The 67,527-nt window shown below is 46.2% G+C and overlaps 1 protein-coding gene and 2 long non-coding RNA genes across 3 annotated transcripts in view; 2 read left to right on the top strand and 1 right to left on the bottom strand.

The window, feature by feature from the left end:
• Positions 1–1,430: 1,430 nt before the first annotated feature.
• On the bottom strand, positions 1,431–21,165 carry LOC119856286. Its single transcript, XM_043515219.1, is given in 6 exon segments — positions 1,431–3,631; positions 6,654–6,800; positions 8,026–8,084; positions 13,957–14,043; positions 20,227–20,311; positions 21,007–21,165. Coding segments are annotated over 5 exon segments (489 nt in total). The 5' UTR covers positions 21,154–21,165; the 3' UTR covers positions 1,431–3,631; positions 6,654–6,689.
• On the top strand, positions 20,256–36,858 carry LOC122460415. Its single transcript, XR_006281701.1, has 3 exons — positions 20,256–20,429; positions 35,385–35,392; positions 36,838–36,858. It is a non-coding gene; the product is annotated as an uncharacterized LOC122460415 (long non-coding RNA).
• A 25,732-nt stretch (positions 36,859–62,590) lies between these two features.
• Positions 62,591–67,527, top strand: part of LOC122460416 — a 16,730-nt gene continuing 11,793 nt past the window's right edge. Inside the window, exon 1 of the long non-coding RNA XR_006281702.1 lies at positions 62,591–62,931. This is a non-coding gene — a long non-coding RNA (uncharacterized LOC122460416). The remainder of the gene's footprint in view (positions 62,932–67,527) is intronic.

Consider the following 67,527-nt stretch of genomic DNA (forward strand, 5'->3'; position numbering starts at 1 on the left):
AGTTTCAAACTAAGCAGGGCTGAGATGGGACAATATTTGCATCAGAGACTTCCAGGAAGACCTCTTCGTCAAGTGGGATTAATCAGTTAATGTCACTTGACGCAGTTAAGTGGCACATTGGTTAATCAAAAAGAAAAGGAGGACTTGTGGCACCTTAGGGACTAACAAATTTATTTGAGCATAAGCTTTTGTGAGCTACACCTGAATGCATCCGATGAAGTGAGCTGTAGCTCACGAAAGCTCATGCTCAAATAAATGTGTTAGTCTCTAAGGTGCCACAAGTCCTCCTTTTCTTTTTTGCGAATACAGACTAACATGGCTGCTACTCTGAAACCTACCATCAGTAAGGGTACATCTACACTGCAAAACACAAACCAAATGCCACCACCCAAAACCCACAGCAGCAAGACTCCGAGCCCAGGTCAACTGACTGGTCTCTTGCTACTAGGCTAAAAATAGTAGCATAGACATTATGGCTCAGGCATTGAAACCCAGCTGGAAGGGTGGCTCAGAGCCTGCGATCCAGCCCCAGAGGGAATGGCTACACTGCTGGTTTTAGCCTTGTAGCATGAGCTAAGTCAGCTGACCCAGTGTGACCCCGTACCCCACAGAAACACCCTGGCACTCCCATATTTACCTTGGTGATATGCTTATGAGATGTTTTGTACAAAGCAGGCCTTGTGGGGTATCATTCTAAAAGTCTGCATCTGTTGAACATGAATATCCTATTAGAGCGTAGGTGCTGTCACTGTATGTGTGTGTCACCAAACTATGTTGTGAAGTTAGAAACACCCATAACCAATCTTTCAGGTACAATAATGGAGAAACTAGACACTGCTAATGACCCCACTAAAGGGAACCCAGATGCCCAGGGACTATGGAGGCTTCTCAGAGGGAGTACGTAGGCAATGGAGGATGCTGGATTGGGGGGCAGCTCAGTGTGAAAGGAAGTCCAGATTGATGGGACAGAGGGCTCAGTGGTACTTCAGTTCTAGGTTGTATCTCGGGGAACTCGTCACACCCAGGCTCTGAGATTCACTGTAGTTTTTGTTTTGTTTTGTACGGGACGAGCAATTCCACTCTAATATCAGAGAGGGAGAGTGGATTGGTGCTGAATCATACTGCTGGGAGGTGCTGTTTTTTGGACAAGACGTTAAACCATTTGTGGTCTCTGATGATCCTAAAGTATTTCTTGTGTGTGTACTTATCCATCCTCCAGTGTCCTAGTGAAATTTCAGTACAGGTAATTATATCCTTCCTCCTCCATTTCTGCTGCAGTTTCAACTGAGCTACCCAAAACCTACTGGACAGTGTTGTTTTGTGATGATGCAAAACAGCTGCTGCTTCCACTTAAGAGGTGGCTTATGTTATCTTCTAAAAAGGAAGTTGGGGCTTAATTAGCTTAAAACAACACAGAGTCCGATGGCACCTTAAAGACTAAATAGATTTATTTAGGCATAAGCTTTCGGGGGTAAAAAACCCAGTTCTTCTGCTGCATGGGGTGAAAATTAGAGATACAGGCACTATTATACTGACACATGAAGAGAAGGGAGTTACCTAATTAGCTGTTATTTGTAAAGAACTTTGAGGTATTCAGACACAAAGTACTATAGAAACGAATAGTGTTAGTAGTGATAAAATTACCACCTCAGCTGAAAAGACTTCCTTAAGCTGGTGCAGAGTTGTTAAGAGAAGAGGCCTGATAGCTTGTAAACAGAACATACAAAGCAAGTCTCTCTTCTTGACTTTTCCCACTGTACAATTCCAGTTGAAAAAGTTAAAAAGGCGGATACTCAGATAAAGGCTCTGGCTACACGGGCACTTTACAGCGCTGCAACATTCTTGCCCAGGGGTGTGAAAAAAACACTCCCCCCCCCCCGAGCATAGCAAGTTATAGCGCTGTAACGTGCCAGTGTAAACAGTGCCCCTCGTGGAGGTGGAGTACCAGGAGCACTCTCTCCCAGCACTGGCGCGTGACCACACTCACACTTCAAAGCACTGCCGCAGGAGCGCTCCCACGGTAGCGCTTTGAAGTTTTGAGTGTAGCCATGCCCATAGCAAAATCCTCTGGGGCACTAGTTACATTGCCCAGAGGGAGAGAGTGGCTTGGAGATGTGCTGAATTGTAAACTGAGAATGAGTCTGTAGTCTAATGGTTAGGGAGTCTACCTGGGAGGCGAGAGACCTGGGTGTGACGCTGTGTAATAAGATGACCATTTATAACATTTATATTGCCTCAAATCTTCTACAAAGTAGGTCACATAAGGTGTCAGTGGAAAAATTCTGATTTGCTAAGTCTGATGATCCTGTTTATACGCATCTATCATTTTTGTATCAGAAGTTATGAATATTGGCTATGTACTAGCATCATACATACGCATTGTATTCCTAGGGAACAGCCACCAGGTAAAATAGACATTAAGACCAGACAGCTATCTATTGATGGCACATCAAGGACACTTAGCTCTCACAATGGGACATAGAAGAAACTCACTCCACCCAGATAGTTCTTCCTGTGGACACCTCAGCAAGAATATGGGCAATGGCTACCCCGAGAGTCATCAAGCTACGTAAGGACATGTGATTTGCTCATTTGACCCTGGACTCCATCTTAGGCCAGTACCTTTCCCCAAGTAGAGACAGTGCATTTCCAGGCATGTGGCAAAGGCTATAAAAGACCCCGGAGCTATCACCATTTTGCCTCTTTCCTGCCCTGATCCTCTGGACTGGATTTACAACTAAAAAGAGCATTTTGAACTATGGCCTGAAGACCTTCCAATCTTTTGGAAGTTACCAGAGAGAGACTTTCCAAGCCAGCAGTCTATTCCATCACTGCTGCAAACCTGATATAAGGACTTGTTAATAGTTAATAAATCATACACATACAAATAATTGCCAACTTTCTTCTTCTTCTTTTATGATTAAACTTTAGTTTTTAGTTACTCAAGGATTGGAATCAGCGTGATTATTGGGTAAGATCTGAGGTATATATTGACCAGGCTAAGTGGCTGATCTCTTGAGATTAGAAGGACCCTATATTTGATTAAATTGGTCTTCGGTAATCACTCATCATAGAATCCAGTATCTGGATGGTGAGACAAGGGCTGGAGTGTCTGAGGACACTGCATTTTTGACTTCTTGTTGACCAGCGTGGCGAGACAGAAGAAGTTTACTTTTGTTACTAGTTTGGTATGCTCCAGTAAGAGAGCCACCACCAGTTTGCGGTGAGTCTGCCCTATTTCACAGGGGTTTGTCCGGAATTTGGCACAGTCAGCTGTGACCCACTGAGCCATAGGGACACTGGGTCCAGTCCCCCACTCCAATGACTCATCAGAGCAGAACAGCTTGTCAAAATGCATATTCTCCATACCTGGCTGCCCCTCAACCGACCTTTAATTCGTGGGCTAATGCTGTAGGTCCATCACTGAAGAACTGGTTCTTGAGAAGGTTTTTGAATAAGGGCATTTGAAAGCAGTGCAAGAGAATCCACAGAGTGGACAGATGTGCTCTACTTGTGAAATAGTAGCTGGAAGGTTTGCAAAAGAAAAGAACAATGGTCTCCGGTGATGGTCTCCCCTCTGTTCTGCCAAGTTCATATGTCTGTGACATTTCAATGGAATCACTGGTGGCACCTGCAATTAAAATATGAGCAGATTAACAAAGGCCAGACCCGATAACAAACAGTGGATTACAAGGCATTTCTAATGTTACAGATAGACCATCAGTCTATCCATTCTATGTTCCTCATGGTGGTATGAGTGCCTAGGTGTCAGAGAAAAACAGTGGATTAAAATATCTTATGGCTGAATTCATCTCACAATATGATGTAGAGAACATCCCATGAAGAGCTCATGCGGAGAGTAGCGTGGTATAAATGATGGATAAAAATACAGAATGGGTTCATATCACACTCTTGTAAGGAAAAATCAAGATCTCATCATTCACCTTTGGTCAAGGGTATCAATCAGCGCAGAGGAAAAGATACTTCTCTGATACTTCTTAAAAAGTTCATAACATTACCAAAGACATCATGGTGTAGCAGTCGGGTAGAGGACAGGGATTCTGCTGACTCAGGTTATATCCCTGACTCTGCCACTGACATCCTGTTTGAACATAGTCAGTAAGGAGAAGTAACTATACTGATATTTGTAGAGGTACTAAGTAAGAGCAGAATGCTATCAGTATCCTTACCAATGTGCCCTCTAATGTTTTACATCCATGTGCTAAATGGATTTTGTTATGTGCACCAATATGGAGGGGATGTGGGGCGGGACTGCGGCCGAGGGGTTCAGAATCCAGGAGAGGGCTCGGGGCTGGGGCAGAGGGTTGGGGTGCAGGGCTCCAGCTGGGAGTGTGGACTCTGGGGTGAAGCCAGAGATGAGGGGTTGGGGTGCAGGCTGCCCCAGGGCTGTGGTGGGGAGAGAGGCGCTTGTCCCTGCCGCAGCCCCAACTTGCTCCCCGCCCACCCCCTACCTGTGTCCTCTCCAGGCCCCTATGGCTGTGCCCCTGTGCAGCCTTTGATAGCCTGCTGCACGGCAACGCAGTTTAGGGGAAGTTTAGCTTGTAGCCTATTTTCAAAGCTGCAAAAGACATGTACATAGCAAGGTTTATAGGGTTTTGTACCTGTAGCTGCAGTTTAATTGTAACTACTATTCCCCTTTTTTACCAGCACAAAGAGTATGTGTCATTTAAATGACTGCATCTGATACAAAGTTTTCAACTATAAGAAACAATAGCGTGAGCACAAAAATGTGTGCTACCTTAAATTTGGTTGGGAATGCACTCTGTCTTAAAGATTTCTATCAAATAATCAAGCAAAATTCCGTATACCATCACAGACCAAATGCATGCAAGCCAGTAAAAAACATTGGGGGTGGGGTGGGAGGAGAAAGAAAGAAACAAACAAAGAAACAGAGACTTTCTCTACAATTTTATTCCTATTTGTCAACATTTCAAGGAAAAAAGGCTTTCCAAATTTCGAAGTATGAAAATTGACCATATATAGTAAAAACCTATTGCCGGTAATTTAGCTCCCTCTGCTGGTTTTCCACCAGCAATGCTCTGTCCCTGAGCACATCCTGACATCGAAAGTATGAATGCCCAATCAAGCAAGCTGTTAACAGAGCAACTTTGACAAAACGAAGCTCCATTAGGAAGAGCAGGTGATAGTACACAGCTGAGTTTTCAAAAAGAAAGAAAGATTTGGTAGGATAAGCTAGTTTAAACTGGTTTCAGAGTAGCAGCCGTGTTAGTCTGTATCCGCAAAAAGAAAAGGAGTATTTGTGACCTCAGAGACTAATAAATTTATGCTCAAATAAATTTGTTAGTCTCTAAAGGTGCCACAAGTACTCCTTTTCTAGTTTAAAACTAACAGCAAATATTATAAACTTCTATACAGATATCGTTAAAGACTTAAAAAGCAACCACCAGTGTTGTTGTGTGGGTTATTTATTTATTTTAAATAATCAGGTTCAGTGTTGGAGGTGTGAAAAGAACTTTGTCATTACAATTGATTCCATTACTCCCATTTATGTTAGTAAACCTGCATTTGAGGAAGAATTAAAAGTTTCTGGGTGAGATTTCCAGAAGCACTTGGTGTTTGCTTATCTCCCCTTCACTGAAGTCAATGGGAGAACTTCAGCAGGAGCAGAATTAAGCCAATGCTGACTGCTTTTGAAAAATATCCCACTCTACATAACCAAGGTGTGCAACTCAGCACTTCACATGCAAATCACTTGAATTCAAGTGGTAGGGCCCGCAACCAACAACCAACTGAGCCTCCTCCCACAATCTGAACCCCTCAGCCCCACCCCCACCACACATCACCTCCATACTGGTTCACAACAAAATTCATTGTGCACATGGATGGAAAAAATTAGAGGGAACATTGGTCTTTCAAGGCTAAGGAAAGCAAATGATCAAGTTTCCATGACGGGAAGAGAAGGTTAAATTTAAAAACAAAAACCCACTAACTTGTAGTATTTTAAGATGTACTTATACAGTGTTTCCATCCAAGGATTTCCAAGCACTTCATAAAGAAAACGAAGTATTGTCATCTCAGTTGTACAAATGGAACAATAAATGCATAAAGAGGTTAAGTGACATACCCACGGTCACAAAGCAAGTCAGTGGCAGAGTCAGGGATATAACCCAGCTTTCTTGACTCTCAATCCAATGCCTTATTCACTACACCACACTGCCTCCGTAATTATGTTTGCTATCCTGTAAGGGACATCTCAGGTCTCTAGATGCCATTTGGAACCAACTGTTGCAGGACTTTGGAACTCCAGATTATACATTTCCAGGAACAAGTAAAAACCTAAACAATTTCCTTGGTATAGTGCCCTCCACCTGGTAATGTTAAGAGTGTTCAGATACTGTCAGGGCACAGCAGTGAGCAAGCTCCTAGGGTGAGATTTTCAGAAGTGCTCCACACTGGCATAACTCTGCTCCCAGTGAAGTCTGTGGTCAGTCTCCCACTGACTTCAACGGCAGCAGTGTCAGGCCAGCGCTGACAGCTTTTGAAAATCCCATCCCTAAAGACCCTAGCAAGCACGAACAGGATCTCATTGGCTCACAAGGGTATGGCAGGAAGCAGCGTGAGGGAATGGGGAGAGCTACAGAAAGGACTAATACACAAATCCAGCCTCTTACATCTCTCCTGGGGTGTAGCTCTTCTCCATGATTTCTTTAACTGTGTGCAGCATGCCGCCAAACATGGTCCCGATGTCTGCGTGCAGATGTTGATACATCCGGTGTTTCATTATCTTGGACTTGTTGCTTGTAATGAACTCCGACTGCCTTGAAAACGTAGAAAAAACCTAGATATTAGACACCATTCAGCATCCAAAGAGAACAGGAGACTGTAAATGCACCTGTGCCTCTCTTTTCTCTGTTGGATAGACAATCTTGCCCCATCATCCCCGTTTGAGTTTTCCTTGGTACCAGTGGTCAGGCTGCCTCTGGTGTGTCTGGAACCTCTGGTTGCAATAATGCACTGGGAGTGCTGTGGTTAACCTGAGGCTGTATTTGTGTGGACACCACCGTCATCACTAGGGATAGAACCCAGGACCTTCAGCTGCAAGAGCCCCTGTACTGCTTCAGTAAAAGGAGTTACTCTATTAGCTGAGTAAGCCAGCTCTAATCCTCCAAGTGGACCAGCTACTAGAAGGAGACAGGTTTCAGAGTAGCAGCCGTGTTAGTCTGTATTCGCAAAAAGAAAAGGAGGACTTGTGGCACCTTAGAGACTAACAAATTTATTAGAGCATAAGCTTTCGTGAGCTACAGCTCACTTCATCGGATGCAATCATGCACATTTAGCCAGAGAATTGCAGTGACAACTCCACTGAAGTAGGGAATCAATTCATCATCAAGAAATCCTTCTTACCTCAGTGACTTCAGTTCTGTTTGGAACAGCTCTATCAGTTCCTATGAGAGAAAAGCAACCAAATCTACTAACCACTAACACAGCCTCAGTGAAGGCTTCAAGGCAGGGCAAACGCTCCTCTCTCTCCTTGGAATCAGATACAATATGCTCAGTGGATTAGGCCTTGAGGCAGACTCTTTACCCGGTGCCATAAAACGAGCTGCTTATTTTATTTTAACTGATGTTCAGATTCCCATCCACCTGAACTGGGAAGGGGACTGTAGTCGGGTGGTGGTCGTCTCTCCCCCTCTGCGTCAGAAGGAGGCCACACTGCCTCACTATGCCATCGGGATCTCAGCCTAGAATTGGGGGAATTAGAAGTTAGACATTAGTATCCCCACTGTGGTTTTTAAAAAGCCACCCAAAGCTATTTGTACACTGAGATGTTCCTGAGCAGAGATCTCTTGACTCCTGGCAAATTCCATGATTTGGACAAAACTGAAAACAATGTAATGGAAAGAAGAAATATTGATAATCTTAACTAGAGTGGCTCTAGTCTGTGGTATTAATTACCCCATCCTTGCCCATAAATTACCTATGATTAACAAAAGGCCCCATCCCTGCCCATTGAGGATTAACCATGATAAGTATTCACTCTACCTGCTGCTGTATGTGGATTTGAGCAAGTCGCTGCAGCTTGGCAGCACGGTCAGGAGCAGCTGCAAAGCACACAGAACAAATGTCAGTCACTGCTTAGTTTTTACATCTAGGAAACTGCAGTTACCAAAGTAGAGACTGTGTAAGAGCATATTTAAAATGTTTCTATTGGGATTAATTTAATACACTTCTTTATCAGAGGAAGCACATTACAGCTCAGAATGCCCTGAAGATAAATACTGCTGGCCACCATACCACCACTGGTTACTGCCAAGTGAGTGAAATGCCAACATTTTAGTTGTTTGTGTATACACTGATCCAAACCAACTGAAAACAACTTTCCAAAGTCACCCCTCTACTGCTTCTGGGGCCATGAGATATGGGTCCCAAGCTGAGGATTAGATGCCCAAGAGACTTGTATGAAGCATGCAACTGGATTACTATATGTGGATATTACTGATAAGCAACTGCATGGAGACTACAGAGACCTCACCATGCACGGGGAAGGGATACTCAGTGAACAGAAAGCTACACCATAGAATGGAGACTTTCTACTAAGTTTTTCCCTACAAGATTCTAAGGATTCTATAAATGGACACAAATAAGAATATAACATTCAAAAACCAGTCGGAGAACACTTCAATCTCTCCGGTTCGATTACAGACCTGAGGGTGGCTATCCTTCAACAAAAAAAATTTCAAAAACAGACTCCAACAAGAGACTGGTGAATTGGAATTAATTTGCAAACTGGATACAATTAACTTAGGCTTGAATAGAGCCTGGGAGTGGATGAGTCATTACACAAAGTAAAACTATTTCCCCATGGTATTTCTCCCCCACCCCTTGTTCCTCAGATGTTCTTGTTAACTGCTGGAAATAGCCTACCTTGCTTGTCACCATGAAAGGTTTTCCTCCTCTCCCCCCCGCTGCTGGTGATGGCTCATCTTAAGTGATCACTCTCCTTACAGTGTGTATGATAAAACCCATTGTTTCATGGTGTGTGTGTGTGTGTGTAAAAATCTCCCCTCTGTATTTTCCACCAAATGCATCCAATGAAGTGAGCTGTAGCTCACGAAAGCTTATGCTCAAATAAATTTGTTAGTCTCTAAGGTGCCACAAGTCCTCCTTTTCTTTTTGTGAATACAGACTAACACGGCTGCTACTCTGAAATCTATAAAGTGTGCATCTGTTGGCCTCCATTTTCCCTCATAATTACACTGGCTCACTGAACCAGCATCTCAGGAATACTTAACAGTCCAGCAAGCATAGCATGGCCTTGGTGTCACTTAAATTCAGCCTTCCTGTACAGTGGCAGTATCATAGCCAGGAGAATACATTCAAGCCCATGTTGCTGAAGAGGACAGCCATGCCACATTCTGCATTTGTTCTGCATGCTGCTGCACTGCTTTAGCCTTCTTCGACCGCAAACTCTTCAGAGCTGGAAACTCTTACAATGGTTTCTGGTTATTTGAGGCAGACAGCTAGAGAACTTTTAAAAACAGCATTTCCACACTCTTCTCAGTGCTAAGGATAACGAAAGAGAGGCCACTGGTCTTCGCTAACAGCAAGACAGCAGCTATGAAAAGGTAGCTTGCAGATGAACACGTGTTACCTTTGATGTGGCAGGCGACCAGCTTGGCTTAACAGTGCAATCCTTGCCGATCTTAAACACAAAAAAGAAGCTCACAAGAAGTGGAAGCTTGGACAAATGACCAGGGAAGAGTATAAAAATATTGCTCGGACATGCAGGAGTGAAATCAGGAAGGCCAAATCACACCTGGAGTTGCAGCTAGGAAGAGATGTTAAGAGTAACAAGAAGGGTTTCTTCAGGTATGTTAGCAACAAGAAGAAAGTCAAGGAAAGCGTGGGCCCCTTATTGAATGAGGGAGGCAACCTAGTGACAGAGGATGTGGAAAAACCTAATGTACTCAATGCTTTTCTTGCCTCTGTCTTCGCGAATAAGGTCAGCTCCCAGACTGCTGCACTGGGCAACACAGCATGGGGAGGAGACAACCAGCCCTCTGTGGGGAAATAAGTGGTTCGGGACTATTTAGAAAAGCTGGATGAGCACAAGTCCATGGGGCCGGATGCGCTGCATCCAAGAGTGCTAAAGGAGTTGGAAGTGATTGCAGAGTCATTGGCCATTATCTTTGAAAACTCATGGCGATCGGGGGAGGTCCCGGATGACTGGAAAAAGGCTAATGCAATGCCCATCTTTAAAAAAGGGAAGAAGGAGGATCCTGGGAACTACAGGCCAGTCAGCCGCACCTCAGTCCCTGGAAAAATCATGGAGCAGGTCCTCAAGGAATCAATTCTGAAGCACTTAGAGGAGAGGAAAGTGATCAGGAATAGTCAGCATGGATTCACCAAGGGCAAGTCATGCCTGACTAATCTAATTGCCTTCTATGATGAGATAACTGGCTCTGTGGATGAGGGGAAAGCAGTGGACGTGTTGTTCCTTGACTTTAGCAAAGCTTTTGTCACAGTCTCCCACAGTATTCTTGCCAGCAAATTAAAGAAGTATGGGCTGGATGAATGCACTATAAGGTGGATAGAAAGCTGGCTAGATTGTCGGGCTCAACGAGTAGTGATCAATGGCTCCATGTCTAGCTGGCAGACGGTATCAAGTGGAGTGCCCCAAGGGTCGGCCCTCAGGCCGGTTTTGTTCAATATCTTCATTAATGATCTGGAGGATGGTGTGGATTGCACCCTCAGCAAGTTTGCAGATGACACTAAACTGGGAGGAGAGGTAGATATGCTGGAGGGTAGGGATAGGATACAGAGGGCCCTAGACAGATTAGAGGATTGGGCCAAAAGAAATCTGATGAGGTTCAACAAGGACAAGTGCAGAGTCCTGCACTTAGGACGGAAGAATCCCATGCACCGCTACAGACTAGGGACCGAATGGTTAGGCAGCAGTTCTGCAGAAAAGGACCTAGGCGTTACAGTGGACGAGAAGCTGGATAAGAGTCAACAGTGTGCCCTTGTTGCAAAGAAGGCCAATGGCATTTTGGGATGTATAAGTAGGGGCATTGCCAGCAGATCGAAGGATGTGATCATTCCCCTCTATTCGACATTGGGGAGGCCTCATCTGGGAGTGCTGTGTCCAGTTTTGGTCCCCACAAGAAGGATGTGGAAAAATTGGAAAGAGTCCAGCGGAGGGCAACAAAAATGATTAGGGGACTTGAACACATGACTTATGAGGAGAGGCTGAGGGAACTGGGATTGTTTAGTCTGCGGAAGAGAAGAATGAGGGGGGATTTGATAGCTGCTTTCAACTACCTGAAAGGGGGTCCCAAAGAGGATGGATCTAGATTGTTCTCAGTGGTGGCAGATGACAGAACTAGGAGTAATGGTCTCAAGTTGCAGTGGGGGAGGTTTAGATTTGATATTAGGAAAAAGTTTTTCACTCAGAGGGTGGTGAAACACTGAAATGGGTTCCCTAGGGAGGTGGTGGAATCTCCTTCCTTAGAGGTTTTTAAGGTCAGGCTTGACAAAGCCCTGGCTGGGATGATTTAGTTGGGGATTGGTCCTGCTTTGAGCAAGGGGTTGGACTAGAGACCTCCTGAGGTCCCTTCCAACCCTAATATTCTATGATTGTGTGTGTGTACTGTCCAAGAATGGCTGGAGGTTGTTCACCTGTTCCAGAAGGGCGACTTGGGAAAGAATAAAACTGCTCCTCTGGTTTGAAAGACAGAAGGAGAAGTTTAAGTCAAACACTATTTCAGCTTTCCACAGATGAGAAAAAATAAGTTGATTAATTGGCCTGGTTCAGCTTCCCCTTCTCAGAAGGCAATCAAACCTACATGCAGCAGAAAGATTTCACCACAATGACACTTTGGGTTACTATCGCACCTTTCAACCTAGGATCTCCATGCCTTTTGCAAACATCCCCCACCCTTTTCTGGGGTAGGTGTTATCAGAGGGGGAAACAGAAGCTTAAAGAAGGGACAGTACATAAAGGGAAGAACCAGGAGCAGAAGCCAGGATGTTCCTCACTGAGCTAGCAATGAAAAAAGCACATGCTTTTTGCTCTTTCATTGGCTCAGTTGTTGAGCCCCATTAAAAGTCAACCTCATGGCTCCGACTCTCCCTCACTTACACCAGTATGAATCGGGGAAAACGCCACTGGAGACCATGAAGTTGCACATGCCTACCACAGGAGAGGGGTGACTCAGGTCCCCTGTGAGAGAGCTGGGCAGGGTTAGAAGTTCAATACAGTATATATACTTTAGTGTTCATAAGATCAGTTTTGTTACCAGTTTCAGAGTAGCAGCCGTGGTAGTCTGTATTCGCAAAAAGAAAAGGAGTACCCGTGGCACCTTAGAGACTAACAAATTTATTAGAGCATAAGCTTTCGTGAGCTACAGCTCACTTCATCGGATGCATTTGGTGGAAAAAGCAGAGGAGAGATTTATATACACACACACAGAGAACATGAAACAATGGGTTTATCATACACACTGTAAGGAGAGTGATCACTTAAGATAAGCCATCACCAGCAGCAGGGGGGGGAAAGGAGGAAAACCTTTCATGGTGACAAGCAAGGTAGGCTAATTCCAGCAGTTAACAAGAATATCAGAGGAACAGTGGGGGGTGGGGTGGGAGGGAGAAATACCATGGGGAAATAGTTTTACTTTGTGTAATGACTCATCCATTCCCAGTCTCTATTCAAGCCTAAGTTAATTGTATCCAGTTTGCAAATTAATTCCAATTCAGCAGTCTCTCGTTGGAGTCTGTTTTTGAAGTTTTTTTGTTGAAGGATAGCCACTCTTAGGTCTGTGATCGAGTGACCAGAGAGATTGAAGTGTTCTCCAACTGGTTTTTGAATGTTATAATTCTTGACGTCTGATTTGTGTCCATTCATTCTTTTACGTAGAGACTGTCCAGTTTGGCCAATGTACATGGCAGAGGGGCATTGCTGGCACATGATGGCATATATCACATTGGTAGATGCGCAGGTGAACGAGCCTCTGATAGTGTGGCTGATGTGATTAGGCCCTATGATGGTATCCCCTGAATAGATGTGTGGACACAGTTGGCAACGGGCTTTGTTGCAAGGATAGGTTCCTGGGTTAGTGGTTCTGTTGTGTGGTTGCTGGTGAGTATTTGCTTCAGATTGGGGGGCTGTCTGTAAGCAAGGACTGGTCTGTCTCCCAAGATCTGGGAGAGTGATGGGTCGTCCTTCAGGATAGGTTGTAGATCCTTGATGATGCGTTGGAGAGGTTTTAGTTGGGGGCTGAAGGTGATGGCTAGTGGCGTTCTGTTTTCTTTGTTGGGCCTGTCCTGTAGTAGGTGACTTCTGGGTACTCTTCTGGCTCTGTCAATCTGTTTCTTCACTTCAGCAGGTGGGTATTGTAGTTGTAGGAATGCATGATAGAGATCTTGTAGGTGTTTGTCTCTGTCTGAGGGGTTGGAGCAAATGCGGTTATATCGTAGCGCTTGGCTGTAGACAATGGATCGAGTGGTATGATCTGTTACCGTAACAGTTGCTAGACATAGGGCAATAATTCCACACACCCCTCCCCTCCCAGGCCCCCCCCCCCACAAGCTTCTGATCAAAGGCTAGACAGACTCTGAGGGAGTCAAGGTCACCCATTACTCATTCAGGGAAGGCCTTCAGGAGTGCTTTTCTCGCTACTATCTCCACAGTGCCAGTTGCATTCCAAGTGCTTGCCAGGGAGCCAGAGACCGGGGACTGAACCAGGCTTGTTTTTCCCTGTACAATTCATACTGTAGTTTCTCCATTTCTGATCTTTTACTGAAGCATTGGCTAGTTTACAGGGGAAGATGAGAAGCCAAATGAGGCATTTCTGTCCTAAGCCCATGATTAAGAGAGAGATGGAGAGGTGCATTCAGTTAAGATCTCCCTCATCCTGCTTGTCTTGAGAGCTTTTGGGGAATGAGCACACTCCTTTCATTTCATGACGGTGCCTGCTAAGATGAACTGCAGTTTCATGGCATTGGGAACAGCCATTCAATCAATGTACTGAGGATCCAGGTATTTTATTAAATCTTCAACTAAGATCAGAAGTAGCTTACAGGGAGGGAGAGAGAAGTGATTAGTTCTGGAAGTACTGCTTGTCGCAATTTCCTACTTACTACAAGATTTTGTTAAGAAGAATCAGCAGCGACACTATTTCTACAATACCATGAACTTTCACAGCATTTTATAGATCACCTGAATGACACACTCTGCCTCAAAGACTTGCCTTACAAATCTGAGCTGACTAACTAGTTTAGACAACAATCCAGATGTACGAAGATGCAGAGGCATCCTCAGTGGGCGATCGAAGAGGAATGGCTTTTGACTCAACAGTACAAAGTCGCTGCTGCACCAAGCCTGTAAGTTTCCTTGTTTGATTTTATTTTAAAGTAGTGTGTACACACATGGCCCAATGCAAATAGGCACCCATTATTTACACAAGGTCCCACTAACCTGCTAAGTATCACATTAGCCAATATTAAATTCAACTGCAGAAGTCACAGTTCATTCTTTAAAGGGAGGGCACAGAGTGCTCCCTTTCCATCATGTGGCCTGCTACTTCCCCTGCCCTCTGAAATGTCTTTCCTTTACACACGCAAGTCTTGCTTTCTGAACCTGGCTGAGGGCGTGCTGAAGTGGCACCACTGTGTCCTCTCCAGGCACAGCAAGTCGTTTCTGTAACATCTCTCTGCTAATACAAAAATCCCAAAGTTCCTTGCGATCTGAGTTGTCCTTGATAGACGCAATGGCGAGTAATAAGCTCCAATACCAGTGAGAAGTCAAAGCCCATGATTTTCTGCAGGTGGACATACACTGAACATATAAAAAGAAAAGGAGGACTTGTGGCACCTTAGAGACTAAAATTTATTTGAGCATAAGCTTTCGTGAGCTACAGCTCACTTCATCGGATGCATTCAGTGGAGAAGACAGTGGGGAGATTTATATACATAGAAAACATGAAACAATGGGTGTTACCATTCACACTGTAACCAGAGTGATCACTTAAGGTGAGCTATTACCAGCGGAGGGGTGGGGTGGGGAGGGGAGAACCTTTTGTAGTGATGATCAAGGTGGGTCATTTCTAGCAGTTGACAAGAAAGTCTGAGGAACGGGGGGGGGGGGGGAATAAACATGGGGAAATAGTTTTATTTTGTGTAATGACCCATCCACTCCCAGTCATTGCTGGCACGATGGCATATATCATATTGGTAGATGTGCAGGTGAATGAGCCTCTGATAACGTGGCTGATGTGATTAGGCCCTATGATGGCGTCCCCTGAATAGATATGTGGGCAGAGTTGGCAACAGGCTTTGTTGCAAGGATAGGTTCCCGGGTTAGTGGTTCTGTTGTGTGGCGTGTGGTAAATTAAATAATAAATTTGTTAGTCTCCAGGGTGCCACAAGTACTCCTTTTCTTTTTGCGAATACAGACTAACACGGCTGCTACTCTGAACTCTGAAAACTGAACATGTACTGCCCCTTGCTGATGACACCAGAACCAGCTGAGCAGCGGGGACAGCAGAGCAGCTCACAGCAGGAGTTTGCCTGGGACTGGTAAGTATCCGAGTGTGTGTGTTTGCTTGCTGAGGAAGTATCCGAGCGTGTGTTTGCTGGGAGGGCAGGGAGAGAGCCTGAGTGAGTGTCTGATTGGCTGCTAGCCTGCAGGGGGCGGGCATTAGGGTGTCTGTGTGTTTGCGTCAGGGAAGCCTGGCTGTTTAAAAATAGCCAGAGCCTCGCGAACCAGCTGAGCAGCGGGGACAGCAGAGCAGCTCACAGCAGGAGTTTGCCTGGGAGTTCGCCTGGAGTGAGCCCATTGAGGCTTACATCTTGCCAACGTCTCTGAGGAAGCTCATAGTAGGTAGGTGATATGGAAGGGGGGGGTTCAGCTGTTGTGACCTGCACTGGATGTGCCATGTTTGTCTTTCTTCCACAGGACAGAAGCGACTTTGTCTGTACAAAGTGCAAGCTGGTCTCCATATTGGAAGAGAAGATTGAAGGTCTGGAGCAACAGGTATCGACCCTGCGTTGTATACGAGAGACTGAGGATTTTCTGGACCAAACTCAGGATAGGCTTCTAGGGGCACAAAGCTCTAAAGATATAGAGCAGGTTGCACAGAGGAGCCAAGAGGCCAGTGAAGAAGCTTGGCAACATGTGACCTCCAGAAGAGGTAAGCGGAATGTCCGGGTTCCAGTAACACAGACACAGGTAACTAACCGCTTTCATGTTCTCTCCACAGGTACCATTGCGGAGAGTGGACCAGATGATATGTCTGGGGGGAGAAAGCAGAAGGAGACTCCGCTGGTTGGGAGGCATGAGATGCGATGTCCTGAGGTTGGGGGTTCCACGACCACCACTCCCAAGAGGAGAAGGCGGGTGGTGGTGGTCGGGGACTCTCTCCTCCGGGGGACTGAGTCATCTATCTGCCGCCCTGACCGGGAAAACCGAGAAGTCTGCTGCTTGCCAGGGGCTAAGATTCGTGATGTGACGGAGAGACTGCCGAGACTCATCAAGCCCTCGGATCGCTACCCCTTCCTGCTTCTCCACGTGGGCACCAATGATACTGCCAAGAATGACCTTGAGCGGATCACTGCGGACTACGTGGCTCTGGGAAGAAGGATAAAGGAGTTGGAGGCGCAAGTGGTGTTCTCGTCCATCCTCCCCGTGGAAGGAAAAGGCCTGGGTAGGGACCGTCGAATCGTGGAGGTCAACGAATGGCTACGCAGGTGGTGTCGGAGTGAAGGCTTTGGATTCTTTGACCATGGGATGGTGTTCCATGAAGGAGGAGTGCTGGGCAGAGACGGGCTCCATCTTACGAAGAGAGGGAAGAACATCTTTGCCAGCAGGCTGGCTAACCTAGTGAGGAGGGCTTTAAACTAGGTTCACCGGGGGAAGGAGACCAAAGCCCTGAGGTAAGTGGGAAAGCGGGATACCGGGAGGAAGCACAGGCAGGAAGGTCTGTGAGGGGAGGGCTCCTGCCTCATACTGGGAATGAGGGGCGATCATCAGGTTATCTCAAGTGCTTATATACAAATGCACAAAGCCTTGGAAACAAGCAGGGAGAACTGGAGGTCCTGGTGATGTCAAGGAATTATGACGTGATTGGAATAACAGAGACTTGGTGGGATAACTCACATGACTGGAGTACAGTCATGGATGGTTATAAACTGTTCAGGAAGGACAGGCAGGGCAGAAAAGGTGGGGGAGTAGCACTGTATGTAAGGGAGCAGTATGACTGCTCAGAGCTCGGTACGAAACTGTGGAAAAACCTGAGTGTCTCTGGATTAAGTTTAGAAGTGTGTGCAACAAGAGTGATGTCATGGTGGGAGTCTGCTATAGACCACCGGACCAGGGGGATGAGGTGGATGAGGCTTTCTTCCGGCAACTCACGGAAGCTACTAGATCGCATGCCCTGATTCTCATGGGTGACTTTAATTTTCCTGATATCTGCTGGGAGAGCAATACAGCGGTGCATAGACAATCCAGGAAGTTTTTGGAAAGCGTAGGGGACAATTTCCTGGTGCAAGTGCTAGGGGAGCCAACTAGGGGGAGCGCTTTTCTTGACCTGCTGCTCACAAACCGGGTAGAATTAGTGGGGGAAGCAAAAGTGGATGGGAATCTGGGAGGCAGTGACCATGAGTTGGTTGAGTTCAGGATCCTGACGCAGGGAAGAAAGGTAAGCAGCAGGATACGGACCCTGGACTTCAGGAAAGCAGACTTTGACTCCCTCAGGGAACAGATGGCCAGGATCCCCTGGGGGACTAACATGAAAGGGAAGGGAGTCCAGGAGAGCTGGCTGTATTTCAAGGAATCCCTGTTGAGGTTACAGGGACAAACCATCCCGATGAGTCGAAAGAATAGTAAATATGGCAGGCGACCAGCTTGGCTTAATGGTGAAATCCTAGCGGATCTTAAACATAAAAAAGAAGCTTACAAGAAGTGGAAGGTTGGACATATGACCAGGGAAGAGTATAAAAATATTGCTCGGGCATGTAGGAAAGATATCAGGAGGGCCAAATCGCACCTGGAGCTGCAGCTAGCAAGAGATGTCAAGAGTAACAAGAAGGGTTTCTTCAGGTATGTTGGCAACAAGAAGAAAGCCAAGGAAAGTGTGGGCCCCTTACTGAATGAGGGAGGCAAGCTAGTGACAGAGGATGTGGAAAAAGCTAATGTACTCAATGCTTTTTTTGCCTCTGTTTTCACTAACAAGGTCAGCTCCCAGACTGCTGTGCTGGGCATCACAAAATGGGGAAGAGATGGCCAGCCCTCTGTAGAGATAGAGGTGGTTAGGGACTATTTAGAAAAGCTGGACGTGCACAAGTCCATGGGGCCGGACGAATTGCATCCGAGAGTGCTGAAGGAATTGGCGGCTGTGATTGCAGAGCCCTTGGCCATTATCTTTGAAAACTCGTGGCGAACGGGGGAAGTCCCGGATGACTGGAAAAAGGCTAATGTAGTGCCCATCTTTAAAAAAGGGAAGAAGGAGGATCCTGGGAACTACAGGCCAGTCAGCCTCACCTCAGTCCCTGGAAAAATCATGGAGCAGGTCCTCAAAGAATCAATCCTGAAGCACTTAGAGGAGAGGAAAGTGATCAGGAACAGTCAGCATGGATTCACCAAGGGAAGGTCATGCCTGACTAATCTAATCGCCTTTTATGATGAGATTACTGGTTCTGTGGATGAAGGGAAAGCAGTGGATGTATTGTTTCTTGACTTTAGCAAAGCTTTTGACACGGTCTCCCACAGCATTCTTGTCAGCAAGTTAAGGAAGTATGGGCCGGATGAATGCACTATAAGGTGGGTAGAAAGCTGGCTAGATTGTCGGGCTCAACGGGTAGTGATCAATGGCTCCATGTCTAGTTGGCAGCCGGTGTCAAGTGGAGTGCCCCAGGGGTCGGTCCTGGGGCCCGTTTTGTTCAATATCTTCATAAATGATCTGGAGGATGGTGTGGATTGCACTCTCAGCAAATTTGCGGATGATACTAAACTGGGAGGAGTGGTAGATACGCTGGAGGGGAGGGATAGGATACAGAAGGACCTAGACAAATTGGAGGATTGGGCCAAAGAAATCTAATGAGGTTCAATAAGGATAAGTGCAGGGTCCTGCACTTAGGATGGAAGAATCCAATGCACCGCTACAGACTAGGGACCGAATGGCTCGGCAGCAGTTCTGCGGAAAAGGACCTAGGGGTGACAGTGGACGAGAAGCTGGATATGAGTCAGCAGTGTGCCCTTGTTGCCAAGAAGGCCAATGGCATTTTGGGATGTATAAGTAGGGGCATAGCGAGCAGATCGAGGGACGTGATCGTTCCCCTCTATTCGACACTGGTGAGGCCTCATCTGGAGTACTGTGTCCAGTTTTGGGCCCCACACTACAAGAAGGATGTGGATAAATTGGAAAGAGTACAGCGAAGGGCAACAAAAATGATTAGGGGTCTAGAGCACATGACTTATGAGGAGAGGCTGAGGGAGCTGGGATTGTTTAGTCTGCAGAAGAGAAGAATGAGGGGGGATTTGATAGCTGCTTTCAACTACCTGAAAGGGGGTTTCAAAGAGGATGGCTCTAGACTGTTCTCAATGGTAGCAGATGACAGAACGAGGAGTAATGGTCTCAAGTTGCAATGGGGGAGGTTTAGATTGGATATTAGGAAAAACTTTTTTCACTAAGAGGGTGGTGAAACACTGGAATGCGTTACCTAGGGAGGTGGTAGAATCTCCTTCCTTAGAGGTTTTAAGGTCAGGCTTGACAAAGCCCTGGCTAGGATGATTTAACTGGGACTTGGTCCTGCTTTGAGCAGGGGGTTGGACTAGATGACCTTCTGGGGTCCCTTCCAACCCTGATATTCTATGATTCTATGACACCAGGCCTGATGGGCTACAGATTTTTAGGGGGATCTGTTCACAGTGGGTAGAATGCACAGTCCTGGGAAGGAATAAAGCTGAAACCTTAGGTTTTAGATCTCTGATAATGGAACAGGAACCAAAGTAGATTCCTTGCTCTCACAAGGTACACCACACTCCAGAGAGATGCCAGCTTGCCTACTCAGTCATAATTAGCTCCTTGGGAGGCAAATTAAGGTGGCTTTTAAACCCACTGCAAAACACACCTCAGATGATCTCAGACAGGCCACCCAACAAGACCACCACTTAAAATACAATTTGGATCTAAAGCCTGGGGGTAAGAAAGAAACACAACACACAAATGCTGGATGAATACTTACTTTTCTTATACAAAATTTTAATCCTCTCTCTTTTGCTTGCAACGGTCCCCAAAGCCACCTGAACTTTCACCAAGCCATCTGCTGCCTGGACGGCAAGAGAGGGTATAAACCAAACAGCCATTAAGTGACGCTTCTAGGATCCCACAACCAGACGGTCAGGAACAGACCAGCAGAGACGGGAGAGGAAATGTCTGTTTAAAACGGTCTCCGTGACTAACGTTCACACGCAGCCTCGTTCAAGGAGCGGCCCGAACGGTCACGTGACGTCGCGAGGGGCTGCTAAGCAGAGCCCGTGTTGCACCCCAGAGGGGGCTGCAATTCAGAAGTACACGAAGCCGCCCCGAGCTAGGCCGCCCCTCGGGCCATCGGGACGAAAGGCCCCGCACTAGCCCTCCCGCCCGCCGTGCGGGGCCTGCCCCCGGCCGGGGAGCAGCGCTCGGGGCAGGAGCGGAGGAGAAGAACCCGCAGCCGGGGGGGGGGGGGCGCCATGGCCGCGCTGCTGAAGGAACCAACGGCCAGAGCTTGGCGCCCCCCCACGAGCCCCCCGGGCCAGTCCCCCCCGGCGCTGCTGCCGGGCAACGCGGAGGCTGGAGCCACCTGCCCCTGGAGCGGCTCAAGGCCCCGAGCCGCAGGGCCCTGGACGCTCCCCTGGCGGGGGGAGCCGCTCCCCGAGCTAGGGGCCCGTCCCCCCACACCTTGCCGCCCCGGCCCCGAACACCCGCCGCTCCAGCGCCTCCAGCCGGCCCTGCAGGCCCCCGATCGCCGCCATCTTGTCAACCCCCGGCAGGCCGGAAGCGGGGGCGGGACTTCTCCGTGACAGGAGCCAATCGAACGCGGCCTCTCCCGAATTGACAGGCGAAGGCGGGGGCGGTTAAATCCGATGATGAGTCCCCGCAGGCCCTGCCCCCCAGCTCCCACTGTTGCCATGGAGATGGTATGTCCCAGCAGGCCCTGCCCCCAGCTCCCAGAGTTGCCATGGCGACAGCGTCCGCGGCCTGCCCCGCGCTGTCAGTCCGGCCCCGCCTGCGGCGCTGAGCTCCGCGCCCCGGGTCTGCGCTGGGCCCGGGCGGGGCGCGCCCCTGTGGGGCCGAGCGTTCCCCTCCTGTCCCAGGGCTGGGCTCCTCGGGGCTCCCCGCGAGCTGCCGGGGGGCACGTAGGGGCTGGTCCCCGCCGCAGGCCCAGAGCCGGGGCAGGAAGCGCAGAGGCGAACGAAGTCCGAATCCTCACGGAACCGAACTGAAGCGTGGACCCGGCGGGGCCAGGGATGCCGGCGGGATCCAGCCGTAGGGCTCCGTTCCCGGCCGCCTGAGCCGGCGGGGACAGCGACTGCGGGAGAGGAGAGACGCTGTTGCAATAACACCCTCACTAGCCGCGGGGGATTTCAGCTCGCCCCATGGTGGCTGGCTCCAGGCCCCCTCAGGACGGGCTGCAGCCATAAAAGTTTCTGGACGCCAGCCGTCGTGACAGCTGCTTGGAGCAGCCGGTCCGGGAACCCCCCAGAGCAGGGGCAATGCTTGATTTAGTCCTAAGTGGAGCACAGGATCTAGTCCAAGAGGTGAATGAAGCTGGACTGCTTGTTAATAGCGACCAGACCATAATATAATTAAATGTAACATCCCTGTGGCGGGGAAAACACCACAGCGGCCCAACAGGGCAGCGTTTAATTTGAGAAAGGGGAAACGACACAAAAATGAGGTAGTGACTTAAAAAGAAATTGAAAAGGTACAGCGCAAAAAGTGAAATCCCTGCAAGCTGCGTGGAAACTTTTTAAAGACACCATAATAGAGGCTCAACTTAAATGTATACCTCAAATTAAAAAAACAACATAAAAAGAGAACCAAAAAAGTGTCACCATGGCTAAACAAAGTAAAAGAAGCAGTCAGAGGCAAAAAGGTGTCCTTTAGAAAGTGGACATTAAATCCTAGGGAGGAAACTAGAAAGGAGCACAAACTCTGGCAAATGAAATGTAAAAATATAATGAGGAAGGCCAAAAAAGAATTTGAAGAACAGCTAGCCAAAGACTCAGAAAAAGTTATAGCAATTTTTTTTGAAGTACATCAGAAGGAGGAAGCCTGCTAAACAACCAGTGGGATCAAGATGCTAAAGGAGCAATCAAGGACGATAAGGCCATTGTATGTCCCAGATTGAGGTGTCATTAGAGGTGGTTTTGGAACAAATTGGTAAACTAAACAGTACTAAGTCACCAGGACCAGATGGTATCACCCAAGAGTTCTGAATGAACTCAAATGTGAAATTGCAGAATTACTAACTATAGTTTATAACCTATCATTTAAATCAGCTTCTGTACCAAATGGATGAAGGACAGCTAATGTGATGCTAATTTTGAAAAAGGGCTCCAGAGGTGATCCCAGAAATTATAGACTGGGTAAACCTGACATCAGTACTGGTAGAAACTATAGTAAAGAATAAAATTGTCAGACATATAGATGAACATAATTTGTTGGGAAAGTGTCATCATGTTTTTTATAAAGGAAAATCATGCCTCACCAATCTACTAGAATTCTTTGAGGGGGTCAACAAGCATGTGGACAAGGGGGAATCCAGTGGATATAGTGTACTTAGATTTTCAGAAAGCCTGTGACAAGGTCCCTCACCAAAGGTTCTTAAGCAAAGTAAGCTGTCATAGTAGAAGAGGAAAGGTCCTCTCATGGATCAGTAACTGGTTAAAAGATAGGAAACAAAGAGAAGGAATAACTGGTCAGTTTTCAGAATGGAGAGAAGTAAGTAGTGGTGTCTGTACTGGGACCAGTCCTATTTAACATATTCATAAATGATCTGGAAAAGGGGTAAACAGTGAGGTGGCAAAATTTGCAGATGATACAAAACTTCTCAAGATAGTTAAGTCCCAAGCAGACTGCGAAGAGCTACAAAAGGATCTCACAGAACTGGGTAACCGGGCAACAAAATGGCAGATGAAATTCAATGTTGATAAATGCAAAGTAATGCACATTGGAAAACATAATCCCAACTATACATATAAAATGATGGGGTCTAAATTATCTCTTACCACTCAAGAAAGATCTTGGAGTCATTGTGGATAGTTCTCTGAAAACATTGATTCAATGTGTAGCGGCAGTAAAAAAAAGTGAACAGAATGTTGGGAATCATTAAGAAAGGGATAGATAATAAGACAGAAAATATCATATTGCCTCTATATAAATCCATGATATGTCCCCATCTTGAATAGTGCGTGCAGATGTGGTTGTCCCATCTAAAAAAAGATCTATTGGAATTGGAAAAGGTTCAGAAAAGGGCAACAAAAATGATTAGGTGTATGGAACGGCTGCCATATGAGGAGAGATTAATAAGACTGGGACTTTTCAGCTTGGAAAAGAGATGACAAAAGGGTGATATGATAGAGGGCTATAAAATCATGACTGGTGTGAAGAAAGTAAATAAGGAAGTGTTATTTACTCCTCATATCACAAGAAGTAGGGGTCACTAAATGAAATTAATAGGCAGCTGGTTTAAAACAAACAAAAGGAAGTATGTTTTCACACAACGCACAGTCAACCTGTGGAACTCCTTGCCAGAGGATGTTGTGAAGGCCAAGACCATAACAGGGTTCAAAAAAGAACTAGATAAGTTCATGGAGCATAGGTCCATCAATGGCTATTAGCCAGGATGGGCAGGGACGGTGTCTCTAGCCTCTGTTTGCTAGAAGCTGGGAATGGGCGACCGGGGATGGATCACTTGATGATTCCCTGTTCTGTTCATTCCCTCTGGGGCACCTGGCCTTGGCCACTGTCAGAAGACAGGATACTGGGCTAGATAGACCTTTGGTCTGACCCAGTATGGCTGTTCTTTTGTTCTTATGTTCTAAAAAGAATCCTCTCCACAGGGTGGTTCGCCCTTGTATAGGGTCCTGGCACTATCCTGAATATTCATATCCGTGCCCAACTTCCATGCCCAATCTAATTTCCTCACCCAGATAAATCTTAGGATAGAATTTACTTACTCTATAGGATATATTCTTACGTATTGATACTGATTATCTCATTCTCATAACCGCTGCCTTTGATCTGAGCTGTTACTTCCATGTTCTTGCGCTGTACCCTGTGGTTACCAGTATGTTCCAGAATTCTGTTAAACACATTCAGTTCCCCAAAGTTAAAAAGGGGTAACTGGTAGGCCATTTGTCGGTGCCGAAGATTACAAATACTCATGGTAATTTGCTCTTGCTAATTATACAGGATATAGGCCTGTAATTTCCTTGCATTACAGCAAAATAAAATGAAGTAATATTTACTGAAATTATTCAGCACAAAAACATCAATCAAAACAATATAATCAATAACCATAAAGAAAAAGGGATGATATAATATAGCAGGCTAGCCACATGGGCTACAAGGTGCAGGGAGCTGCTGTCTTTGGAGGCCACTTGGCTTTGGGTGCAAGATGGCATGCTAGAATTCTTCACCCACATGGCATGAGACACAGAGCATCGCGTGTTGGGAGCTGTGGTCTCACCGATGTCATGGAGCAAAGCATGCTATCTAACCTGTCAATGAATAAACTGCCCCCAGGCTCCATGACCTCTGCCCTTTGAACTGTCATTTGAGGGCTTCCATCATGAGGAATTGTGGCAATGTGATGCCTCTAACCAAAGGAGCAACAGGTTCTGCTTGAACTGCACATGATTGCCGGTACACTGTTGACCTTTAGGACTTGTTCCCTGGAACAACAAAGTCTTTGGATCAGGATGCTGATGTTGTGTCGTCCCTGGCTAAAGATGCAGATAAAAGCACAGTGGATAGATGGAATTAACAGTCCCACTGTCAGAGCTAAGCACTGGGAAAGCTCAGCAATGGCCACATAGCATTCTCAGATGAGGCTTGTAATATACATAGAACATGTCAGAGGTTCTCAACCAGGGGTACATGTACCCCTCATGGGTGCAGAGGTCTTCCAGTTAGCAAGTTAACTCATCCACATTAGTGTTTCTCAACCTGGGGGTCGTGACCCGCAGAGGGTGCGGGACGGGTTTAGGGAGTCGTAAGTACAGGGCCAGTGTTCAGAGGTGGCAAGCAGGGCAATTGCCCAGGGCTCCATACCACAGGGGGGCCCACAAAGCTAGTTACATGCTTCAGCCGCAGACAGGGCGGCTAGGGCCCAACCCCAAGTGGCAGGGCTCAGGCTTCAGCTTCCTCAAAGGGGTTCAGGAGTCTGAAAGGTTGAGAACTGCAGCAATAAGTTCAGCATTTACGGAACCACCCACCCCGAATATCACTGGAGACTCCTGACTTTGATAGGGCTGCCTTGATTCACGTCCAGAATTGCTTTGTAGATGAGGTCCTGTCCTCATAGGGGATTGTAAGCACAACAGTATGTCAGGGTAGCGTATTGAGCTGAAGACTGTGTCATGACACAATGCAATGTTATCATGGTGTCATGTAACACAATACCATGGGACACAATGATTTTGCCCTGAAAACCAGCCTTAAAGGTGGTAACCCCACCTGAACTCACAGTGCAGAATTCAAAAGGAAAGTAAATACAGGTGCCCTGCAAAATGGAGTTTCCCAGAGCGGCCTGTGCACGAAAGCTTACGTTCAAATAAATTTGTTAGACTCTAAGGTGCCACAAGTACTCCCTTTTTTTTTTTGCGAATACAGACTAACACGGCTGCTACTCTGAAACTAGTTTTAGAAGGGCTCTCCAGGAGATGGCGTATTTGGAACCCCATCTGTTATAATACAATTAATAATAACAGTGAGCATGTTACAGCATCAAAGTGTTGTACAATTAATTAATTAACCCCCTAGCCACAGTACAACTTCCCTGAGATTCCCGTGAGGCCCCTGCGCAGTCCTTGATTCGTCCCTGTTAAAGACCCATTCCTGCCATGCTCCTTATACTGACTCAAGCTGATTGTATAAAAAAAATCCCTATTTATTGTTCCCCTTCCCCAACCTCTGTCCCCTTGTCAGTCTGTCCTGCGATTGTGAGCTCCCTGGCAAGAGTCATGGTCCCTTTTTGAATGGCTGGAAATTGTCTCCCACAGGCTCTGCTGTAAATAAATTCCAAATAAACAAATTGTAAAGGAATAAATAATGATTCTATAACAACCATCAGTCACAATGACATGGGGAATATTGTAACACAGAATCACACAAATGTCAGGCTGGAAGGGACCTCGAGAGCTTATCTAGTCCCGCCCCCTGCCCTTAGGCAGGGCCAAGTAAATCTAGACCAGCCCTGACAGGGGCTCGTCCAGCCTGGTCTTAAAAACCTTCAATGACAGAGATTCCACCACCTCCCTTGGCCCCCCCTTCCAGAGTTTAACTATCCTTAATTAGAAGCTTTTTTAATATCTGACCTAAATTATCCTTGCTGCAGATTAAGTCTATTGCTCCTTGTCTTACCTTCAGAGGACACGGAGAACAACTGATCACCATCCTCTGTACAACAGCCTTTCACATATCTGCAGATTCTTATCTGGTCCCCGCTCAGTCTTCTTTTCTCAAGACTAAACATCCAGATTTTTTAACCTTTCCTCAGCGGTCAGGTTTTCTAAATCTTTTATGTTTTCTAAATCATTTATGTTGCTCTCCTCTGACCTCTCTCCAATTTGTCCACAACTTTCTTAAAGTGTGGCACCCAGAATCGGACACAGTACTCCAGCTGGGGCCTCGCCAGTGCCGAGCAGAGCAGAACAATTACCTCCCAAGTCTTACATACGACACTCCTTGTCAAGGCTGATTCCCCACTCTGGCACTTCGAGTGCAGAAGGTGGGGGCCCGCAAGGATTCTAGCAATTAATAGTGGCCACTCCAGGCTTGTATTAAACTTCCAAGGTTACAGCTTTTCTCTGACCTTGGATGGGTAGATGCTGCCACCACCCAAGTGCAAAAAACCATATGGGATCCAGGAAGGTGCACTTGGGAATTCCTTCCTGTGGGGTACCCACAAGCCCTTTCACGCTCCCTCCGGGGAATAGCTGAGAAAAGAAACAAAGGAAATCAGCTGTTGCCAACAGCTAATTAAACAACATATGCACAAACCTCTTAGGACACAAAAAACCCAATCCTGTTCTTAAAAAAGGTAAATTTTATTTAAAAGAAAAAGAAAGAAAATACATCTGGAACTTAAGCTTTTTGCCACATTTAAAAAGAACCACTTATAAGTATTAAGCATCAAAATAACTTTCCTGAGGTCCACTTTAAAGTTTACAAGCAAAACAAAAGCACCTGGGGTTAGCACAGAGGAGTCCACAAACCAATAAGAAATAAACAGAGATAAACCTAATTGCATCTTTCTGGACACTTCCTGATCTACTTACATATCTGGGGTTTCAAATAAGTAGTTCTAGGTATGATCTGATGATTTTCCATACCTGGCTTAAAGCTTCTTATAGCACTGCTGCTTTGTGTCTCCTCTCTCCGGAGAACAACCACAGACAGACAAAGGGAAAGTTTTTTCCCAATTTTAAAAAGTTCTAGCCCTCCCATTGGCTCTTTTGGTCAGGTGCCCACTCCCTTCCTTTTACCTGTGGACTTGTTAACTCTTTTCAGGTAAAGCAAGTAGAGAACAGCTACCAAGAGGGATTCTATAGCTAACTGGTTGGCTGGGTGTCTACAAAAGGGAGCTACCCCTCCCCCTCTCATTTATCACACTCCTGTCAACACACGCTACAATAATATTAGCCTTTTGATTTATATTCAATTTGTGATCCACTATAACCCCCAGATCCTTTCTAGCAGTACCTCCACCAAGCCAGTTATTCCCCATCTTGTAGCTGTGCATTTGATTTTTTCCGTCCTAAGTGTAGTACTTTACACTTGTCATTACTGAATTTAATCTAGTTGATTTCAGACCAGTTCTCCAATTTGTCAAGGTCATTTTGAATCCTAATCCTGTTCTCCAAAATTCTTGCAGTCCTAGTCTGGTGTCAGCCACAAATTTTATGAGCATACTCTCCACGCCATTATCCAAGTCATTACTGAAAATGTCGCACAGTACCAGATCCAGGACATATTATGGTCGTCTAGGAAATTCCTGATTGTCACTGTGGCCACTCAGAGCTTCGCAGAAACTGCAAGCAGAAAATGCTCCAAATACCCAGGCCCCTATCAACTGAGGTGGAGCTGTATCTCGGAAGAAGATTTTCAGAAGCGCAAGTTGAACAGTCTGACTTCATCTACTGCAGGCCAGTGCTAGACTTGCAAACCAAGACTGTTGTTCTTTATCCCCCCCCAGGGCTGGTCCACATAAGAGATTTACACTCTGAATACACACTAGTCTGATCATGACATTCTTATTAATTCTTCTTATTATTATTATTACCATGTTATGGCTGAGGACAGGGAGAGGCTGAATAACACATTCAAGGCCACAGAATTGAGTCAGTGGCAAAGCTGCAATTGGGATTTAGGATTTCCTGGCTCCTAGCCCCAGGCTTACTAGTCTATATTGTCTCTCCAAAACCAAGAGATCCCATCTCATACCAATCGAGAGAAGCTCAGCACCCTATCTAAGAAGTATTAAAATGGAGGCTTTTAAAATCTTCCTCTGTAACATGGAATCTTCCCCGCAGCTCTTCCCCAGTCACAGTCCAATACAATTGTATTTACTGGGGTGATTTTTATATAAATAGTATCCCAAAACACTCTATGGACTTCAATTGTATGTAAGACACTGCACCATATAAACAGCAGAGAACAAATTAAAGTGTGGCTCATAAGCTCAAGAGCAGAAAGGGAGAAAAATGTAGAGACATAAAGAGAGGGAGCAGTATGCAATGCGTATGTTCATGATTGCCCTCTGTGGGATGGAATCAGAGATGCTCAACTGTGTGCTATAGACCCTATACTGCTACCAGCTAATGAAGATTCTCCTGTAGCTTTAGGGATAGAGGCCTTTAGGAGTAGGAAGGTCTTTCCATGCAGCAGAAAAGGAAGTTCCTAGATGTCCATGTATTTATATAATGCATGTCATCCAGTACTTAACAAACTTTACCAGGCTACACACATCAGCTACTTTGCCCACTGCAGATGTGCAGACATCTCTGGGGTGAAGCACAGCAGTAGAACAGTGCACAGCAACACTGCACAACAGAACAGCCTCTGTTTTCAAACCCCAGGACTTGACACTTCCGCATCGATGGTGCCTCCTTGTCTGCCTGTGTTTGAACTGCCAATGTGTCTTCCAGAGCTGACTGAATTACAACTCCTCAGGTCAGGGGCTTGACTCCTTCTCTGTCTGCAAAGTGGCCTGTGCACTCTGTAAATAATAATTACTCCACATCACAGATGTGTTGTTTCCAGTCTAGACCCTGATCCTGCAACCTGGACTATGCTGGACAGAGGGACAGGGATGGCTCTTAGAGATGTTACGGAGGACGAAGCAGCAAGATCTGGAGAGGGGCTAGAAGTGTGGCGCAAGGGAAGAGGAGCTGGGCCCCAGGCGACCGGCCAGGGTGATGTCAATCACCTGTTGTTATTCTACCTGTTTTACAGGTGGATAAGCTGGGCCCCAAGCAGGTTGCTGAAGATCATACAGCAAGTGAGTGGCAGGAGTGGGAACAGGACCTGTGAGTCCTGTCTACTAGCCTCTTGCACTGATCACTAAGCTATGCTATAACCACGGTTAAGCTTCATGAGAACATGGGCCAGGCTCGAGCCAAGTCAATGGAGCTCAGTCGCGTCACAGCTGCTGAGGGTCCGACCCTCACAGGAAGGCTCTGCTTTTGCAGCCTGAAAGTTCTTAGACCTTCATTTTGAAGGGCACATTCATCCTCTATGACAGCCAGGTGCTAAGCTAAACTCCAGCTCACATGGCTCCCCCCTCAGAAGAGGCTTAGTGAGGTCCGGATTACGGCATAGTGGTGGCAAAATACATGAGGGCAGGTCACGGAAATTGGCTTTCTGGAACCGAGCGGGAGATGTGAAGCCGATCTCAAAGCCAAACACAAAAAGTTAAAGCAAATCAATGCTGATTTGCACTGTAGAAAGAGGCGCCTTCCTGTGCAAAGCTTTCACACCGCCTGGTCGATCGATACTCGCTTCATCCATCCCAGCGTCTCAGGAAAGAGTCACTCAAATGTCAAATTAAAAATCCCAAATTAAAAATCACAGTAAAAAACACAGCAAGTGCTCTACTAGAAACACAGAGGTCATTGCTAAAATGACTAGCAACTATTTACTGATAAATATTTTCGAGTATTTGCTATTAAAATGTAAATTAAATAGCACAATGCCCTGCATCTGCACTGTGTTAGCAAAGCTAAATGATGAAATGCTAAGAGTAATAAGAGTAATAAAAAAAAGTGCAACCCTGGGGAGATTTGGTAAGATCAAGGCATTCCCAGAGCATTCTGTGTTTCTGTGTCGCAGCCTGTAGGGACCTGCCTGGTCACCCGACCCAACGCCCACTGTAGGCACAGGAAAGACTCTCAGAGACAAGGGGGACTAACTGGCAGAATAAATGGGCACACTGGGGCACTGCCGGTCATGGCAAATTAGAGAGCTGGGAAACAATTGTGCAAGTTTGAAGTGGAATGTAAACAATACTTGTGGTGCGACGGCAGATGCTTGTTTCTTCCCAGCAGGGAAAGATTCCCAGGTGGCCTTTCTGCAGGGCTGCTCTTGCAGCCTGAAACCTCCAAAGCTGGGCTGGCTGGCAGGAAAATTATCCCTGCCCTGAATGTGCTGGGGGCAGCAGCCTCGAAGCCTTGTCCCGACCTGCCCCCCGGATGCTCTCAGTGGGGCAGCGCCTGGGATGAGGGGCATGTGCTGCCCAGGCACACGGGGACGGACGGACGAGGGACGACACCCCATCCTCAGCACCTGCCTGGTTCTGCCTAGATTAGGAGTCTCCAGGCGCCGAGCAGCAGTAGCCAGCGCGGCTCCAGGATGGGGAGCGCAGGGGCAGCACAAGAGCCACATCTTTCATGCGTGCTGCAAACCTCACCCAAGGCAGGCGAGGGGCGGGGGGGCGTGAGTCAGACCCTGACAGCAGGGCAGGGCGTCTCAGCAGGGCAGGGGTCAGGGCAGATCAGGAGGCTCTTTCCCCTTCAGCAGATGTTAATGAGCATGCTCAGTACAACCTAAGCTGCAACTTCATTCTGTCAGGGCCTGGGAGCTGGGTCTGACACTAATCTGTGACCAGTGACAGCCTGGCACCTCAGTACCGTACATGCACCTAAATTACGCATAGAGCAAAGATCACAGGACTGGCGCCTGGGCTCTGGGGTGGTTGGTAGTTGTGTGTAGGGGCTAAACTGTGCCTACCTCGAAAAGGCCTGTGAAAAGGAAGTAAGACTCCCATCCCACTCCCATGTTGTAGCTTCCTTGCATGTCTAGTCCAGGGGTGGGGAGGAAGTGCAGATTCCAAAGAGCTTTCCTCCGCATGCTCGCAGGTATGGCAGGGAGGATTTGGATAGGGGGGTGAGCCAAGCCTTGATTCTGCACCCTCTGAGGCAATGTCTCTCAACCTTTCCAGACTATGGTTGACACATAATAAGCTAAAACAAACACATAATAAGCTAAAATACATAAAGAAATATAGTACAGGCAATCCTCGGACTTACAACACAAATGGTTCCTGGGCATTGCTGATCTTGTCATTTGATTTGTAGGTTAAGCAACCTACTGAAGGAGTGAAGAAGGAAATGGGACACCTTCTTCTGAGCTCATGGGTGGGTCTAATTGGGTGAGGTTTTCAGGGGTTTTTGAGGTGATTTGGAAGGACTTAAAGAATGTGCCCAAGGAAGTTTGGACAGATGTTTTCCTCCTTTCCTTGTAAATTTCTCTGTAGCAGCAGTACATGTTGGATATGCTCCTATTTACAGATGCACTGCGCTCAATGTTGGGGTCATGTTCCTCAAACAGGGATATGGCAGCTTCCAAATGTTGAAATGCCTCAGCCATCACTTTTGTTGTCAAGACTTTACGAGGAGAAGTCTCTTCAATAGTGGGTGCATCTTCTTCTTCCTGGGCCACTTTTTGCTGTTCCAGATCAATGAGGTCCTCATTAATTAATTTTTCAGAATGTGATGCCAGCAACTCATCAATATCCTTGGGTGCAACATGTAAGTTGAGTTCTTTGCCCATTTCAGCAACAGTGTTGGTCACCTTCGCAACAGTGTCTGTAAAGCCTTGAAAGTCAGACACAAAACCAGGACACAATTTTCTCCAGACACCATTCAAATTTGATTGTTTGACTTCATTCCATGCCTCACCAATGTTCTTAACTACATGGTAAATGTTGAAGCCCTTCCAGAATTCCTTCAGAGTTGGTCCACCTTCCTCTCAATTGCCCTGATAACCTGTGAAAATGTGCTCCTAAGATAGTGGGCCTTGAAGGATGCAATTACCCTCTGGTCCATGGGTTGCAACAATGAGGTGGTGTTGGGGGGGAGAAACTCCACTTTGATGTCAGGAGGCATGTCATGAAGGATGGTTGGATGATCAGGAGCATTGTCAAGGATTAACAATTCTTTAAATGCAAAACTGTTTTTGCTGCAATAATCCTTGACACTTGGCACAAAATGATGATTAAACCAATCCTCAAAAATGTTCCTATTGACCCACATCTTACGACTGGATTTCTATATCACTGGGAGAAATGCCTTGGAATATCCCTTGAAAGCCCTGGGGTTTTCGGAATGGTACACAAGCAAAGGTTTAAGTTTAAAGTCACCTGCAGCATTTGTACCGAGGAAAAGAGTGAGCCTATCTTTAGCAGCTTTGTACCCTGGCATGGATTTCCCCTCTTTGGCAATGTTGGTTCTTGATGGCATTTCTTTCCAAAGGAGCCCAGTTTCATCAATATTCAAAACTTGCTGAGCACAATTCCTGCGCCCCCCCCCCCCCAATGATCTCAGCCAATATCTCTGGAAAAACACGAGCTACCTCCTCATCAGCACTGGCCGCTTCACCGGCGCCCTTGATGTTATGAAAATTGGCCCTGGCTTTAAAAGGCATAAACCAGCCCCTACTGGCATTAAAAGGCTCAGCGTTAGAACTCTCCCCCTGTTGTTTCTTTAGATCATCCTAAAGACTCCTTTCAGAGTAGCAGCCGTGTTAGTCTGTATTCGCAAAAAGAAAAGGAGTACTTTTAGTACTCACGAAAGCTTATGCTTAAATAAATTTGTTAGTCTCTAAGGTGCCACAAGTACTCCTTTTCTTTTTATAAAGACTCCTGGCTTTGTCCTGAATTCTGCCTAAACTCAAAGGAGCACAGCATCAATTTTGATCCTCCAGCCAAACAATTAACAGTTTCTCAACCTGGGTGATAAGTCCAATACACTGCTTAGTTATCACAGTGGCTTGCGTAGGAGTTGAGCCCTTAACACGTTCCTGAATTCCTACCTCGTCTTTCAGGATGGTCATGATAGTCTTTTGGGGGAAATCCAAAGCTTTACCAATTTCAGTTGGCCTCTCACCTTTCTTGGACCTCTTAATTATTTCCATTTTTGTTTCCATAGTAATTTTCTACATTTCTTAGAAGAAGAAACATCACTTGCACCAGATTTTCGCTTTCTGCCTTTATTAAGGGCAAAGAAACACTAACTTTTAAGAAAAAGTTTGGAAGCACAAAGATTCAACATGTAAAAATGGTGTTGGAACAGCTACTGAGCATCTTGAGTCAGGTTGATGAGCGGCGCAGAACGTCGATGCGCATATGAACTTGTTCACTGGCATGGCGTGTCAGCTCAAGTGTCGTAAAGTCAAAATCGGCATTGGAAAATCGAAACAGGGTGTCCATTTATAAACGGCGTAAGTGCTGTTTGTCATACCTCGAACATCATAAAGTTGAGGACTGCCTGTATTCATAACCAATGCTGGTTTTAAATGAACCATTCAGGAAAAAGGCCTAGGTATCGTCATGCACAGCTGTTTAAAAGCCTCTTTATATACAGAAGCAGTCAAAACAAACAACCCTAGGCTTTAGAAAGGAGGGAATAGAAAGGAATGCTCCAATTATATAAATCAGCTGTAGGCACCCACTGCAATCATCCGGTCTAAAAAGATACAAAAGAAATAGAAGGGGTCCAAGAACAGGTAAACGGAATGATTAGACACATGGAGAAGAGAAAGTAAAATGGTGAGGGCTGGTTGAGTTCATTACAATACTTGAATTATAGTTCAGATAATTTTTCATAATTTTCTCCTCATAATACAACGACCCCTTCCCTGTTTCTTCCAAGAGTGCTCTCCATACATGAGATTTTTCTGAGACCCTGGTTCCTGAGCCTGCATACCCTTATTTATAGGAGTAGACTCACTGGCTTGTATGAGCCTACTCCCAGGAGTGGACCCCTGGATTGTACTGTGTTGCTTTGTTGAAGTTAGCAGGTAAACTGCAGATGACTGTTTAAAACGGGGTGGGCAAACTACTGGCAGTGGGCTGGATCTGGCCTGCCAGCCATTTTAATCCTGCTCTTGAGCTCCCGCTGGGGAGCGGGGTCTGGGGTTTGCCCTGTCCAGCACTGCAGCCAGGGAGCGGGGCTGGGGGCCGCTCTGTGCGGCTCCTGGAAGCAGCAGCATGTCCCCTCTCCGGCTCCTACGCGTAGGGGCAGCCGGGGACTCTGCTCCGCATGCTGCCCCCGCCCCAAGCATCACCCCCGCAGCTCCCATTGGCCGGGAACTGCAGCCAATGGAAACTTCAGGGGCGGCGCCTGCGGGTGGGGCAGCACACAGCAGAGCTGTTTGGCCATGCCTCCATGTAGAAGCTGGAAGGGGGATATGCCGCTGCTTCTGGGAGCCGCTAGAGGTAAGCGCTGTGCGGAGCCTGCATTCATGAGCCACCCTCCCACGCCCCAACCCCCTGACCCAGCCCTGATCACCCTCCCACCCTCCAAACCCCTCGGTCCCAGCCTGGAGCACCCTCCTGCACTCCAAACCCCTCATCCCCAGACCCACCCCAGAGCCCACACCCCCAGCTGAGCCCTCCCCCACATCCCACCCCACCTGCCCCAGCCTGGAGCCCCTTCCCGCATCCTGAACTCCTAATTTCTGGTCCCATCCCGGAGCCCACACCCCCAGCCAGAGCCCTCACCCCTCCTGCACCTCAACCCCAATTTCGTGAGCATTCATGGCCCGCCAAAGAATTTCTATACCCAGATATGGCCCTCGGGCCAAAAAGTTTGCCCACTCCTGATTCAAAGAGTCAGTTGATCACCAGTAGTAAAGGAGGAATGGTCAATTGGGTCTGTTTTCAAACAACGCTGTATCTTTGCAGAATCTGTAAAACTATTTGGGTCACATATGGCGGCTGCACAAGTCTCTTTGCATTTGGTATTAAACTTATTGTTGAATGTATGCAGTCAGAAAAAGACTGAAAAGCAGTTTTCTAGCATGCATAGTATTACTGATTAAGGCCAGGACCAGGCTCTCCCTCACGAGCCATAAAGGTCCTAGTCAAGAGGTTAGACTGATGTCGTTTTTCGAGCAAAAGCTGAGCCGTGAATGCAGAGGATGTCAATCAGCGCCTCATTCTGAGATCAGCTCTTGATTGTCATAGTGTGGAACAATATACGAAACGTGGGGGTAAATCTTCTTAAAAACAAGAGAGCAAGTGATGGGATGCAGAAGGGGGAAGAAAGTGAATGGTATAAAATTAAATATAGGGGCTAATTAGTGCAGAAACACTGAATTAGTTGGCATAGAAGGTGGTCTTAACCCATGTCTAAAATAGGGAGATATCTCTTTAAGAGACCCACGGGAAGGGGGGAAGGAGTGAGTTGTGTATGGGTCACTGTTGCTAGACAGATTGAGCACTCCGCACCCAGAAACTTCTGGAATTGGGTGTGGTCGTTTGGAGTCTGCTCCATTAGGTTCCCTGTTGTTGGGGTCAGACTCCATTTGGGCGAGCAATCAGGACAGCTGCTTTGCAGGGGGCCGTGTGCCATGTGTGAGGGGGCCATGAGAAGCTGAGCCCAGTAGCAGACAGCAGGCTGTTTGCCCAAACTCTGGAGCATCTTGCAGCAGGATTTTAAAATTTGTGTGTACTTAACTGAGTGGCTGGTTCATCGGTTAGCTGGCTGGCTAATAGTGAAGTCCGCAGAGGAAAAGGAAGTGTCTGTAGAATGCTTGTGAAAGTGAAAGCTTGCACTAATGGAAACATACATCTTTGATATCCACAGGAAGTTGCAAGCTTCACCAGAGCCCCTTTTTATCACTGTCTCTGAGGTCTGAGAGAATGGTGCAAGGGCAGCAGGGTTGGTGGAAGGGAAGGAGATTTTCTTTTTGAATAATATGCTTTTAGCCTTTTATCTTAATTAACTAGTGTTTGAACACACAGAACTTTTATTGAAGGGAGGCCCTTAGATTAGACTTCAAGGATAATTTTGAGGGCAAATATCTAGTGCTGTATTAAGTAAACCAAGTCATACTGAAGTCAGTCTTAAAGGGGGTGTCCCTTACATCCCTTTCATTCCATGCCATTGTTACTCTCTGGTCTGAGTTCATAAGCCTGGGATTCTCCCTGGGAATCTCCATCCTTAGAGGTTCTTAAGGCCCGGCTTGACAAAGCCCTGCCTAGGATGATTTAGTTGGGGATTTAGAGTAGCAGCCGTGTTAGTCTGTATTCGCAAAAAGAAAAGGAGTACTTGTGGCACCTTAGAGACTAACAAATTTATTTGAGCATCCGATGAAGTGAGCTGTAGCTCACGAAAGCTTATGCTCAAAAAAATTTGTTAGTCTCTAAGATGCCACAAGTCCTCCTTTTCTAGTTGGGGATTGGTCCTGCTTTGAGCAGGGGGTTGGACTAGCTGACCTCCTGAGGTCTCTTCCAACCCTAATATTCTGATTCTATGATTCAAAAGCCAGTAGGGCACCTGAGACACAATCTGTTTTGGTTCTCAGAAATTCTCCACTTTTCTCTGGTGCCCACTCAGAAGTTATTGTAAGCAAAACTCCATCAGGGTAGAGACTGACTTTTTTGGAGAAAATGTCACTTACAAGAGAAATTGTTCTCTTAAATAAAATAAGCTTGAAAAGAGATGCCCAATTATTTAATACCAAATCAAAAGCGGTAATTGACCATGTTCGGCTGTGAAGAAATAACTGTATAAGTTCATCCCCTATATGGAGAGGGAGAGAGGCTTTTTGCAAAATACGGGTTTGGATATGGGTTTTCATTTCAAACTCTGCCGCAAAGTTCAGATTATGGGGTCTTGATTAGGGTCTGCCTTTAATTTTGTCTTTGTAAAGTTAGTTTGTGTGAAAGGTGCTATCCTGACAGCCCTTGAGACTGGAGAAGAGGTACAGCATGGGCAACAGCACTGCAAGCTTCCTCCCATTCCTTGCCACTGTGCCTTAATGACCTGGAGGAAACTCTGGTAGAAGTAAAAAGAAAAGGAGTACCCGTGGCACCTTAGAGACTAACAAATTTATTAGAGCATAAGCTTTCGTGAGCTACAGCTCACTTCATCGGATGCATCCGATGAAGTGAGCTGTAGCTCACGAAAGCTTATGCTCTAATAAATTTGTTAGTCTCTAAGGTGCCACGGGTACTCCTTTTCTTTTTGCGAATACAGACTAACACGGCTGCTACTCTGAAATCTGGTAGAAGTGAGATAGTAGGTCAGTTTCTGTGCCTATTCAGTCAGTCTTTGACCTCTGTGCTGAGACTCCAAAATGTTTGCCAGTTCCTTTAATGCCAATTATGGTATTGGTGCTTTTTTTTGTGATGTGGACATTTGCCTCCTGGAAAATGGACAGAGACCACCACCGAAGTTATTTTTTACTGAATACCTTTATAGAAGATTTCAGTGTATAGATTCACTCTCTCCCCTCTAACGGCATGTCTATTTTTAGGTATATGGTATGAACTGGGTTTTAAAAGTGTATTTTCCCACCTATGCTTCTGCAAATTGACTTTCAGTGTTTGAGATGTGTTGCTAACAAAGCAAGAAAAGAAGTGTGTGAGAGAGGCGGATTTGCTAGTGTATTGTGAAGACTCTGGGGATCATTGAGTTGTGTTTCAGTGTTCTTCAATATACAACACACATTGGAGTTCTGTTCCATTGCACGTTGCTTTAGGTGAGATGAAGGAGTTGTCTTTCAGTGTTCGGGGACTGCTTGATCACGCTTTTGACAACTTTTATTAAAACTTTAAGAATCCATTTTCATATTAATCTGGAAATTCTCAATGGGGAATAGAATGCACACCTCTATAACCAGCTCCTGTTTTCCACATCTCTGCTCACTCCAATAAAAAACCCTTCCTATCGGTAGAATTGAGAGACAGGGCTCTGGGATACATGTTTTATGTGGGATAACGTAGATATTCTTCTTCATTCGGATATGCAATATTACTATAATTTATCTTGTAAGGGTGGTGTTACTTGTACCATTTGTTGTCTAAAACCATGCTGAGCAGTTAATAGCTACCTCTTCCTTTTACAGAAAGGTGTAGAGCAATGTTAAAATCTAAGCAGAACTCCTGTTTCTTCTGTCTTGTGGATGTCTGAAGTAGATTCTTATCTTCCTTGTTATCCATTCCTTTTTATTTATATCCGAGAACCAGTTGCATATCATTGGAATATTATTTTTCCTTTCTTCTGCCTGGATAGTGTTTGTTGGTATTTTAATTACAGACGGGGTGCTAGTTATCCCTCCTGGGGTTACCAAGAGACTATCGGAATGTGCGAGTATTTCAGACTTTTCGATTAGCGCACATTGCCATTGTCCAGTTCTCACTGCCTTTCCCCATATTGCACCTTTTTCTTTTCTAGCTACCAATTCACATTTTGTTGGCCCTGGTGAGAGGTAACTATGGGATCTTAAAGTTCCCTTGCTTAGGGGGAAGAATGTAATAAAACATTTCTGAGCATCTTGTGTAATAAGAAAAGTAGTATCTGACCTCCCACTGCCCCAATGACTTTGTATACATCCTCTCATAGAATCATAGAATATAAGGGTTGGAAGGGACCTCAGGAGGTCATCTAGTCCAACCCCCTGCTCAAAGCAGGACAAATCCCCAACTAAATCATCCCAGCCAGGGCTTTGTCAAGGCTGACCTTAAAAACTTCTAAGGAAGGAGATTCCACCACCTCCCTAGGTAACCCATTCCATTGTTTCACCACCCTCTTAGTGAAAAAGTTTTTCCTAATATCCAACCTAAACCTCCCCCACTGCAACTTGAGACCATTAGTCCTTGTTCTGTCATCTGCTACCACTGAGAACAGTCTAGATCCATCCTCTTTGGAACCCCCTTTCAGGTAGTTGAAAGCAGCTATCAAATCCCCCCTCATTCTTCTCTTCCACAGACTAAACAATCCCAGTTCCCTCAGCCTCTCCTCATAAGTCATGTGTTCAAGTCCCCTAATCATTTTTGTTGCCCTCCGCTGGACTCTTTCCAATTTTTCCACAACCTTCTTGTAATGTGGGGCCCAAAACTGGATACAGTACTCTAGATGAAGCCTCACCAAAGTCGAATAGAGGGGAACGATCACGTCCCTTGGTCTGCTGGCAATGCCCCTACTTATACAGCCCAAAATGCCATTGGCCTTCTTGGCAACAAGGGCACACTGTTGACTCATATCCAGCTTCTCGTCCACTGTAACCCCTAGGTCCTTTTCTGCAGAACTGCTGCTGAGCCATTCGGTCCCTAATCTGCAGCAGTGCATGGGATTCTTCCGTCCTAAGTGCAGGACCCTGCACTTGTCCTTGTTGAACCTCATCAGATTCCTTTTGGCCCAATCCTCTAATTTGTCTAGGGTCCTCTGTATCCTATCCCTACTCTCCAGCGTATCTACCTCTCCTCCCAGTTTAGTGTCATCTGCAAACTTGCTGAGGGTGCAATCCACGCCATCCTCCAGATCATTTATGAACAAAATTTATTGAACAAAACCGGCCCCAGGACCGACCTTTGGGGCACTCCACTTGATACCGGCTGCCAGCTAGACATGGAGCCCTTGATCACTACCCGTTGAGCCCGACAATCTAGCCAACTTTCTATCCACCTTATAGTCCATTCATCCAGCCCATACTTCTTTAACTTGCTGGCAAGAATACTGTGGGAGACTGTGACAAAAGCTTTGCTAAAGTCAAGGAACAACACGTCCACTGATTTCCCCTCATCCACAGAACCAGTTATCTCATCATAGAAGGCAATTAGATTAGTCAGGCATGACTTGCCCTTGGTGAATCCACGCTGACTATTCCTGATCACTTTCCTCTCCTCTAAGTGCTTCAGAATTGATTCCTTGAGGACCTGCTCCATGATTTTTCCAGGGACTGAGGTGAGGCTGACTGGCCTGTAGTTCCCAGGATCCTCCTTCTTCCCTTTTTAAAAGATGGGCACTACATTAGCCTTTTTCCAGTCATCCGGGACCTCCCCCGATTGCCATGAGTTTTCAAAGATAATGGCCAATGGCTCTGCCATCACATCCGCCAACTCCTTTAGCACTCTCGGATGGAGTGCATCCAGCCCCATGGACTTGTACTCGTCCAGCTTTTCTAAATAGTCCCGAATCACTTCTTTCTCCACAAAGGGCTGGTCACCTCCTCCCCATGCTGTGCTGCCCAGTGCAGTAGTCTGGGAACTGACCTTGTTCGTGAAGACAGACACAAAAAAAGCATTGAGTACATTAGGTTTTTCCACATCCTCTGTCACTAGGTTGCCTCCCTCATTCAGTAAGGGGCCCACACTTTCCTTGGCTTTCTTCTTGTTGCCAACATACCTGAAGAAACCCTTCTTGTTACGCTTAACATCTCTTGCTAGCTGCAACTCCAGGTGTGATTTGGCCTTCCTGATTTCACTCCTGCATGCCTGAGCAATATTTTTATACTCTTCCCTGGTCATTTGTCCAATGTTTCACTTCTTGTAAGCTTCTTTTTTGTGTTTAAGATCAGCAAGGATTTCACTGTGAAGCCAAGCTGGTCACCTGCCATATTTACTATTCTTTCTACACATCGGGATGGTTTTTCCCTGTAACCTCAATAAGGATTCTTTAAAATACAGCCAGCTCTCCTGGACTCCTTTCCCCCTCATGTTATTTTCCCAGGGGATCCTGCCCATCAGTTCCCTGAGGGAGTCAAAGTCTGCTTTTCTGAAGTCCAGGGTCTGTATTCTGCTGCTCTCCTTTTTTCCTTGTATCAGGATCCTGAACTTGACCATCTCATGGTCACTGCCTCCCAGGTTCCCATCCACTTTTGCCTCCCCTACTAATTCTTCCCAGTTTGTGAGCAGCAGGTCAAGGCCCCTAGTTGGTTCCTCCAGCACTTGCACCAGGAAATTGTCCCCTACATTTTCCAAAAACTTCCTGGATTGTCTGTGCACCGCTGTATTGCTCTCCCAGCAGATATCAGGGTGATTGAAGTCTCCCATGATAACCAGGGCCTGTGATCTAATAACTTCCGTTAGTTGCCGGAAGAAAGCCTCGTCCACCTCATCCCCCAGTCCGGTGGTCTATAGCAGACTCCCACCACGACGTCAACCTTGTTGCTCACACTTCTAAACTTAATCCAGAGACTCTCAGGTTTTTTTGCAGTTTCGTACCTGAGCTCTGAGCAGTCATACTGCTCCCTTACATACAATGCAACTCCCCCTCCTTTTCTGCCCTGCCTATCCTTCCTGAACAGTTTATATCCATCCATGACAGTACTCCAGTCATGTGAGTTATCCCACCAAGTCTCTGTTATTCCAATCACATCATAATTCCTTGACTGTGCCAGGACTTCCAGTTCTCCCTGCTTGTTTCCCAGGCTTCTTGCATTTGTGTCTAGGCACTTGAGATAAGTCGCTGATCATCCCTCTTTCTCAGTATGAGGCAGGAGCCCTCCCCTCTCGTTCGCTCCTGCTTGTGTTTCCTCGTGGTATCCCACTTCCCCACTTACCTCAGGGCTTTAGTCTCCTTCCCCCAGTGAACCTAGTTTAAAGCCCTCCTCACTAGGTTAGCCAGCTTTCTCTGATGCATATTGGATGAGGTGAAAGTCTATAGATGAATTTAGAATTGAAATGTTGGACCCTGTGTAAATAACATAGCATTTCCACCTCTGCTGGGTTAACCCTGACTCGGACCAAGGGCCTCCCAGTCTGATCCCAAAATAGCTGAGCTATTATCATTGGAGGTGCTTCCTCTGGCTCCTCATCTATTCCACTGTCGCTCTCTGCCTCTGTAACTGCCATTAAGTCTAGTAGTTCTTTTCCTGGCATATTTATCAGTTCTACCATCTCCTGCTCATTCACTTCAGGAAGGTCCTCAAACCATTCTCCTGCCATGCCCCCCCCTTCTTTTTTCTATCAAATTTAATGAGGAAAAAATATTACAATATACACACACTTATTTTATTCTTTTGCTAACTTAATCTATTGCCTACAGAACATTCTTAATGAGATCTTTTGAACATCACAACACTTTGAGAAGGTCTACTCCTATTATTCTGAGTCCATTTACTCCAAGCTCCATAATTCCAAAGCGTGCGTTTGTTACTTTTTCATTTCCCAGGCTGACCACCAGTAGAATGCTTAGTGGGATTTCACTTTTTATTCCTTGTACCACCTCCATATTTCTATTGTTTCTAAAGAAAGATATGGGAGGATATCTGCTGGGATGTATATAGTATTTAGTACTGTGTAGTCGGGTGGCGGTCGTCTCTCCCGCTCTGGGTCGGAGGGAGGCCACACCACCTCACTATGCCATCGAGATTTCAGCCTAGTATTGGGGGAATTAGCAGTTAGTATTCCAACTGGCCTAATGGGGTTGAACTCCCAGAGAGGCAATTACCTTCAGCCGGTAGGCAGAAACAGGTTCTCCCAGGAGTCTGTATGCCCTTGCCCTGAGGCAGTGGCTGAACAGCCAACAGTCTATAGTCCTTGGGCTCTTTAAGCTCTTTTAGCACCGTAGGCTATGGCCTGGGGTCCCTTCGACAGGGGCCAGAGCAATCTCAGCAGTCACTTAGTTCCGGGTACTTGATGCTGGGACAGAGTAACCCCAACCCCAATTAGATCCAGGTTCTAGCTGCAGAGACAGGGCAAGCCCAGTAGTCAATGAGCTCTGATCTCTAGTTGCAGAGACAGAGCAAACCCCAGGGGTCAGGAGTCCTAGCTCCGGCGGACATAAGAACATAAGAACAGCCATACTGAGTCAGACCAAAGGTCCATCAAGCCCAGTATCCTGTCCTCTGACAGTGGCGAATGGCAGGTGCCCCAGAGGGAATGAACAGCCAGGTTATCATCAAGTGATCCATACCCTGTCACCCAGTCCTAGCTTCTGGCAAACAAAGGCTAAGGACACCATTCCTGCCCATCCTGGCTAATAGATTCATGGAAGATAGCCATTGATGGACCATCTACCTCCCTTTTGAACCCTGTTATAGTACTGGCCTTCATAACACCCTCTGGCAAGGAGTTCCACATGTTGACAGTGTGTTGCATGAAAAAATATTTTCTCGTGTTTGTTTTAAACCTGCTACCTATTAATTTCATTTGGTGGCCCCTTGCACTTGTATTATGAGGAGTAAATAATAAAATTCCTATTTACTTTCTCCCCACCATTCATGATTTTATAGACCTCTATCATATCCCCCCTTAGTGGCCTCTTTTCCAAGCTGAAAAGTCCCAGCCTTATTAATCTCTCCTCATACGGAAACCATTCTATACCCCTAATCATTTTTGTTGCCTTTTTCTGACCTTTCTCAATTCCAATAGATCTTCTTTGATATGGGGCAACCACATCTGCACACAGTATTCAAGATGTGGGTGTCCCATGGATTTATATAGAGGCAACATGAGATTTTCTGTCTTATTATCTCTCCCTTTCCTAATGGTTCCCAACATTCTGTTTCCTTTTTTTTGATGGCCGCTGCACATTGAGATCTTTCATGAGTGGTAACAGCTAATTTAGACCCAATCATTGTATATGTAGAGTTAGGATTATGTTTTCCAATGTGCATTACTTTGTATTTATCAACATTAAATGTCATCTTCCATTTTGTTGCTCAGTCACGCAGTTTTGTGAGATCCTGTTGTAACTCTTTGCAGTCTGCCTGGGACTTAACTGTCTTGAGTATTTTTGTATCATCTGCAAATTTTGCCATCTCACTGTTTACCCCTTTTTCCAGATAATTTATGAATGTTGAATAGGACTGGGCCCAATACAGATCCCTGGGGGACACCACTATTTACCTCTTTCCAGTCTGAGAACTGACCATTTATTCCTACCCTTTGTTTCCTATCTTTTAACCAGTTACTGATCCATGAGAGAACCTTCCCTCTTATCCCATGACACCTTATTTTGTTTAAGAGCCTTTGGTGAGGGACCTTGTCAAAGGCTTTCTGAAAATCTAAATACACTATATCCACTGGATCTCCTTTGTCCGCATTCTTGTTGACCCTGTCAAGGTTCCTTCCCCACTCTGAACTCTAGGGTACAGATGTGGGGACCTGCATGAAAACCTCCTAAGCTTACTTTTACCAGCTTAGGTTAAAACTTCCCCAAGGTACAAACTATTTTACCCTTTGCCCTTGGACTTCCACTGCCACCACCAAACGTCCGGGTTTATTTTTTGAGAAACAGTTGTTTGGAAATGTCTTTCCCCCCAAAAATCCTCACCAAACCTTGCACCCAACTGCCCAGGGAAGACTTGATAAAAATCCTCACCAATTTGGATAGGTGACCACAGACCCAAACCCTTGGATCTTAAGAACAATGAAAAAAGCATTCAATTTCTTACAAGAAGAATTTTAATATAAGAAAAGGTAAAAAGAATCACCTCAGTAAAATCAGGATGGTAAATACCTTACAGGGTAATTAGATTCAAAACATAGAGAATCCCTCTTAAGTTACAAGAAAGATACAAAGACAAGAATATTCATTCTATTCAGCACTGTCTAATTTCTCAGCCATTTAAAGAAATCAGAATCTAACGCATCTCTAGCTAGATTACTTCCTAGTTCTAAGACTCCATTCCTGTTCTGTCCCCGCAAAAGCATCACACAGACACACAGACCCTTTGTTTCTCCCTCCCTCCAGCTTTGAAAGTATCTTGTCTCCTCATGGGTCATTGTGCTCAGGTGCCAGCGAGGTTATCCTGGCTTCTTAACCCTTTACAGGTGAAAGGATTTTTCCTCTGGCCAGGAGGGATTTTAAAGGTGTTTACCCTTCCCTTTATATTTATGACATGCCCCCCAAATCACAGCTAGGGTGAAACACTGGCTGGGATTTCCTCCTGGAGCTCTAGGAAAAAACAGAGTTAATAAGACACATGCACTTCTAAATATACTACCAAGTATATAAAGACTAACAATATTTTCCACATCTCAAGGACGATTTTAACCAGTTGATTCTGGGAAACTTTCACGGGAGAGTGCATAAGCCACTTTTTTAGAAGCTCCTGAGATGTGTTGGATGTTGAAATCAAAATCTTGGAGAGCTAAACTCCACCGAATAAGTTTTTTGTTATTTCCCGTGACGGTATGAAGCCACTGTAGCGCAGCATGGTCAGTTTGCAGGTGGAAACGCCGTCCCCAAACATATGGGCATAACTTTTCCAGAGTGTAGACAATGGTGTAACATTCTTTTTCACTGACTGACCAGTTGCTTTCCCTCTCAGATAGTTTTTTGCTGAGAAACACTACAGGGTGGAATTCTTGATCCGGTCCTTCCTGCATTAAAACTGCTCCCACCTCATGCTCGGACGCATCTGTGGTTACTAGGAACAGTTTGTCAAAGTCTGGGGCCCTTAGTACAGGGTCAGACATGAGTGTCGCTTTAAGTTGGTTAAAGGCCTTCTGACACTCTTCGGTCCACTGAACGGCATTTGGCTGTTTCTTTTTGGTTAGGTCTGTCAGTGGGGCGGCAATTTGGCTGTATTGCAGTACAAATCGTCTGTAATAACCGGCCAAGCCTAAGAAGGATTGAACCTGTTTCTTTGACTTTGGGACAGGGCCACTTTTGGATAGCATCCACTTTGGCCTGTAGGGGGTTGATAGTTCCTTGATCCACCTGGTGTGCAAGGTAAATCACTCTGTTTTGGCCTATTTGACACTTCTTAGCCTTAACAGTTAGTCCTGCCTCCCTTATGCGCACAAAGACTTTTTGTAGATGTTCCAGGTGTGCTGCCCAGGAATCCGAAAATATAGCCACATCGTCAAGGTAGGCGACTGCATATTCTCCTAATCCCGCTAGGAGACCATCTACAAGTCTTTGGAAGGTGGTGGGTGCATTTCGCAGCCCGAAAGGGAGTACATTAAATTCATACAGCCCAACATGTGTGGTGAAGGCTGACCTTTCCTTGGCGGATTCATCTAGCGGTACCTGCCAGTACCCCTTAGTTAAGTCCAAGGTAGAGATGAACTGGGCCCGTCCCAGTTTCTCTAATAGTTTATCTGTGCGTGGCATTGGATAGTTGTCTGGGCAAGTTACAGCATTTAGCTTACGGTAGTCCACGCAAAAACGTATCTCCCCATCTTGTTTGGGAACTAGAACCACTGGAGATGCCCATGCACTGCCAGACGGGCGGATTACCCGCATCTGTAACATATTCTGGATCTCCCGTTCTATAGCAGTTTTAGCGTGAGGAAACACCCAGTAAGGTTGAACTTTAATTGGGTGAGCGTTATCTGTGTCAGTGGAGTGGTATGCCCGTTCAGTCAGCCCTGGGGTGGCTGAGAACGTTGGCACGTAGCTAGTGCACAGCTTCTGGATCTGCTGTCGCTGCATACGCATGAGGATCATGGAGAGGTTCACCTCTTCCACGCCACCAGCACTTTTCCGTTCATAGTAGACACCTTCAGGCCACTCAGCATCATCTCCTCCTGGGCTGTAAACTGACAAACTTTTAATTCTCTGGAATAAAAGGGCTTTAGAGAATTAATATGGTATACCTTAGGCTTTCGGTTGGAGGTGGGGAATGCTATGAGGTAATTAACAGCTCCCAGGAGCTCCTGGACCATGAATGGCCCTTCCAACGACACTTCCATTTTATGGGCCTGGAGTGCCTTTAAGACCATAACCTGGTCTCCTACTTTGAAGGAACGCTCTCTGGCATGTTTATCATACCAGGCTTTTTGCTCTTTTTGAGCATCCTGTAGGTTTTCTTTAGCAAGAGCTAGAGAGGTTCGGAGGGTGTTTTGTAGGTTGGTTACAAAGTCCAGAATGAAAAGGAGTACTTGTGGCACCTTAGAGACTAACAAATTTATTAGAGCATAAGCTTTCGTGAGCTACAGCTCACTTCATCGGATGAATGCATCCGATGAAGTGAGCTGTAGCTCACGAAAGCTTATGCTCTAATAAATTTGTTAGTCTCTAAGGTGCCACAAGTACTCCTTTTCTTTTTGCGAATACAGACTAACACAGCTGCTACTCTAAAGTCCAGAATGTTAGTTCCTGGAGAAGGTGTAAATCCCTCCCATTGCTGCTTCACCACTGTAATGGCCCCTTAACCTCATGGCCATATACAAGTTCAAATGGTGAAAACCCTAAACTGGGATGTGGTACAGCTCTGTAGGCAAAGAGCAACTGCTGCAACACTAGGTCCCAATCACCAGAGTGCTCATTTACGAATTTACGTATCATGGCCCCCAAAGTTCCATTAAACTTCTCCACCAGGCCATTTGTTTGATGGTGGTAAGGAGTAGCAACCAAGTGATTTACCCCATGAGCTTCCCAAAGGCTTTCCATAGTTCCTGCCAGGAAATTAGTTCCTGCATCTGTGAGGATGTCAGAGGGCCAACCTACTCTGGCAAAAATGTATGCTAGTGCCTGGCACACACTTTTAGCCCTGGTGTTGCTTAGAGCTACTGCTTCCGGCCATCGGGTGGCAAAATCCATGAAAGTCAGTATGTACTGCTTTCCTCTGGGTGTCTTTTTCGGAAAAGGACCCAGAATATCCACAGCTACTAGGTGAAATGGAACTTCAATGATGGGGAGTGGCTGGAGAGGGGCTTTGACCTGGTCTTGGGGTTTTCCCACTTTTTGGCATACCTCACAAGACCGGACATAGGTAGAAACATCCTTGCCCATTCCCTCCCAGTGGAATGACCTCCCCAACCGGTCTTTGGTCCTGTTCACCCCAGCATGGCCACTAGGATGATCATGGGCTAAGCTCAAGAGCTTGCCCCGGTACTTAGTTGGAACTACCAACTGTCTCTGAGGATGCCAGTCTTCCTGGTGTCCACCAGAAAGTTTCCTTGTGTAAGAGTCCTCTTTCTACAACAAACCTGGATCGATTAGAAATGCTGAGAGGCAGTCGGTTGCTCTGTGCCACCGTCCAGCTTTCTGAAGGCTTTCATCTACTTCCTGTTCAGCCTGGAACTGTTCCCTTGATGCTGGAGACATCAGTTCCTCATTGGATTGTGGACCTATGTTTGGTCCCTCTGGAAGCGATGTAGGGGATGGGGCTGTTTCCATTGACTGTGAACCGCTCTCCGCTGGTGCACTATGTTGGGGTTCAGGCTCTGGCTGAGCCTCTTGTGTAGGGTTATCGGCTGCTGCTGGTTCAGATTCGGTGGGGCCCTCTGGGGTTGGGGTTGCAAGTACTGGATTCAGCTGGCAATGGGTCTGGTGCTGGTTGTTCCGCTGGTTCCGGTTCTGGGACTGGCTCTATCTGGGTCTCTGGAACTGGATCCACTACTGCTGTTGCAGACATTGGCCTGGGGTCCGGGTCCATCACCTCTGACTGGGTCCTGGTAGGAGTTTCCAGAACAGCGCTAGGCGTGACAGCTGGTTTAGTCTGGCTGCGGGTGACCATTCCCACCCTCTTGGCTGACTTCACATGATTGGCCAAGTCTTCCCCCGACAGCATGGGGATGGGATAATCATCATAAACAGCAAAAGTCCACGTTCCTGACCAGCCCTTGTACTGGACAGGCAACTTGGCTGTAGGCAAATTGAAAGAGTTGGACTTGAAAGGTTGAATCGTCACTTGGATCTCTGGGTTGATTAAATTGGGGTCCACAAAGGAAGCATGGATAGCCAACACCTGTGCTCCGGTGTCCCTCCACGCGGTGACCTTCTTCCCGCCCACACTCACAGTTTCCCTCCGCTCCAAGGGTATCTGGGAGGTATCTGGGCCTGAGGACCTCTGGTGTGATTCCGGTGCAATGAACTGTAATCTGTTGGGGTTCTTGGGGCAGTTTGCCTTCACATGCCCTGGCTCGTTACATTTAAAACATCGTCCAGCTGATGGGTCACTGGGGCAAGGTGGGTTGCTGGAGAACGGTGTGGCGGGACGATAAGGTGGCTAGAGGGTTCCTTGGGGGGTAGGTGGGGCCTTCGGTGGCCCCCGGTAGTAGGGTGTGGTCTGAGGTTGTCCCTGCTGGTATCTGCTCCAACTGCGACCAGTTTTTTTTCTCTCTGCCACCTCCACCCATTTGGCTCCAATCTCCCCTGCCTCGATTACAGTTTTGGGCTTCCCATCTAGGATGTATCTTTCTATTTCCTCAGGAACACCCTCTAAGAATTGCTCCATTTGCATTACGAAGTGCAAATCTTCTGGAGATTTAACACTTGCTCCTGATATCCAGGCATCCCAATATTTCACAATGTGGTAGGCATGTCAGGTAAATGACACATCTGGTTTCCACCTTAGGGCTCTGAACCACCGACGGGAATGCTCGGGGGTTAATCCCATTCTGACTCTCGCCTTGGTTTTAAACAGTTCATACTGGTTCATGCGTTCCTTAGGCATTTCAGCCGCCACCTCAGCTAAGGGTCCACTGAGCTGTGGCCTCAGCTCTACCATTGGTCTGTAGAGATGCTGTACCCAAGGCAGGCCCTTTCGAAGTTTTCTAAGAAGGCCTCAGTATCATCGCCTGCCTTGTAGGTGGGGAACTTTCTGGGATGGGAAGTGGTACCTGGAGAAGGATTGCTAGGGTTTGTTGGTATATTCTGCTGAGCCTTTGCCTTCTTCATCTCCAGTGCATGCGTCCTCTCTCTTTCCTTCTCCTCCTCCACATGCTTCCTCTCTCTTTCCTTCTCCTCCTCCGCATACTTCCTCTCTCTTTCCTTCTCCTCCAGTTCTTTGTCCTTTGCCTCCCTTTCTCTCCGCAGGAGTTCTATCCGTCTTTCATGTTCCTTTTGTTTTTCTTCAGCCTCAAATCTGGCTAATTCCAGCTTTCGTTGAACCGTGGAATCTGTCATCCTAACCTCTCTGTTTTTAACTGACTTTACACCCGAGAGTTAGACAGAAAACCAAAACAGAAAAAAAAACTTGACTTGTAAAATTTTGCTGTGCTGAATATGATAGTGATATATTCTCTGATAGTGATTGTCAACCTACAGAGAAATCCTAAAAAAAGAACACAAAAAAAACCCTAACACCTTTGGCTCCTGGCAAATAGTCAGAAAATCCCTCTAGTTGCTCTTAGAAAAAAAACTTCAGGTCTGTGAAGACTGGTGAATTTCCCTGCAGGAGGTTAACTATCCTGCCTTTAGGTAGAGAGAACTCCAGCTCACAAAAGACAATTCCCTTTTGTCTCTGCTCTGGCCCCAAAGCAGAGGAAAAAAAACCTGTTTTCAGTTTAACCTGCTTAAAAAAAAATGTCCTTTTCAAATCTGTGCTTCTGGTTCAAAAAATCTCAAAATGATTTCAAGTTGATCCCACCGCTCTGCCACCATGTCAAAGTTCCTTCCCCACTCTGAACTCTAGGGTACAGATGTGGGGACCTGCATGAAAACCTCCTAAGCTTACTTTTACCAGCTTAGGTTAAAACTTCCCCAAGGTACAAACTATTTTACCCTTTGCCCTTGGACTTCCACTGCCACCACCAAACGTCCGGGTTTATTTTTTGAGAAACAGTTGTTTGGAAATGTCTTTTCCCCCAAAAATCCTCACCAAACCTTGCACCCAACTGCCCAGGGAAGACTTGATAAAAATCCTCACCAATTTGGATAGGTGACCACAGACCCAAACCCTTGGATCTTAAGAACAATGAAAAAAGCATTCAATTTCTTACAAGAAGAATTTTAATATAAGAAAAGGTAAAAAGAATCACCTCAGTAAAATCAGGATGGTAAATACCTTACAGGGTAATTAGATTCAAAACATAGAGAATCCCTCTTAAGTTACAAGAAAGATACAAAGACAAGAATATTCATTCTATTCAGCACTGTCTAATTTCTCAGCCATTTAAAGAAATCAGAATCTAACGCATCTCTAGCTAGATTACTTCCTAGTTCTAAGACTCCATTCCTGTTCTGTCCCCGCAAAAGCATCACACAGACACACAGACCCTTTGTTTCTCCCTCCCTCCAGCTTTGAAAGTATCTTGTCTCCTCATGGGTCATTGTGCTCAGGTGCCAGCGAGGTTATCCTGGCTTCTTAACCCTTTACAGGTGAAAGGATTTTTCCTCTGGCCAGGAGGGATTTTAAAGGTGTTTACCCTTCCCTTTATATTTATGACAGACCCCCTCAAAGAATTCTAGTAGATTGTTGAGGCATGATTTCCCTTTACAAAAAACAGGTTGACTATTTCCCAACAAATTATGTTAATCTATGTGTCTGAATGAGGGAGGCAACCTAGTGACAGAGGATGTGGAAAAAGCTAATGTACTCAATGCTTTTTTTGCGTCTGTCTTCACGAACAACGTCAGCTCCAGACTGCTGCACTGGGCAGCACAGCATGGGGAGGAAGTGACCAGCCCTCTGTGGAGAAAGAAGTGGTCCGGGACTATTTAGAAAAGCTGGACGAGCACAAATCCATGGGGCCGAATGCGCTACATCCGAGAGTGCTAAAGGAGTTGGAGGATGTAATTGCAGAGCCATTGGCCATTATCTCTGAAAACTCATGGCGATTGGGGGAGGTCCCGGACGACTGAAAAAAGGCTTATGTAGTGCCCATCTTTAAAAGGAAGAAGGAATATCTGGGGAATTACAGGCCAGTGAGCCTTACCTCAGTCCCTGGAAAAATCATGAAGCAGGTCCTCAAGGAATCAATTCTGAAGCACTTAGAGGAGAGGAAAGTGATCAGGAATAGTCAGCATGGATTCACCAAGGGCAAGTCATGCCTGACTAATCTAATTGCCTTCTATGATGAGATAACTGGTTCTGTGGATGAGGGGAAAGCAGTGGACGTGTTATTCCTTGTCTTTAGCAAAGCTTTTGACACGGTCTTCCACAGTATTCTTGCCAGCAAGTTAAAAAAGTATGGGCTGGATGAATGGACTATGAGGTAGATAGAAAGCTGGCTAGATCATCGGGCTCAATGAGTAGCAATCAAGGGCTTCATGTCTAGTTGGCAGCTGGTAACAAGTGGAGTGCCCCAAGGGTCAGTCCTGGAGCTAGTTTTGTTCAATATCTTCATTAATGATCTGGAGGATGGCGTGGATTGCACCCTCAGCAAGTTTGCAGATGACACTAAATTGGGAGAAGAGGTAGATACGCTGGAGGGTAGAGATAGGATACAGAGGACCCTAGACAAATTAGAGGATTGGGCCAAAAGAAATCTGATGAGGTTCAACAAGGACAAGTGCAGAGTCCTGCACTTAGGACGGAAGAATCCCATGCACCACTACAGACTAGGGACCAAATGGCTAGACAGCAGTTCTGCAGAAAAGGACCTAGGGTTACAGTGGACGGGAAGCTGGATATGAGTCAACAGTGTGCCCTTGTTGCCAAGAAGGCCAATGGCATTTTGGGCTGTATAAGTAGGGGCATTGCCAGCAGATCGAGGGACGTGATCGTTCCCCTCTATTCGACATTGGTGAGGCCTCATCGGAAGTACTGTATTCAGTTTTTGTATTGTATTTGTATTGTATTCTGTTCCTTCCAACCCTGATATTCTATGATTCTATGACAATTTTGTTCTTTACGATAGTTTCAACCAATTTGCCTGGTACTGAAATGAGGCTTACTGGCCTGTAGTTGCCAGGGTCACCTCTGGAGCCCTTTTTAAAAATTGGACGACTAATGAATGCAGTCCACTGTTACCCGTACAAAATTATCTGTTACTCACACATTCTAGGGGATACCCACTTTTACCCAGGTCTTAGGGCTCAGAGCGTACTCTTTGTGGATCTGCAGGACCTTTTACCTGTGAAAGAGCCTTACCCAGTAATATCCTTATCCTCTATTTATTAACAATTACCAAGGAGAATACACATGCTAAACATACAATGCTATGATCACCAATCCTGATCAGGCAGGCGGACTTTCCCTGTTTGCCAGGTAAGGTCAGTCTCATCTGGATTCTGGTTACTGCATGTCATAGTCGTGCAGAGGATTCTTAGCAGCTCTGATCTTAGGCTTCAGAGTAGCAGCCGTGTTAGTCTGCATTCACAAAAAAGAAAATGAGTACTTGTGGCACCTTAGAGACTAACAAATCTTATGTTGTGTCTTAGAGGTGAGTTCTTCTTCTTCCAGGTCTTTCCTTCTTATTCTTCTGCTCCTTCGCTGCTGGTCTCCTTCTTGGACCCCAGTTTATATAATGAAACTGGAGTCCTGTTTGGCTATACTGTAACCAATCACTGTACTAAAATTTTACTAACCAATCCTAACATATTGTAACAAAAGCCTCTAATCTGATCATACACCATGTTAGAGAAAAGGACAGAAAGACAAAGAAATATATGTGGGCCTGTGCTTCCTGTTTCCTTAGATTCGACCCTCCCTGGCCAGCATCTATCAACTGGTAGGTTTGATTTGCCCATAAATGGCCCCTCCCACCTTGAATGATGAGGAGTCAGTTGGGATAAGGTGAAAAACAAATAAAATGTATTGAATAATTGGTGTACAATGAATAGGGAAAAGAGAAGGAGGGAGTATACACTAAAATTATGCAATACAGTGATTCCCCAAAATAAACCCTATAAACAGGTAAGTAAACCTCTCAATAGAAACCTTCTTCTATAGATTAAGCTTCGATTGTTGCCTGGGACCTCAATCCTATGGCTAGTTGAAAGCCATCGGAGAGGAGCTCCAGGGAGTCCCTTGATGTTCCTCTGGGTCTGAAGAAGAGTAGATGGTACATTAGGGGACAGCAGCTGAAGATGGATGATGGTAAGTGGGATGTGGCTGTCTGTCCTTCTCTTCTTCTTGCAGGTGATGGCAAATGCACATCCAATGGAGGCGGAGCTGTGAAAAGAAAACCCTAGCTCCCTCTACCACTAGGATGGGTAGATAAGTGCAAGTCCGACCCGTGACAGTCCCTTGCTGTCATTCAAATGGACAGCTCCTGAGCAGTGCTCCAGAAAGACTTATCTAACCTTGCCTGGGAAACTCCGTAGAAGGAGCAGAAAACCCCTCTGGGAAACCCAGTGGAAAAGGCGGTAGAAAAACAGTTTTATCCAGAAGTTGTTTACCACGTCTGAGGAAAAATAAAAGGCAGGAAAGCTGGGTCACATGGGCACAACCTCCATTTTGGGAACCAATATGGGTTCCTGAAATTATACAAAATATACAAAATGGACATAACCCAACACCCACCACCTTAATTAATTTACACCTAGCAAAATTACTTATGTAACAGACAGAAAAAATCAAAGAACCAGACAGAGACCAGACAGATAAACAATAGGGAAATGGGGACCATTTAAAATAAAGAAATGAGGGTTTCACAACCACAACTATTGATAAGTGATTTCTTGCCAGACAGGATGCTATCAAACTAAGTTTTCTTTAACCATCTTAAGATCTGTTTCTTGATCTGGTGGTAGTGGGTGCCATTCGGACAGGGTCTCCTTAACAGCCTGATATTACATTGTTTTAATGAAGTCCGAAGTGCTGTCATTTATAAATTTTTGATTAAACCCTTCCAATCTCAGGTTTCAGAGTAGCAGCCGTGTTAGTCTGTATTCGCAAAAAGAAAAGGAGTACTTGTGGCACCTTAGAGACTAACAAATTTATTTGAGCGAAAGCTTTCATGAGCTACAGCTCACTTAATCGGATGCATTTGGTGGAAAAAACAGAGGGAGATTGATCACTCTCCTTACTCCTTACTCTCCTGTGATTAGGCCCTATGATCGTGTCCCCTGAATAGATATGTGGGCAGAGTTGGCAACGGGCTTTGTTGCAAGGATAGGTTCCTGGGTTAATGGTTCTGTTGTGTGGTGTGTGGTTGCTGGTGAGTATTTGCTTCAGATTGGGGGGCTGTCTGTAAGCAAGGACTGGCCTGTCTCCCAAGATCTGTGAGAGTGATGGGTCGTCCTTCAGGATGGGTATGATAAAACCCATTGTTTCATGTTCTCTGTGTGTGTATATCACTTAAGATGAGCCATCACCAGCAGCAGGGGGGGAGGGAGGAAAACCTTTCATGGTGACAAGCAAGGTAGGCTATTTCCAGCAGTTAACAAGAACATCTGAGGAACAGTGGAGGGTGGGGTGGGGGGGAGAAATAACATGGGGAAATACAGGTTTCAGAGTAGCAGCCGTGTTAGTCTGTATTCGCAAAAAGAAAAGGAGTACTTGTGGCACCTTAGAGACTAACAAATTTATTAGAGCATAAGCTTTCGTGAGCTACAGCTCACTTCATCGGATGCATTTGGTGGAAAAAACAGAGGAGAGATTTATATACACACACACAGAGAACATGAAACAATGGGTTTATCATACACACTGTAAGGAGAGTGATCACTTAAAATAAGCCATCACCAACAGCAGGGGGGGGAAAGGAGGAAAACCTTTCATGGTGACAAGCAGGTAGGCTAATTCCAGCAGTTAACAAGAATATCAGAGGAACAGTGGGGGGTGGGGTGGGAGGGAGAAATACCATGGGGAAATAGTTTTACTTTGTGTAATGACTCATCCATTCCCAGTCTCTATTCAAGCCTAAGTTAATTGTATCCAGTTTGCAAATTAATTCCAATTCAGCAGTCTCTCGTTGGAGTCTGTTTTTGAAGCTTTTTTGTTGAAGTATAGCCACTCTTAGGTCTGTGATCGAGTGACCAGAGAGATGATGAGTCATTACACAAAGTAAAACTATTTCCCCATGGTATTTCTCCCTCCCACCCCACCCCCCACTGTTCCTCTGATATTCTTGTTAACTGCTGGAATTAGCCTACCTGCTTGTCACCATGAAAGGTTTTCCTCCTTTCCCCCCCCTGCTGTTGGTGATGGCTTATTTTAAGTGATCACTCTCCTTACAGTGTGTATGATAAACCCATTGTTTCATGTTCTCTGTGTGTGTGTATATAAATCTCTCCTCTGTTTTTTCCACCAAATGCATCCGATGAAGTGAGCTGTAGCTCACGAAAGCTTATGCTCTAATAAATTTGTTAGTCTCTAAGGTGCCACAAGTACTCCTTTTCTTCATGGGGAAATAGTTTTACTTTGTGTAATGACTCATCCACTCCCAGTCTCTATTCAAGCCTAAATTAATTGTATCCAGTTTGCAAATTAATTCCAATTCCACAGTCTCTCGTTGGAGTCTGTTTTCGAAATTTTTTTGTTGAAGAATAGCCACCCTGAGGTCTGTAATCGAGTGACCGGAGAGATTGAAGTGTTCTCCGACTGGTTTTTGAATGTTATAATTCTTGACGTCTGATTTGTGTCCATTTATTCTTTTACGTAGAGACTGTCCAGTTTGGCCAATGTACATGGCAGAGGGGCATTGCTGGCACATGATGGCATATATCACATTGGTAGATGCACAGGTGAACGATAAAATTTGTTAGTCTCTAAGGTGCCACAAGTACTCCTTTTCTTCATGGGGAAATAGTTTTACTTTGTGTAATGACTCATCCACTCCCAGTCTCTATTCAAGCCTAAATTAATTGTATCCAGTTTGCAAATTAATTCCAATTCCACAGTCTCTCGTTGGAGTCTGTTTTCGAAATTTTTTTGTTGAAGAATAGCCACCCTGAGGTCTGTAATCGAGTGACCGGAGAGATTGAAGTGTTCTCCGACTGGTTTTTGAATGTTATAATTCTTGACGTCTGATTTGTGTCCATTTATTCTTTTACGTAGAGACTGTCCAGTTTGGCCAATGTACATGGCAGAGGGGCATTGCTGGCACATGATGGCATATATCACATTGGTAGATGCGCAGGTGAACGAGCCTCTGATAGTGTGGCTGATGTGATTAGGCCCTATGATGGTATCCCCTGAATAGATATGTGGACAGAGTTGGCAACGGGCTTTGTTGCAAGGATAGGTTCCTGGGTTAATGGTTCTGTTGTGTGGTGTGTGGTTGCTGGTGAGTATTTGCTTCAGATTGGGGGGCTGTCTGTAAGCAAGGCCTGGCCTGTCTCCCAAGATCTGAGAGAGTGATGGGTCGTCCTTCAGGATGGGTTGTAGATCCTTGATGATGCGTTGGAGAGGTTTTAGTTGGGGGCTGAAGGTGATGGCTAGTGGCGTTCTGTTATTTTCTTTGTTGGGCCTGTCCTGTAGAAGGCGACTTCTGGGTACTCTTCTGGCTCTGTCAATCTGTTTCTTCACTTCAGCAGGTGGGTATTGTAGTTGTAAGAATGCACGATAGAGATCTTGTAGGTGTTTGTCTCTGTCTGAGGGGTTGGAGCAAATGCGGTTATATCGTAGAGCTTGGCTGTAGACAATGGATCGTGTGGTATGATCTGGATGAAAGCTAGAGGCATGTAGGTAGGAATAGCGGTCAGTAGGTTTCCGATATAGGGTGGTGTTTATGTGACCATCGCTTATTAGCACCGTAGTGTCCAGGAAGTGGATCTCTTGTGTGGACTGGTCCAGGCTGAGGTTGATGGTGGGATGGAAATTGTTGAAATCATGGTGGAATTCCTCAAGGGCTTCTTTTCCATGGGTCCAGATGATGAAGATGTCATCAATGTAGCGCAAGTAGAGTAGGGGCATTAGGGGACGAGAGCTGAGGAAGCGTTGTTCTAAGTCAGCTATAAAAATGTTGGCACACTGTGGGGCCATGCGGGTACCCATCACAGTGCCGCTGATTTGAAGGTCTCCATTGTCCCCAAATGTGAAATAGTTATGGGTCAGGACAAAGTCACAAAGTTCAGCCACTAGGTTAGCTGTGACATTATCATGGATACTGTTCCTGACGGCTTATAGTCCATCTTTGTGTGGAATGTTGGTGTAGAGGCTTCTACATCCATAGTGGCTAGGATGGTGTTTTTAGGAAGATCACCAATGGACTGTAGTTTCCTCAGGAAGTCAGTGGTGTCTCGAAGATAGCTGGGATTGCTGGTAACGTACCCACCTGCTGAAGTGAAGAAACAGATTGCAGAGCCAGAAGAATACCCAGAAGTCACCTACTACAGGACAGGCCCAACAAAGAAAATAACAGAACGCCACTAGCCATCACCTTCAGCCCCCAACTAAAACCTCTCCAACGCATCATCAAGGATCTACAACCTATCCTGAAGGACGACCCATCACTCTCACAGATCTTGGGAGACAGGCCAGGCCTTGCTTACAGACAGCCCCCCAATCTGAAGCAAATACTCACCAGCAACCACATACCACACAACAGAACCACTAACCCAGGAACCTATCCTTGCAACAAAGCCTGTTGCCAACTCTGCCCACATATCTATTCAGGGGACACCATCATAGGGCCTAATCACATCAGCCACACTATCAGAGGCTCGTTCACCTGCACATCTACCAATGTGATATATGCCATCATGTGCCAGCAATGCCCCTCTGCCATGTACATTGGTCAAACTGGACAGTCTCTACGTAAAAGAATAAATGGACACAAATCAGACATTAACATTCAAAAACCAGTCGGAGAACACTTCAATCTCTCTGGTCACTCGATTACAGACCTAAGAGTGGCTATCCTTCAACAAAAAAACTTCAAAAACAGACTCCAACGAGAGACTGCGGAATTGGAATTAATTTGCAAACTGGATACAATTAACTTAGGCTTGAATAGAGACTGGGAGTGGATGGGTCATTACACAAAGTAAAACTATTTCCCCATGTTATTTCTCCCCCCCCCCACCCCACCCCCCACTGTTCCTCAGATGTTCTTGTTAACTGCTGGAATTAGCCTACCTTGCTTGTCACTATGAAAGGTTTTCCTCCTTTCCCACCCCTGCTGCTGCTGATGGCTGATCTTAAGTGATCACTCTCCTTACAGTGTGTATGATAAAACCCATTGTTTCATGTTCTCTGTGTGTGTGTATATCAATCTCCCTTCTGTTTTTTCCACCAAATGCATCCGATGAAGTGAGCTGTAGCTCACGAAAGCTTATGCTCAAATAAATTTGTTAGTCTCTAAGGTGCCACAAGTCCTCCTTTTCTTCTTCCAATCTCAGTTTCCACCCTTCTGTTCTGCAATCTGATCCTGTTGTGATCTTGGTCTTGATCTTGACTGCAACTGTTTACCGGGGTGTCGCAACCCCTGTATTTGGATCTGATGGCCTGAACTGTTCAACCAATCAGTTCTACCCATTTAGCATGCTGGACCTGTTTGAGGATCTTCCTTCTATCTGACTGTCACCACTTTCATTATGCTAATAACAAAATTTAACTGATGTTTTTCTCCCTCTATCTGCTTCCAGCTGTGTGGCTGAGTGCTCTCCTTGGTGCTGCTGCTTTTCTTACACAGGACACTCCCTCCGAGACCCCTCTTTATACACAGATGCAAACAAGTTGTGTAGTGCCCCTCTGAGGTAGCTAGTTACTGCTCCTCTGACATGGTTAGTTACCACCCTTTACCTTCTACATGTTGGTTCAATCAAAACATCTCTATCCATCACACTGTCATTCGACCTTATCTTTAAGTGTGTGTGTGGGTATGTGTGTGGCGGGGGGGCTGTCAGCATATCCTTATATCATCTTCAGGGAGTGTGTTCGTACCATACTTGGTGTCAGAGGTCTCACTCTATTCTTGCTAAGGGCCTCAACTGTTTTGTCCTCTTCCCATACTCCCGGAGTCGATAAGCCCAAGTGTATTCTATGTTGCTGCTTTTGCTCAGTGCTGTCAGTTGTTCAGCTGTGTGTGTGTGTTCTCTCTGCACGCTGTCCCAGCTCTGCGCAGACTGCTGGCAGAGCAGACCTCTATAGAAACGCCCAATGACTACAAGATCCGTTAAGGTATGACGGCATTTGGTCAGGTTTATTGTCAACAAAGCATGATATTGGTGCCTTGACTTGCTACAAGTACACTCAGTGCATGTATGCCCATGACAACGGACAGCTCAATTAGTGGTAGGACTTTCCACTATCCCCTAGGCTGGCCAATATATATTGCCCCTCTGATGTATCTAGGTGCCACCTTTTACATGTTGGTTCCATCAAAACCTCTGTTTCCATCATGCTGTCATCCTGACCTTATCTTTAAGATGGGTCAACTTGTTCCTGTTCTCTTTGGGGAATGTCTTGATATCGAGACATTCTGGTACCATCCTTCTGGAATGTGTTTGTGTGTTCTTGTGCCTAGAACTGCTTAGGAATATGTGTTTCTGAAATATCAGCCCCGTTCTTGCCACATTTTGTGAGCAGGCCCGGCCTCTAGCTCACAGCCTGATTTTGCTTTATTTTAGCAAAGCTTTGACCACTACTTTAGCCCAGGTCTCTGATACAAGGGCTTATGTTTCAGGCCCTCTTCCTACTGCAGGTGTTGGTCTCAATTGCCAAGTTGGACATTGACACCTCACCTGTTAAAGAGGTATCATGTCATTAGGCAGGCAACCCATCCCAGCATCTATGCACCATTTCTATTTAATTCCAACCATTCAGGAGGAGTCTAAGTGCTGCTGGGATCTAAAATTTGTTTTCTCTGTGTCTCCCCTTCCATTTGCTCTCCTCTCATTCTCTTTCTGCAGTTAGTGATGAGTGGAGGTGACCAACAAAATGCCTTGAGACTAGACTGTCTGTTCTCACACTAGGCTGCCCAGACTGCTCACAGCCTATAGAGCACTGCTTGCTGTCTAGAGAGCATTTGCTGGTCACTTAGTGTTGGCTCCTCCTTCACTGAAGAGCCTGGGCAACTGAAGAAGAAGCTGTAAAGGGGGAAGATTATAATATAGCAGGCTTCTCTAGTAGCTGCTGCAGCCATACGAGGAGGAATGAAAGGAACCCATAATTCAGTGAAAAAGTATTAGCCAGTAGAATCAAAACCATCAGAGCAACCAGAGCCACAAACTTGCCCAGGGAGGGCTCCGTCCTGCAAAGAACTTAAGCAGGTGAGTAATTTTGTTTATGTGAAACAATGTCAGTGTAGTCACCCCCAGGCCATTACCTGGGAATCCCCAGCACCTTGGTACCAGGTGCCGAGAAGTCAACTGAACTTACAACTACTCAGCACTTCTAAACATTGGGCCTTAGGTGTGGAAATGTCCATCTGCAGAACTCTTGCCTTTCTGCCTTTGACAGGTTTTTAAAAAACAGCTGGCTTGCCAACCTTTAGCACAAATTATCGTATTTTACAATTTCATTCCCAAAGTAGCTCAGAGCGCTTTACAAAAGGAAATAGAGATCTGTTTTTTAGTTGGACTTACTCTCATCTCACTGGCCCTTCTCACTTGGATTTGAAGACCCTTCCCTAGAACTCGAGTCACTCTTCAGCATTTTGGGATGGGGTTCACTCTCCTCTCATGAGTATCCCCTTTGGCCAATTGTGCATGCCTGCGCTCTCTCTGTTTCTTCCTGCTCCAGGATAGAGCAGTGTCACAGGACTCCCTCCCTCTTGGGGCTTCCTTGCTACAGCCAGGGCCAGATTAACCTTTCGTGGGCCCAGTGCCAAACTTATTTGTAGGTCTCCATGGGAGCAGTGGAGCATGGCGCAGGGAGGTCAGTCCCCAGAGCGAGGGGCCAGCCAGGGGCAATGGGGCATGGCATGGCAGGGTGGCCCTGCTCCGCCCAGTCCAGTGCAAGGGCACTATTTACAAACCAGAAGTTGCCAGACACACAGTGTCTGCCCAGCCCTGTGCTGCCAGCATGTCCTTCCCCTCAGGGGGCAGGGCCATGCCACGCCACACAGCCCCCCCACCCCGACTCCCAGAGTCCCCTCAGACCCACTATGTCCAGCACCCTCTAACTCCCTCCACACAAATGCATAGCACTCTGCCTAACACCACCCCTCCCCTGCCCAGCACCCCCTGACCACAGCCCCACCACAACTGCCCAGCACCCCCCACAGAACCCCACTCCCTAGTGCCCAACATACACATCTTCCCTGCCCCCTCACAGCCCAGAACCCCCCCCCCCAAGAAACTCACTCCCCCACACCCTGCCTCCCGGCCACACTCACTGGCCCTGCTAGGAGGCAACTGTGTCTGCTGGGCTGAAGGATCTTGGGGCGCAGGGCAAGATGAGCAGGCCGGGGCCCCTTCTGAGCATGGGCCCCGCTCCATGGAGCCACTGTAAACCTGGGACTGACTACAGCTCTCTAGCTGGGCCACTATGCTTCAGCTCCCGCTCTGGGGTGCCTCAATGTCCAGGCCACTTCCCCCCAGTGGCTAATGGGGTTGGGATCCTGCCCACTACTCTGGGTCCTGGCCCAGGGACCCCCTAGAGAGAAGCTGTCTGCTGTGTCCATTCATTTAAGTTCCACTGCTGCTCTAATTCCCTGGGCCACTTCCCCATGGCCCTGCGCTGTCTTCGCCCTTACCTCAGGGCTTTGTCCCAGCAACCAGCTCAGGGCTCCTTCTCGTTCTCTCTGGACCTGACCCATGGCTGAACTTTAAAGACTGGTTAGGAAGAGATGGAAATGAATAGAGCTGTGAAATGCAAGTCTGCATTGTTAGAGAGAGAAGGGGAGATGTTTGCTCAGGTCTTGTGATGTCAGCAAACAAGTCTTGTCTATTGCTATAGCTTTGATTCAAAGATCAAAAAAGGAATATTAACATTTAGGAAGACACTTGAGTGAAATAGTATTATTGTCTATGTCTCATTGAAGGTTGTGATAACCTGTGTCTAAACTGTTTAATGGATAAATGATCCTGTGCCCGGATGTTTGGAAGAAGGAAAATTAAGCCTATTGTTTTCTCAGGCCAAATGGCTGCAGGAAACTATAAAACCTTGGGACACGATCCTTCTTTATCTCAGATCTGCTTTGGGTTTCAAGAGCGGGAAACCTTAAACCACAAGGACTGAGATCCCCAGTCACTGACTGGAGTAACCCTGAACATGGACATTGGACTATAACCTATGGACTATTTCTAAAAGGACTTTTGGCCACTACAAACTCATCTCTGCTAAGTATCTGAATCTCAAGAATTGAATGCAAGTCTGTCTGTATATTGATCTTTTAACCAACACTCTTTCCTTTTTTAATAAATTTTACTTTAGTTAATAAGGATTGATTGTAAGTGTGTATTTTGGGTAAGATCTGAGTTATCATTTGACCTGGGTCTGGGGCTTGGTCCTTTGGGATCAGGAGAACCTTTTCTTTTATATGATGAAATAAGATTTTCAGAGTTTATCATCATCTGTTTGACATGTGTGTCTGGATGGAGACCTGAGGCTGGGCACTTTAAGGGAACTGCGTTGTTTGGACTTCTGAGTAACCAGGGAGGTGCTGTAGAAGCTGTTTTGGGCTGGCTGGGTAAATCTAAGTATTGGAATATCCACCAGCGTTTGGGGTTTGTCTGCCCCGTTCTGTTTGCAGATCATCCTGATTGAGTGACCTCAGCTGCCTCCCACAGGCAGCACCATCAAAACGCCCTGTTGGGGATGGATGGATGGATCGGCCGGCCGGCTGGCTTGCCACCATCCAAACTCCTGCAGCTCCAGCAAGGAACTGAACTGCCTCTGGCCCAGCAGCTCTCTTTATACTAGCTTGCTGGGTTCTGATTAGCTGCTTCTCATGTAGCTGCTCCAGGGAAGAATGGAGCTCTACTGCTCTTTTCTGTGGCAGGGCCACAAAGCCTCCAGCAGGGATCCTCGGGGCCTAGTCCACCCCGTCACACATTGTCTCTGACTGTAAGTGCCTATTGAGAGAAAGAAAGGGGTAAATTACCCACCATTTCCATTATTTAACTGGACAAAGAAGAACAGCCAGATTTTAGGTTACAGAGGAAACATCTGCAACAACAACAAAAGATGCAGAAAAGGTGCTGCCACCCACTCTCCCGTGTCCCAGAGGCACACCGCTGGTCTGTCCAGCCACTTCTCATCATTTGACAAGGGACAGTCACCCAACTTTAGCAGCAACGTCCCAGTCCCTTTGATTACAGGTTGCAGAATGAGGCTCTATACTGGGATTATCCCACAAAATGTGGGTTTTGTGGGTCCCAAAAGTTGGTGATCGTTGTATTCATTTCTAGTTTTCGCTACAACCTCCCCAACTGAATTGTATTCATATGAATGGTGTTATTTAACTAATAGCACTCCGGAAAAAAACCCAAACCCCTCTATACCTATTTGTCTGGAATCCTGACTTTGTTGACCTCCCCCTGAATTATCACCTGTGTCAGTATCAGTATCCTTCTCTTCAGAGGCTGTTGGCAACAGTCTTGGAGTTCTCCACAGATTCTTTTTTCCATTCTTTACTGTGAAAGGGAAGCAAGAACTAGATGAATAAATAAATCTACTGCACTCTACTTCACCAGCTAGGGAAAGGAAATAAAGCTTTTAAAGAGCTTTCCTCTGGGCTTGTTCTATTATCCACAAAACACAAAGTAAATTGACTGAAAAACCCTGGGGAATAATCCTCAGAACACGCACCCTTCCCCTAGAGAGTTCTCTTTTGAGCAGCTTCTCCTTCCTTTTTATATCCTCCTCTTTGAGCAGCCAGGTCCTGGAACCCTTCCCAGACTGCCATGCCCTTTACCTTGTCACAAGGGGCTCTATCAGAAATGGTAACAAGTATCAGGGGGTAGCCATGCTAATCTGTATCCACAAAAACAACAAGGAGTCCGGTGGCACCTTAAAGATTGCATCTGAAGAAGTGGGTTTTTTACTCACGAAAGCTTATGCCCAAATAAATCTGTTAGTCTTTAAGGTGCCACTGGATTCCTCATTGTTTCTGTCAGAAATGGAATTTTTACAATGCACTCAGTTTAAAAAAAAATCAAGTTGCAACTGTCCCTTTAGAATCATAGAATCATAGAATCATAGAATATCAGGGTTGGAAGGGACCCCAGAAGGTCATCTAGTCCAACCCCCTGCTCAAAGCAGGACCAAGTCCCAGTTAAATCATCCCAGCTAGGGCTTTGTCAAGCCTGACCTTAAAAACCTCTAAGGAAGGAGATTCTACCACCTCCCTAGGTAACGCATTCCAGTGTTTCACCACCCTCTTAGTGAAAAAGTTTTTCCTAATATCCAATCTAAACCTCCCCCATTGCAACTTGAGACCATTACTCCTCGTTCTGTCATCTGCTACCATTGAGAACAGTCTAGAGCCATCCTCTTTGAAACCCCCTTTCAGGTAGTTGAAAGCAGCTATCAAATCCCCCCTCATTCTTCTCTTCTGCAGACTAAACAATCCCAGCTCCCTCAGCCTCTCCTCATAAGTCATGTGCTCTAGACCCCTAATCATTTTCGTTGCCCTTCGTTGTACTCTTTCCAATTTATCCACATCCTTCCTGTAGTGTGGGGCCCAAAACTGGACACAGTACTCCAGATGAGGCCTCACCAGTGTCGAATAGAGGGGAACGATCACGTCCCTCGATCTGCTCGCTATGCCCCTACTTATACATCCCAAAATGCCATTGGCCTTCTTGGCAACAAGGGCACACTGCTGACTCATATCCAGCTTCTCGTCCACTGTCACCCCTAGGTCCTTTTCCGCAGAACTGCTGCCGAGCCATTCGGTCCCTAGTCTGTAGCGGTGCATTGGATTCTTCCATCCTAAGTGCAGGACCCTGCATTTATCCTTATTGAACCTCATTAGATTTCTTTTGGCCCAATCCTCCAATTTGTCTAGGTCCTTCTGTATCCTATCCCTCCCCTCCAGCGTATCTACCACTCCTCCCAGTTTAGTATCATCCGCAAATTTGCTGAGAGTGCAATCCACACCATCCTCCAGATCATTTATGAAGATATTGAACAAAACGGGCCCCAGGACCGACCCCTGGGGCACTCCACTTGACACCGGCTGCCAACTAGACATGGAGCCATTGATCACTACCCGTTGAGCCCGACAATCTAGCCAGCTTTCTACCCACCTTATAGTGCATTCATCCAGCCCATACTTCCTTAACTTGCTGACAAGAATGCTGTGGGAGACCGTGTCAAAAGCTTTGCTAAAGTCAAGAAACAATACATCCACTGCTTTCCCTTCATCCACAGAACCAGTAATCTCATCATAAAAGGCGATTAGATTAGTCAGGCATGACCTTCCCTTGGTGAATCCATGCTGACTGTTCCTGATCACTTTCCTCTCCTCTAAGTGCTTCAGGATTGATTCTTTGAGGACCTGCTCCATGATTTTTCCAGGGACTGAGGTGAGGCTGACCGGCCTGTAGTTCCCAGGATCCTCCTTCTTCCCTTTTTTAAAGATGGGCACTACATTAGCCTTTTTCCAGTCATCCGGGACTTCCCCCGTTCGCCACGAGTTTTCAAAGATAATGGCCAAGGGCTCTGCAATCACAGCCGCCAATTCCTTCAGCACTCTCGGATGCAATTCGTCCGGCCCCATGGACTTGTGCACGTCCAGCTTTTCTAAATAGTCCCTAACCACCTCTATCTCTACAGAGGGCTGGCCATCTCTTCCCCATTTTGTGATGCCCAGCACAGCAGTCTGGGAGCTGACCTTGTTAGTGAAAACAGAGGCAAAAAAAGCATTGAGTACATTAGCTTTTTCCACATCCTCTGTCACTAGCTTGCCTCCCTCATTCAGTAAGGGGCCCACACTTTCCTTGGCTTTCTTCTTGTTGCCAACATACCTGAAGAAACCCTTCTTGTTACTCTTGACATCTCTTGCTAGCTGCAGCTCCAGGTGCGATTTGGCCCTCCTGATATCTTTCCTACATGCCCGAGCAATATTTTTATACTCTTCCCTGGTCATATGTCCAAGCTTCCACTTCTTGTAAGCTTCTTTTTTATGTTTAAGATCCGCTAGGATTTCACCATTAAGCCAAGCTGGTCGCCTGCCATATTTACTATTCTTTCGACTCATCGGGATGGTTTGTCCCTGTAACCTCAACAGGGATTCCTTGAAATACAGCCAGCTCTCCTGGACTCCCTTCCCTTTCATGTTAGTCCCCCAGGGGATCCTGGCCATCTGTTCCCTGAGGGAGTCAAAGTCTGCTTTCCTGAAGTCCAGGGTCCGTATCCTGCTGCTTACCTTTCTTCCCTGCGTCAGGATCCTGAACTCAACCAACTCATGGTCACTGCCTCCCAGATTCCCATCCACTTTTGCTTCCCCCACTAATTCTACCCGGTTTGTGAGCAGCAGGTCAAGAAAAGCGCTCCCCCTAGTTGGCTCCCCTAGCACTTGCACCAGGAAATTGTCCCCTACGCTTTCCAAAAACTTCCTGGATTGTCTATGCACCGCTGTATTGCTCTCCCAGCAGATATCAGGAAAATTAAAGTCACCCATGAGAATCAGGGCATGCGATCTAGT

Source organism: Dermochelys coriacea, chromosome 5 (genome assembly GCF_009764565.3).
Source record: "Dermochelys coriacea isolate rDerCor1 chromosome 5, rDerCor1.pri.v4, whole genome shotgun sequence".
NCBI classification, from domain to species: Eukaryota; Metazoa; Chordata; order Testudines; family Dermochelyidae; genus Dermochelys; species Dermochelys coriacea.